This window comes from Rutidosis leptorrhynchoides, chromosome 4 (genome assembly GCF_046630445.1).
Source record: "Rutidosis leptorrhynchoides isolate AG116_Rl617_1_P2 chromosome 4, CSIRO_AGI_Rlap_v1, whole genome shotgun sequence".
NCBI classification, from domain to species: domain Eukaryota; kingdom Viridiplantae; phylum Streptophyta; class Magnoliopsida; order Asterales; family Asteraceae; genus Rutidosis; species Rutidosis leptorrhynchoides.
The window spans coordinates 614,749,006-614,821,094 of record NC_092336.1 but is presented as its reverse complement, the minus strand read 5'-3'; the positions used below and the strand labels follow the sequence as shown (position 1 = coordinate 614,821,094).

At 35.0% G+C, this 72,089-nt stretch overlaps 2 protein-coding genes across 2 annotated transcripts; both read left to right on the top strand.

The window, feature by feature from the left end:
* Positions 1-37,881: 37,881 nt before the first annotated feature.
* LOC139843040 (uncharacterized) lies at positions 37,882-38,421 on the top strand. The gene has a single exon (XM_071833124.1). It carries the CDS (start codon positions 37,882-37,884, stop codon positions 38,419-38,421), a length of 540 nt encoding a protein of 179 aa, XP_071689225.1.
* A 120-nt stretch (positions 38,422-38,541) lies between these two features.
* LOC139843039 (protein ALP1-like) lies at positions 38,542-39,165 on the top strand. The gene has a single exon (XM_071833123.1). It carries the CDS (start codon positions 38,542-38,544, stop codon positions 39,163-39,165), a length of 624 nt encoding a protein of 207 aa, XP_071689224.1.
* The last annotated feature ends 32,924 nt before the right edge of the window (positions 39,166-72,089 follow it).

Below are 72,089 nucleotides of genomic sequence, written 5' to 3'. Positions count from 1 at the left end.
ACACCAAATTGGAATCTACCATTTGAACTAATGTGCGATGCAAGTGATTTTGCAATGGGAGCCGTTTTAGGACAAAGGATTGAAAAATGATTTCAACCTATATATTATGCTAGTAAGACGTTACAAGGAGCACAAACGAACTATACAACTACTGAAAAAGAACTCATTGCTATTGTCTTTGCTTTTGACAAATTTCGATCATATCTCGTTCTAGCAAAAACGGTGGTCTATACCGACCATTCTGCTCTTAGATACCTATTTTCGAAACAAGATGCTAAACCAAGATTAATCCGTTGGATCTTACTCTTACAAGAGTTTGATATTGAAATCCGAGATAAAAGAGGAGCAGAAAATCTCGCCGCTGATCATCTTTCTCGTCTTGAAAATCCCGAATTAGAAGTTCTAAATGAATCGGCCATACAAGACAACTTTCCTGATGAATATCTATTGAAGATAGATTATAAAGAAATTCCATGGTTTTCAGACTATGCAAACTACTTAGTTTGTGGATTCCTTGAAAAAGGATTATCGTACCAAAAACGAAAGAAATTCTTCAGTGATATAAAACACTATTTTTGGGAAGATCCACATCTGTTTAAAAGTTGTCCCGATGGAATAATACGCCGATGTGTATTTGGAAATGAAGCTAGTAAAATTTTAAACCATTGTCACACAGGACCAACAGGAGGGCATTATGGGCCTCAACTAACAGCAAGAAAAGTTTATGATGCTGGATTCTATTGGCCTACAATTTACAAAGACGCACACCTTCTTTGCAAATCCTGTGATGCTTGTCAAAGGGCCGGAAAAATAAGTCAACGTGATGAAATGCCACAAAATGTCATCCAAGTATGTGAAGTATTTGACATTTGGGGTATTGACTTTATGGGTCCATTTCCAAAATCTCATAATAATCTATATATACTCGTAGCCATTGATTATGTATCTAAATGGGCGGGAGCACAAGCTCTCCCAACTAACGATGCACGAGTTGTAGTCAACTTTTTAAAACGTCTTTTTGCAAGGTTTGGAACACCGAAAGCTTTAATAAGTGATCGGGGTACTCATTTCTATAATAATCAACTTGAGAAAGTTCTTAAAAGATATGGAGTAACTCATAAAATCTCAACCGCATATCATCCACAAACAAGTGGACAAGTTGAAAATACCAACCGAGCTTTAAAACGTATTCTAGAGAAAACCGTAGGATCAAATCCGAAGGAATGGTCCATTAAATTGGAGGATGCACTCTGGGCTTTTAGAACAGCCTACAAAACTCCAATTGGAACCACACCTTTTAGACTTGTTTATGGAAAAGCATGTCATCTTCCAGTAGAAATTGAACACAAAGCATTTTGGGCTTTGAAGACATGTAATCTTGATTTACATGAAGCCGGACGTCTACGATTAAGTCAACTAAATGAATTAGAAGAATTAAGACATGAAGCATACGAAAATTCGTTAATCTATAAAGAAAGAACGGAGAAATGGCATGATAAAAGAATCAGAAGTTCAAAAGAATTTAAGGAAGGAGACAGAGTTCTTCTTTTCAATTCACGATTCAAGCTATTTCCCGGAAAATTGAAATCAAGATGGTCTGGACCATTCATAGTTAAAAGAGTTTTCCCATACGGAACGATAGAATTAATAAATTCAAATGGGATTGAATTTAAAGTTAATGGTCACAGAGTTAAACACTACATAGATAGTCCGATGGAAGTCGACAACGAAGTTAATCACAATTTCGACACCACAGCTAACTAAGTGTGGGGAGAATCAAGTCTTTAAAGGATAATATGTATTTCTGTTAGAGTTAGATTGTCTGTTTTCGTGTAGTTCTTGAAAATGGAACCCGAATGGTCTTTCCCTAGCAGACCCTAAAGAACTAGTCTTCTCCCCCCATTCTGAATTTTTATTTTTTTTAGGTTTTTACAAAATGAAGACTGCCTGTGAACTAAACCATGGTCTAATGCTACACGCTTTGATCACTAAACGTAATAATGACACACTTCCGAGTGAAATAGTATCAGTAATCAGAGAAAGAATGGACGGAGTTAGAAAAGAATCTAGATGCGAAGATAATAAATTACAATTTGGTAAAGGAAAATCAAAATCCGCAGCGAAAAGAAGAGCACGACACCTAGAAAGATGTCACAAATGCGGAAAATGGTCACATGGAGGTAAATGTTCAAATAATCAAACCTATTCAAATACCGAATTTGTTACTTTATGCAGAGACGAACCGTTCATATGTTTAGAAGAAAAGACACTGAATGCTCGAGGTTACGCCTATGTAGCTATGGAAAACCAATTAAACCGACTATCTTATGAATGGGATAGATCATATAACTAAGAATACTATCTCACAGGTAAGTCTGTACAGTTTTTATTTTTATTTTTAACCTTTTGATAATCTTTTGATAATAAACGCTAATTTGTTCGCTATAAAGTATTAAATTAGTATTGAATAAAATTAGGTTTGGCGATCGAAATTATTGATATCATTCAAAAATTTATTACATCACTGCGAAATTTAACGTTTATTCTTAAGGTATAAATATCTTCAATCAATCAACCCAAAATATTTCAAAAATTCGTCATGAGTTAAATTTGGTCTTGGAACCGAAATTACTTTACCGAAAAGAGGAGCGCATATTTTTGATAATATTTGATTGATTAAAGTGGGATAAAAAGCCAAAAAGATTTTTAATTTTATTTTTTACCATGTTTTTAAAATTAATATTTAAATCTTAAATTAATATTGTAAACTTTGTAAAAACAATATTTTTAAAATTATAAATATTTGAAAAATTAATATAAGTTTGGTGTGAATTTATAATATGAATTTTTAAATTAAGTTTGGTGTGAATTTTTATTTTTTTAAATATGAATTTTTAATTTTATGCATTTCAAATTTTAAGTTTGGTGTGAATTTTTAATATTAATTTTGAATTTTATATTTAAATTGTGTGAATTTAAAAACAAAAATTTACTTTATCTCATTAAGTTAAAAATATGATTTTTAAAATTCGTCGTAAGTTGAAGACTAGGTCTTTAAACCGAAATTGCTTTACCCAAGGGAGGGACGAGAACTTTTATTGTCATTATTTTTAATCTTATTGAATTAAAGTATGCCAAAAATATTATAAAAAAAAAAAAAAAAAAAAAAAACCCAAAAATCTTAGCTTTTAAAACAATCGCTACAAAAAGACAAATTTTAAAATTTTGTCGAAGGACGGACTAGGACATCGATCCGAAACGACCTCGTCCTAAATAACAAAGGAAACAAAATTTTAAAATTAATTACTTAATTGTTTTAATTAGTATAAGATGTAAAAAAAAAAAAATTCCGCGACTCGCGGAGTTTGAAGGGTCCAAACACCGCGACTCGCGGGAGGACCAAAAATCAGAAAAAAAATAAAACGCAGAACTGATCAGTTGCACACCACAAAACTCACAAAAACTGCGAAATAACTGCCGAAAAAACCCGAAAAAATACCCCCAAAATCACAATTTTTAACCGTTAATCATCAAATCTTTTACTAAAATCATGTTGAGAAGGATGCTATCAAGGAATTACTCAAGAAAAACGGTAAATTTCTACACCTAAACACCATTTAATTCGAAAATTAGTGTTCTTGAGCAATTTTTTCCCCAATTTGATTTTGATGCTTTTTAGTGTAATTATGCTTAAATTGATTATGTATTATGCTTGTATAACCTAGATTGATGCTATTTAACATGATTAGAAGCCTTAAACTTCAAATTTAGAGTAATCTAGGGTTTGTGTTCTTGAGCAAATTTGGGGCTTTTTGATATAAACAGGTTATGGCCGATTTTTGTCATGAATTATTGCTAAATTAAGTAGTGTAACATGTTTAGGTAGTTAAATGATCCAAACTTTGAGCCTAAACATGATTTTGAGAATTAAAGTGGACTTTTTCAAGTCTAAAAATTCATGAACTTGATTTTTGAGAGATAATGCCATTTGAAACTTGTTTAATTGCTAGTAATGATTATTTTGACATGTTATTTGAGTTGCATGCTTATGAACTTGGCGAACATTTTCGTATATGCTTATTTGAAAAAGTGTAGATTTGATGAAAATATGAGAATGAGCTTAAGTTTGATATAAATTGATCATGTCATTGTAATTATTTTGATTGATGATTTTGCTGACACTAATGCATATTTGGATGCACAAAAATTGTGTTTGATGTGTTTTGCAGACTGAAAGGGGTGAATCTTCATCCCAAGCTCGCAATGCTCCTGCTGAGAATGCGGAACAACAGGAGGTGGATAACTACTACAAGCAAGATATACCTCATCCAGTCATGACATTTTCTGATATGCACTTGGAAGATTTGCACCCGAACCTGAGATTTGACAGACTTTGGATAGATTATCCAAAATACCAAAGGGGTTTGCATACTCTTCATTCTAAAGTTGTTGAGGTACCGAGGGTCATAGAATGGGGACCATTAGAAGCGGTAGAATTGGCCGGGCCAATTAGGGAATTACTTGCACAGAGGTATGGTAATTCTACTTTTAATGACTGGGTACGTTTATTCACCATGCGTAGACCTGTATATAAAGTATGGTGTGAAGAATTGGTGTGTAGTATAGAATTAAATGATCGGGTAGCTAGTTTAACCGATAGATCTTTTATTAGATTTTTGTTAGGAGGTTCGATGCGCCACATGTCTTTACTAGACATAGCTCAGGCTTTACGTATATATACGCCTGAGGAGTTAGCATCTGCCGATTGTAGAGGGTTGATACTAAATGGTAGAAAGATAGATGAAAATTTTGATACACACGGTGTATGGAGTCAAATGACAAGCCATCACCGATTCAAAGGGGGAAATTACTCTTATTTGGATATAGATAGAGCTGAATTAAGAGTAATTCATAGGTTTTTAGCTAATTCGATTACACAAAGAGGTAAGAACAAGGAAAAGGTAAATGAACAGGATTTGTTTTACCATATGTGTATTCGAGACCCACAAAGAACTGTAAGTATACCTTATTGTGTGGGTTATTATTTATCAGCTATGGTTAGGGGGATGAGACCGCATAGCATAATAGGAGGTGGTATTTTTATTACTTTGATTGCTGAATATCTCGGTGTGGATATAAGTCGGGGGGGATTATTAGTCGAAGAACCAGAACCCCGCGATACTATAGGTTTAAATGTATACCATGGTGCGAAAGTTTTGAAGAGGCGAAATAACGCCGCAGTACAATACCATGGTAGACATCCACAGGTTGAGAGAAACCAACAGCAAGGTAATGTAGGAGGGGGAAATGAGATGCAAGAAATGTAAAGGTTTATAGCTTCACAGGAGTACGAAAATGCTAGACAGAGAGCATTTGAAGATTGGCAAGTTCATCAAAACCAAATCATAGCTCATTTCCAACATATAGGTAGAAACTATATTCCTACGCCAAAACCCATATTCCCTCCCTGGTCTATAGAGATGCAACCACCGTATCCTACGTATAACCCTGCCGAAGCATTCTATAGCACATATGGTTATGCTTGGAACCCCTATTGGTACCAGTATCATCCCTAGTCTACTTAGTTTTATTTATTTTGTAATTTGTAATGTTGATACGTTTAATACTTATGTTAATATTGTAATAGTTTTTATAATTTTCTAACTTTTATTCTTAGATTTTAATAATTTTTGAATGTGGGGTAATATACCAAACTTCAAAAATATGTATATATGTTTGCAGTTTATCTTATGTACACAACAGGGTAAAACAACGCATTTTCAAAGACTGGCATTAAGTTCAGCAAAAGCAACTAATTTTGACGACAAGATGCAAAATATATGTGAAATAACAAAAAGACAGAATGAACAAATGATGTGCACCATTTATCATTCAGCAAACAAACGCCAATATATTTGGAAACTTTGGTGAAAATTTAATCATTTTCACACAAATCACCCTCAATAATTTAAATTGTTACTGATTTCTTGCAAATGAGGGCATTGCAAGATCTTAAGTGTGGGAAGGGGTTAAATTCTTTCGGATTTTAAAATTTTTATCTTAAACACTGGGTTACCATTAAAAATACTAGTAAAGCAGTAGTTGTATTAGAATCTAGTGCTCTCTGATAATAAAGAACAGCCCTAGTCTTATATACTGACTACGCAATTCTAGTAAAATTTTTCAAAATTTTCAATTAAATGAACTCAAAATCATGTTTATACATATTTATGAACAATAAAACTAGGTTTTAACACCAAAATTATTGTAACCTCGGAAAGGACATAAATTGAGAAACAAACCAAAATGTTAAAATTCATTTAAAATGGAATAGAGGACAATAAAAAAGGAAAATAAAAGCCAAGTGTGGGAAAATTCTCCAAGTTATTCAAAACATATATCACATATTTTTGTACAAATAACTGAAAATACTTTTGCTTTGGACTAAACTAAACTGTTTTACCCGATGAAAGAAAAGAAGAGATGGATCTACACGATGAATCAATTCCATCATTAAAAGGAAGTAAAGTCTTACGAAAAAGACACGCGCTTCTTGATTTAAGTCAGGAAGTTGTCGTCCAGACCAGCTGTAGGTTGACGAAAAATCTAGAAAAGTCATCACTAAAATCAGCAGGAAATTCACGGACCTCAGCATTAAACAGGGTCGCCAAGTGGTCAGATTTATCCTAACCATGAGAAGGATTTATCTCGTAAAATGGGGGGGCACCACGCAAATTAGCTGGATAAGACTAATGAATCAGATCCCCAGAAAGGATAATCTCCTTAAAAGATCAAAAATCAGCTTTTAAGCCTGATATTACTCAATCTTTGAGATTGACCTTAAAGATTGAGAATTACAAACTCATGGAATTCGATGATATCTAAACTCGAGCTTGAACGAGAAAATATTTTGATCAAAATTACAAACCGATTTGTTTTCTGAAACCCTATTTTCAATGCGTTCATTACCATTGAACGTAAAATCCTAGGAATTCACCTGGAATTCATTAGGTCACCTGAACCAAATCGGGTGTCAACCGTAAGAACGGTGGTTGCATAGTGGTCAAAGACAGGACCTTGTGCCAGACCGAAAAATCATAAGGGTGAGCTTTATTATTGCTCCTACCAAGGATAGTAATTGCGTCCGACACGTTATAGACCATAATTAAAAGCATGTCAGGGGACATTGCCTTAACAGTTGCTTGTTCAACGCTTTCCTTTACAACCGGACGGTAGTTTACCGAAAGGTAATATACGGGACAAGTAAACTGGATGTGTTGCTTTCCAAATACAAGGTTAGCAAGTGGGTGACACAAAACCATAAGTTTTGAGCTAAAATTTTCAAATCTGAAACCCACCAAACCCACAAAAATATTTTGCCAACACCGGTGAAGGGTTATTCCGGAAAACTTATCTAGGGTAAAAACTAGATTTAATTTTCAAAAGATCAAATGTTTTCATAAAGATCCAATTTCCTTAGTGGATCTAAATTTTTATAGTCATGTGGGACTGTAAACCATATCGTTACTACCATTGTTTATACCGCCGTATAGAAATCACTGATGTACAAAGTGTGAAGAATAAAGAAGTGATTCTAGTATTTCAAGATGATATTGCTTGAGGACAAGCAACGCTCAAGTGTGGGAATATTTGATAATGCTAAAAACGAACATATATTTCATATCATTATTCCTCAAGAAAGATAAGCTTTTAGTTGCAATTGTTCTATTTACAAGTGATATTCGTTTAAATAATAAAAGGTGAAGACAAAAGACAGATTCGACGAATTGAAGACGCAAACGACCAAAAAGCTCAAAAGTACAAAAGACAATCAAAGAGGTTCCAATTATTGATAAGAAACGTCTCGAAATTACAAGAGTACAAGATTCAAAACGCAAAGTACAAGATATTAAATTGTACGCAAGGACGTTCGAAAATCCGGAACCGGGACATGAGTCAACTCTCAACGCTCGACGCAACGGACTAAAAATTACAAGTCAACTATGCACATAAATATAATATAATATTTAAATAATTCTTATAATTATTTATATATTATATAAATAAATAAAAACCGTCGGCAAGAAAGACTCCAAATTGTGTGAGCTGTATTTACAAACTCCGCGACTCGCGGAGTTTGAAGGCAAAAAGGGCCGCGAGTCGCGGAGCCCCAAATTCTGCAATTCCCTATAAAGCCAGCCGAATTCTGATCATTTTTCATCATCTAATATCCATCTCTCTATCTATATCGTATATATTTATATTTATATTTATATTTTAATTTTAATTTTAATTTTAATCCTAATAATAAGGGTATGTTAGCGAATATTGTAAGGGTGTAAGTCGAAATTCTGTCCGTGTAACGCTACGCTATTTTTAATCATTGTAAGTTATGTTCAACCTTTTTAATTTAATGTCTCGTAGCTAAGTTATTATTATGCTTATTTAATCTGAAGTAATCATGATGTTGGGCTAATTATTAAAATTGGGTAATTGGGCTTTGTACCATAATTGGGGTTTGGACAAAAGAACGACACTTGTGGAAATTAGACTATGGGCTATTAATGGGCTTTATATTTGTTTAACTAAATGATAGTTTGTTAATGTTAATATAAAGATTTACAATTGGGCGTCCCTATAAATTACCATATACACTCGATCGGACACGATGGGCGGGGTATTTATATGTACGAATAATCGTTCATTTAACCGGACACGGGAATGGATTAATAGCCACTAGAATAATTAAAACAGGGGTGAAATTATGTACAAGGACACTTGGTATAATTGATAACAAAATATTAAAACCTTGGGTTACACTCAGTCGACATCCTGGTGTAATTATTAAACAAAGTATTAAAATCTTGTTACAGTTTAAGTCCCCAATTAGTTGGAATATTTAACTTCGGGTATAAGGATAATTTGACGAGGACACTCACACTTTATATTTATGACTGATGGACTGTTATGGACAAAAACCAGACGGACATATTAAATAATCCAGGACAAAGGACAATTAACCCATGGGCATAAAACTAAAATCAACACGTCAAACATCATGATTACGGAAGTTTAAATAAGCATAATTCTTTTATTTCATATTTAATTTCCTTTATTTTATATTTAATTGCACTTCTAATTATCGCATTTTTATTGTTATTGTATTTAATTGCACTTTTAATTATCGTACTTTTTAATTATCGCGTTTATTTTATCGCACTTTTATTATTCGCAATTTCATTATCGTTATTTACGTTACGCTTTAATTTAAGTCTTGTATTTATTTTTAATATTTTACATTTGGTTTTAACTGCGACTAAAGTTTTAAAATCGACAAACCGGTCATTAAACGGTAAAAACCCCCCTTTATAATAATAATATTACTTATATATATATTTGTATTTTTATAAAAGTAAACTAATATAGCGTTAAGCTTTGTTTAAAGATTTCCCTGTGGAACGAACCGGACTTACTAAAAACTACACTACTGTACGATTAGGTACACTGCCTATAAGTGTTGTAGCTAGGTTTAAGTATATCCATTCTCTAAATAAATAAATATCTTGTGTAAAATTGTATCGTATTTAATAGTATTTCCTGCTAAAATTAATAGCTATTTTATATACACCTCGCACGACATCAACGAACCTGAGTTATATTTACCACTTACTCGTTAAAAGGAAGACAAGTAGGTGAGTTATAGCTAGAAATCCTAGCTAAATATAAATAATAAAACCATTACTCTCTTTTGATAGCTAAAATCTGACGTGTTGCGACCTAACGACACCGCACAAATAAAATCGTCCGTTTTGGCCATATCACTACTGTTACCAGGAACAATGAGAAGAATGATCAAATGTTTCAAAATCAACACGTAGCTATTCAGAATTTTGAGAAACAAATTGATCAACTAGCTAATCAGAGTACTGAGAGAAAACCGGGGGAGTTACCGAGTAAAACAGATACTAACCCGAAAATGGGCAGCTTAATGCTATCACCACCCGAAGTGGTTTAGCATATGATCTCCCGAGGAAGCCTGATGAGTATGATTTACAGGTGCCGTTAGAGAAGGATAGTGAGCCAGTTGTGGTTAGTGAACCAGAGGGGGAAAAGGAGCTGGAACAGGTGATTGAGAAAGTTGTAAGGGTACCGAAAACAATTGCTGCTAAACCGGTAGTTAAAGAGTATCAACCACCGCTCCCATTCCTGAGGAAGCAGAGATTGGAGAAGTTAGAGGCAGAAAAGTCCAAGTTCATGGGCTTGATTAAAAAAGTTAACATAAATATTCCTTTTATTGATGTGATTACAGGTATGCCAAAGTATGCAAGGTTTCTTAAGAATTTGCTAACTAACAGGAAGAAGCTGGAGAACGTGTCTTCAGTCAGGTTGAATGCAGCATGCTCAGTGGTAGTGGCAAACAAGCTTCCTGAGAAGCTTGAGGATCCTGGGAGTTTCACCATTTCTTGTTTACTTGGTAACTTAGATTGTGTAATGGCGTTGGCGGATTTGGGAGGCTAGCATAAATTTAATGCCTTATTATATTTATTTACAGCTAGACCCCGAGGAGTTAAAACCCACACGTATGGCTATTCAGCTTGCTGACCTCTCTATTAAATTCCCTCATGGAATTATAGAGAATATGCTAGTTAAGACCGGGTCGTTGGTTTTCCCGGCCGATCTCGTGGTTTTAGATATGGAAGTAGATGAAAGGATTCCACTTATTTTGGGTCGGCCATTTTTGAATACTGCTAGGTGTATCATCGATGTTTATGGCTAAAAGTTGACCCTTAGGATAGATGACTTGAGTGCAACATTCTCAATTGACCATGCTTTAAAATACCCTGCCTACACCGATGATACATGTTATTTTCTTAACATTGTGGATGTCCAGTCTGAGTATTTGCAGAAATTCCCAGAGTTACAGGGTTCAGGAGAATGCTCGTTGGTTGAAATTGATGAAGAGTTGCAGGTTGAGGAGGTGGATATTTTAACCTCCTTGATGGAAAACGGCTATGAGCCGACTGAGGAGGAGTTCAAAGAACTCGATCGTGATGATGATTATTGGAGCAAGTCTTCAATTGAAGAACCTCCCGAGTTAGAATTGAAGGCACTTCCAGATCAATTGGAATACGCTTATTTACAGGAGGAATCTAAGCTCCCGGTAATTATTTCTTCTTCTCTTACTGCAGGTCAGAAAACTGAGCTTGTAACCATGCTAAAGGCCCACAAACCGATCATTGCGTGGAAAATTCACGACATCAAGGGTATTAGACCCTCCTATTGCACCCACAAAATCCTAATGGAGGATAACTCCAAACCTGTGGTGCAACGTCAAAGGAGGTTGAACCCTCACATGCAAGATGTCGTGAAGAAAGAGATCGTGAAGCTCCTCGATGCTGGTTTGATTTACCCGATTACTGACAGTCCGTGGATTAGCCCGGTACACTGTATACCCAAGAAAGGTGGTATGACTGTTACCACCAATGATAAAAATGAATTAATTTCCACTCGGACTGTCACGGGGTGGCGTGTTTGTATTGATTACCGAAAGTTGAACGACGCCACACGCAAAGACCATTTCCCGTTACCTTTCATGGATCAAATGCTAGAGAGGTTAGCGGGAAATAGCTTTTATTTTTTCGGGCTATTTCCAAATTCATGTCTCGCCCGAGGACCAGGAGAAAACCACTTTCACGTGCCCGTATGGCACATTCTCATACCATCGCATGCCCTTTGGCCTTTGTAATACTTCGGCCACTTTTCAAAGGTGCATGATGGCCATATTCCATGATATGATAAAAGATTGCATGGAGGTGCTCATGGATGACTTTTCGGTTCTCGGTGACACTTTCGATTCATGCCTTCTTAATTTAGAATGGATGTTGGTAAGATGTGAGAAATCTAATCTTGTGCTCAACTGGGAAAAGTGCCATTTCATTGTAAAAGGGGGCATAGTTCTCGGGCACAAGATTTCTAAGAACGATATTGAGGTGGATCCCGCAAATGTAACTGCTATTAAGAACCTTCCACCTCCCACTGATGTTAAGGGTGTTCGGAGTTTTCTCGGGCACGCCGGGTTTTACCGGCGGTTCATTAAGGATTTTTCCAAAATCGCTAACCCGATGAACAAACTCCTCGAAAAGGACACACCTTGGAACTTCTTCGAAGAGTGCCAAAAAGCATTCGAACTTCTTAAGGAGAAACTCATCAATGCACCTATCATAATTGCTCCAAATTGGTCCCTTCCATTCAAGCTTATGTGTGATGCATCCGATTTTGCTTTTGGCTCTGTTTTGGGCCAAAGGGTCGAGAAACATTTCCGACCCATCTATTATGCAAGCAAGACCTTGCAGGGAGCACAATTGAATTACACTACCACTGAAAAAGAGCTCCTTGCAGTGGTCTTTTCATTCGATAAGTTCCGGTCCTACTTAGTCTTGTCGAAGACTATTGTTTTTACGGACCGTTATGCTCTAAAGTACCTCTTCTTAAAACCGGATGCCAAATCTCGACTGCTTAGATGGATCTTGCTTTTGCAAGAATTCGATATCGAGATCCGGGATAAGAAGGGTGCTGAAAATCTCGCGGCTGACCACTTGTCTAGACTCGAGAATCCAAATCTCGAAGTCCTTCATGAGTCAAGCATTCATGATGATTTTCCCGACGAGTATCTCATGAAGTTGGACAAGGTGGATGAGCCATGGTATGTGGACATGGCTAATTATCTTGTTGGGGGATTCTTGGAGAAGGGGTGGTCACATCAAAAGAGGAAGAAATTCTTCAATGACCTGAAATACTATTTCTGGGAAGATCCCTATATTTTTCATAGTTGTCCGGGTGGGGTCATTCGAAGGTGCATTTCCGGTGAGGAATGCACTCGTATTTTGTTGGAATGCCATCGTGACCCAACTGGTGGGCATTTTGGTCCCCAAATCAGGGGGAGGAAGGTTTATGAGGCCGGTTTTTATTGGCCTAGTATTTTTAAAGATGCCCACCTAATTTGCAAATCTTGTGATGCGTGCCAACGGGCCGGAAAAATCACCAAAAGAGATGAGATGCCTCAACATAGCATTCAAGTATGTGAGGTGTTTGACATTTGGGGGATTGATTTTATGGGCCCATATCCTAAATCTCATTCGAATCTTTACATTCTCATTGCAATCGATTATGTTTCTAAATGGGCAGAGGCCAAAGCTCTCCCAACTAACGATGCACGGGTTGTAATTACCTTCTTAAAGGGCATCTTTGCCTGATTTGGCACCCTGAAAGCCCTCATTAGTGATAGAGGGACCCAATTTTGTAACGCTCAAATGGAGAAAGTGTTGAAACGATATGGGGTAACCCACAAAGTTTCAACATCTTACCACCCGCAAACAAGTGGGCAAGTTGAGAATACCAACCGGTCAACGAAGCGAATCTTAGAAAAGACCGTTGGTACGAATCCTAAGGGGTGGTCTACAAAGATTGAAGATGCATTGTGGGCATTTCGTACGGCCTACAAGACACCGATAGGCACGACCCCTTATCGTTTGGTGTATGGTAAAGCATGCCATCTTCCTTTGGATATTGAACATAAAGCTCATTGGGCTTTAAAGGTGTGCAATATGGATTACCATAAGGCGGGTCGCTTTCGTTTGGCTCAATTAGACGAGTTGGATGAGTTACGCCTTGACGCATATGAGAACTCGGTTATTTATAAGGAGAAAACCAAACGTTGGCATGATAATCGAATCAAAAACCTGAAAGAGTTCAAGGAGGGCGATCGAGTCATTCTCTATAATTCTCGGTATAAGTTGTCGCCCGGAAAGTTAAAGTCCCAATGGAACGGGCCATTCGTTGTGAAGAAGGTATACCCATATGGTACAATTGAGTTAGTAAATTCGAAAGGTGAAGAGTTTAAGGTAAATGGCCACCAGGTCAGACCTTACATTGAAGTTTTCTTGAAACCAAAATCGAAGATGAGGTTAACCTCAACTTCGAGCCGAAAAATGAATGAATGCGAAGTTGAGTCCCGTGAATGACTCGATAATAAAATTCACTTTGTTGTATAGTTTGTATAAATAGGTTTGATCGCGGGTTTGCTGAGTCTTAAATGCTATATGATTGATTGTGGTAGATTACTTGTTGTTTTTATTGGTTGTTGGTTCTTAAAGGTGATTATCAGTTGCTGAATTAGTAAAAGTGTCGAAGTACCAGGTTGTGCCTATTGCTGCGGCGCGATGACTATGGCCGCGGTGCGAGATATCACTATTTTCATGATCAGTCAACCTTTTAAATTGATTCCTGACCACGCCTATTACTGCGTCACGAGGGATATTCGCCGCGAAGCGGGATTTCAAGAGTTTTGAGGTCAATAAACAAGAAAAGAATGAGCATCAGACATAGTGTATCTCCACGGCGACCGTTCTGCCGTCCAGATTCGTAAACCATCTGTCAATGTTTTAAAATAAATGGGTCAAACCGACCCAAATTGTAACCCGACGGGATTCCAACCTTTTTAGGGATTTTTGGATCTATATTCACCCACTTTTATTCTATCTATCTCTCATACCTACATTGAGTCACCCAAACCCTAATTTCAATTATCAATCATTCTTCACTAATTTCTTCAAATATTTGTTCAATCATGCCGGTTAAGGTTCGATTTTACTCTCCTCTATCTTTTTCTCTCATAATTCTTTGATTAATTTCATTAATTTTAGGGTTCATGTTTGAATTTTTATGGGGTTTGCTTAATTGAGACTTTTATGCTTTTATATGTGAGGAATTGTTATGAATATGATATGTATGTGTTTTCTTCATGAATTCTTGTGTAGTTTATGCATAATTTTGATTTTTGAGATTAGGGTAGTGATAAATCCAAATTTGGTGTTGGATGTTTGGAGTTTTTGTTTGTAAGGAAGATGTTTGCTACTAGATACATGTTTTAAGATAGTGTGGGGTGATTTGGGCGGGTTGTATGTGACTTTGGAAATTTGTGAAGCGTGATGGTAATTTGGTGAGATGTTTATTTGGTTAGTTGGTATTGTTTATGCTTTTTGAAGGTTTAGAAGTTAACTAGTAATTGTTGGGATGGTTTATCATGGGTTGGTAAAATCATTAGAAGAATTTGTGAATTTGAGTTAAGTGGTAATTGTTAAATGGGGCAATTGTGTTGCATGATTATTTTAAGAATTTGTTTGAATTTAGTAAAATGGAACAAAAACACATGTTATAACAACTTGCTTTTGTTTAAATGTCGAATTGAAGTTGAAACGAGTAATAAACGGAAGTTGGTGCATGTATGTGGAACATGTTGGTTTAATGATTATTATTGTTCAAACACTAACTTTTCAAGGTTTGGTGTTTGGTTTGGTTTTTGTTTCATCATGTGTGCAGAGAAGCAGAGTTGATGTTCCTTCATTTTGAATTCATTTTGGCCCGGAGTATACAAGCAACATGGTATTTTTGTTGGACTGAGTTGGATAAGGCGACCAGTGAGATAAGGGATGAAATTACTGAGATGTTAGCGATGGTGCGAAATCAGGGAAAAGTCTATCTTGGTACTTGAGAACGTGCGTTGTCCTTGAGAGACGACATATATCGTGAGTTAGTTGTGGAGTTCTTTACCTCTTTAAGTGTGCGTTCTCGAAGGGATTCGACAGATCAAGGCTTTATGACATTTCAATTGGGGGTGAAAACCGAGCTATGAGTCGTATGGATTTGGCTCAAGCGTTTAACTTGTATGAGGAACTGGATGATGCGGCTTTGAAAAGGTATTTGAAAAAAGAAACTGAGTTTATCGGGCATCCGGGAGAAGATTACAATGAGCGAGACTTTTGGTTTGAAATCTCAGGTTTGACTCCATTCATTTCTAATGAGTCAAAGGGGTCAGATATTCGGAGTTGACAGCTTCGGTTACTTCATAAACTGTTGGCGTGTACTTTTTGCGGTAGACAGAATGGAAATGATAAAGTTAATTCGACCGAGTTGTGGGTTATGCATCGAGTCCGAGCTGATGCACACGTTGACTTATGTATGTTGATTGGTACTTATTTGTCTAATCATGCGAGGGACACACGAGCATCGAGGCCACTTCTTGATGGTCATTTTGTTACGAAAATTGCAAAATTTTTCAACATTGATTTTAGTATGTGTACAAAATTAACTGAACCATTGCAAGTGATGAAACCTTTTAATTTAAGGTTTTATTTAAGCTCAAATTTTGTGATGTGGGATGCGAATAGAGTTGGTTTGGTGGATTATGTGAGGCAACAAGCACCAGATGTTGGTGGTAATAATCAAGGAGGTAATGATGCGGAGCCGGTTGCTCCGAATGTTCCTGCAGGTGGTCAGTCGTGGGGTAAGACTGAGGCGGTGTGGAATAGCTTGGTGTCTAGTGTTGATAATATTCAGATTGGTGTGTCAGACAAATTTAATGCATTCCAAGGAGACCAGCGATCACATAATGATCATATGTGGGGGAGTCAACAAAGGGTTGAGGCAAGCACGCTACGACAAGAGGAGATGATGACGGAATCCCTGCATCATCAGCAGTGGATGCAGTATGGTAATGACTAGCAGCGTCATAATGCACGTATTTATTATAATTATCTGAATGATTATATGAGTACGCCACAGGTAGAGCCAATTTACTACCGCAATCCGATCAGGCCCCGAGTATCCGCACCAACATACGACCCGCGTGAATCTATGGACGAGATGATGAGGCAGTTCCACGAGAGATATCCGCAAGGCCATTGGCCTTTTGGTGATTTTTATTGAGGAGGCCTGCGAGCCCGATGATCATATTGTACTGTTTGTTTGAACTATTTCCTTTATTTGGTTCTGTACTAGATACTTATTTGCTTGAATTATGTACTGTATGACTTATTTGGGGATAAGGCGTTTCGGTTACCGGGTGGTGCCACCTTATCCCGTTTATGTAGTTTTTCTGTTTTTCTTTTATTAGGTTGGTTGGTGAAACAAACTTTCAAGTCTGGCATTAAGTTCAGCAAAATTACATGATTGATGATATTGGTATGATGATCGGGAATGGACGATGTTCTTATGCTGGCAGTCAGTTTAGCGCCATTTGTCACTGGCATTCCGCGATCAGTGGTTAAACTCGATAAGTTTTTACATTTTCTTTCTCACATTACCCTTTCGATTTTAATCTATTTTTGATCTCAAGTGATGGGGACATTACTTGATCTCAAATGTGGGGTGGGGGATGTAAAATCTCTCGGGTTGGTTGTTAATTGAGTCATCGTCATATTAGTTTTGATATAAAAAGACTTGATGTTTCACGAGTTTTGGTCGTAAAAAAATTGAAAAATTAGGGGTAAAATAAAAAAAAATAGAAAAGTTAGTTTAAAAAGAAAAAAAAGTAGAAAAACAATTGAAAATTCGGCCAAAACCTTAGTTATGAAAATTGGTTTTGATATGGCTTGGTATTTTTATGGCATTGCGTGATTTCAAAGAAGCCAATATTGTTCAACATGTTCATTTTCTTGGACATGAAATCCTACGAGTTCGGGGAACTCAATAGTAGGTCACCTGTACCAAAACGGGAGTAAACCGTGAGAGAGCGGTGATTGCATAGCATGATTGTGACCGAATCACGTACCAGATCAAAAACCTTTGGTTACTTGGTATAGCAGACTTCCGAAACTATACCATTTTATTACTGCATCATCTAATGGTGTGATATTGTGGGAAGAGGAGCCTTGAGCTTCACCAGTGTTGTCCTTTTTAGGAACAATAGCTACGTGCTTGTGTTTGCTTAGACAACACAACCCATAGCCAAAAGCTATGGCACCCAAAGGTTTTTGGAATTTCTCGGAAGGGTAGTATCTACTTCCTACCTTTCTTAAAACAAGCAGAAAAGCTTGTCATGTGGGAAGTAGGCAACTTGGAAATAATTTCAACCACGTTCATTACCATTGAATGTGAAATCCTACGAATTCTTTAAGAATTCAATCGTAGGTCACCTGCACCAAGGCGGGTGTCAACCATATGAACGGTGATTGGATCGTATGGTCAAAACCGGGCCATGCGCTAGATCAAAAACTTTAATAGGGCGATCCTCATTGTTTCTCCTAACAAGGACAATGTTGCGTCCGACCACTTTGTATAACCCTAGGAGTAAAGTCTCCAAATCGATACAATTGCTGATTTATTTTAGAAGTTGTAGTCCAGACCAGTTGTAGAGTGACGAAAACTCTTGAAAAGTCATTGCTAAAATCGACTGGAAATCTACCAGGCCTCAACATCAAACAGGGAAACTGATAGTCAGACTTATCTCGATTAGGGAGATCTGTCTCGTCAAATGGGGAGCGCACCATAATACACAAATTTGTGGTTGATCAGATCCCCAGTGGATAACCTCCGAAAAGGTAAAATATCAACTTTTAAGCCTGATAAACTTCAATCTTTATGATTGACTTAACGGGTTAGATGATCACCTCATGATTATCGATGATATCCAGGCGTAATGTGTACCCTCCTAAGCACATTATTTTCTCACTGACGTCTCGCGATGTTAGGTACTGTGGGAGGCATTGGCTTGACCAATTGCGGGGTAGCTCGTGCGTTCTTTTTGGCACACATGTTCGATTGTTATATCTTTGGTGCTCGGTTCCCACTTGATTCCCGGTTTCTTTGAAGACTTATATTGTGGTTCGAGATTCTCTACTTCATCATTATGGTACGTTATCGAGACTGTATTTGGTTACTATATTCATTACGTATTGTTTGAGGTTTGGGAAGTTAATTTCGGGGGAATGCAAGTGGGAACCATGGTTGATATCTACTCCAAAATCATGCCCACGCTAGTTGTTGGTTGTTGGGTGTTCATTTGGTTCTACATACACATTTGAAGAGGTTATAGTTCGATATTTTGTTCGAGTTCGATTGCTTGAGGACAAGCAAAACTCTTGTGTGGGATGGTTTGATATCGCATATTTTAGACACGTTCTCCTTAGCGATATCGGTCACATTTTAGTCCTTTCGGATACGATTTGGTGATTATTTTGATAAGATTGAAAACGTTCGAGTTTGAGGAGCTAAATATAGAAGAGTCATGTTTTATGGAGTTTTTGAGGTATTTTGTTAATCGGTTATTATTATTGGTGCACTGAGGTTGGAAATGTGAAATACATATTGGTTATTGGGGTGTTGAGTTAGTTTAAGTGAGGAAAAAGAGAAAAATGAACGAGGTTTCAGACGCAGTTTTATGTTGCGGCGCGATGCCATTTGCCGCGGCGTGGGGATCAACAGGATTCGACATCAGAATAGGGGTTAAAGAAGGTTTCAGATGCCGCTTTAGGCAGCGGCGCGATGATCTAAGTCGTGGCGCGACATTTTCCTTGTTTCAAGATCAGGAGAGGTTTAAGAAGAGTACCAGTTCTAGTGTATTGTCGCGGCGCGATATATATGGGCCACGGCGCGGCAATTGCTTGGCCCAGACGAATTTGCAAGGTATTTAAAGCCCAAAAAATACCCTAATTAATATATCTTATTCCCAGACGATTTGCAGCAGCTTTTAGATGAAAAAGGTTGATTTTTGGGGAAACCCAAGATCATTCTAACGCTCCAATCATTGCGGGAATGTGCTTCGATTCATTCATCTTTCAAGATTCATTCATTAATTAGGTTTATCTCTTGTTTCAAACAATGAATTTATCTTTTATTTTGATTGTGATTTTGGTTTTAGCCATGATTGTTGGCTAATCATTTAATGTTTGTCTAGACTAATAACCGAGGTTTTGATGTTTATTTGAATTATCAAGGATTTTATGCATGTTAATTTGGTTTTGATTAAAAGACCCATTCTTGTTCATGTTTAAATGTTTGATCTCAATTGATTATTGTGTTTGTTTGATCAAGGGAACCCTGGGTTAATTTAACACTTTAATGTACAACTATTTTGTCTTAAGTGGTTGTTTGCTAAACTGGACCAAGGGGGTAAATTGGGTAAAGACTAGTAAATTGGATAGGAATGAATTGTGTAAGCAAACGTAAGCACAATTGTTAATCGAATACTAAGTTAGTTAATTCGTTGAACATAAACAATAAGGTCTTAAGTGCAAGGGAACCCTACACTGTGTAATTAGAGTTTGGGTGGTCGTTAAGAGAACTCTTGATGACCCGTTTGGTTAATTTGCATGCATAAATTAGATAAACGATCTTAATAATATGAACATCCATTACTGAGGGTAAAAAGTCTAGATGAACATTCTTGTTTGAATTGAATACAAATCTTTCTTTATTATTTGTTAAGTGATAGCTCATAAACTAAAAAGAACAAAAATACTGTTTTTACTTTTATAAACCATTACTTGATTCGGCTAATCGTTAAATAGCCAAAACTACAAAATTTAGTAATTTCATTAGATTTCTAGATAAAGTAGTTTAATTACTTGTAGTTACAATTTTAAGTTGATACGAAAACTTTCCTTGGAACGAACTTTGGACTTTACCGAATCATACTAGTACACGATCGGGTACACTGCCCGTTAGTGTGTTTAATCAATTAAACCGGTATTTTCCACTGATAAATTATATACGCGATTTAACACATCAAACATCCGGTGGCGGTAGGTTTCGAAGGTTGTTTGGATGTTCATACCCACCATTATCCGTGAAATACTTTTACTGTTCACTCTGTGCGTTCTTCCAACGATCCCCGCACAAAGAATTTACCCCAGCTTCCACGGTTCTTTGCTTGCTCCCGCCATCTAGCCATTTGGTCATGTCAAAGAACCCTTAGAACAAAAAGATACATAGTTACAATATTATATTAGTATAATATGTAATATATTTTATAAAGTTTAAGTATAAATAAGTAAGTAATCTATCATTTAAATTGTTTTTACACCTCTCAATAAACGCTTCAAGACCCGTAAGAAAGGCATTACTAACTCGATCTCGTAAATGAATCCAAATCTTATCAATCGTCATAGATACTACCAGAATCAAGTCAATTTCATCATTTTCGCACACTATAAGCACAACTATATAATCATATTCATGTTAAGCAAAGCAGGGTAGTCCAACTATGGAAGGCAACCTAACCCACTCTTTGAATGTTTTGTCTCAGTAATGGATGCATACAACGAATTTACTAGTTAAGAAAAATTCGGCAGCATTTCCCCTAAACTCCTCAAATATGTCGTATTAAACGCATATTTGTAGGAGTAAAGGAAAAATGTTTACCAGCTTTTTCTTAACTAGTAAATTCGTTATACGCATCCACAACCTAAAAGAGACAAAACATTCAAAAAGCAGTCCCAAAGAGGGGACCTTCCAAAGTTAATTTCTAATAAATTAACTTTGGACGGGTATTCTATAGGATTTGTTAATTTCTAATATTTTATATATATATATATATATATATATATATATATATATATATATATATATATATATATATATATATATTAAAAGGTGGCAATTTATACCCCAAAGCATTTTAATAGTCTATTACCCTAAAAGTCAACATCATTGTAACAGTTTACCATTTCAAACCCTAAAAGTCAACAACAGTCAACCTTTATATAAAAAGGTGGTAATTTATACCCAAAAGCATTTTAATAGTCTATTACCCTAAAAGTCAACAGCAGTCAACAGCATTGTAACAGTTTACCATTTCAAACCCTACAAGTCAACAGCAGTCCAGCATATTTCATGTTATGTATTTAATATTAGTTGACTAAATAGTGTGTAATTACTACAAAACTATCACTGGTCAAATTAGAGTAAAAACCAGGTATGGTATCACCTCTCAAAAAGATGTAAAGTGATATGTACACCACAAATTGGAACCTTACAGACTAGGTGAATGAAGAGGTCATTATAGGTTATCAATTACACAGTATTATCACTTATGTTAATGCCATAGTTATGTTATATGTGTACTGATAAGAATTGAAACTATAAAGTTATCATTTTCTATCCCTAATGTTTTCTTATAGTTAAATTTATATGTGTACTGATAAAGTTGAAACTATAAATTTATTATAGAGGGGTAAATTTCGATGATAAACAATAACTTATCTGTGCAATTTGCATACCAATTACGATTCCATGTGAACCAATTACAGAAATCTAATTACTTGTAAGGGGTCATATAAATGTATAATTCTGGTTCTTCATTTTTGAGTTTATTTAGGGGGAAAAAAACATAATATAAACGACAAGCTTTATTAGAACAACTAATAGCCTGATAAGAATTTAAAGGAGCGAATGAAATTGTAAAAACAAATTACCTCAAAACTAACTCACCATAATCATTGTACCATCACAGAATCGTGCAATTAAGATCGTTTAAACTGAACTAAATCACCATAATTACTGAACTACTAAATCAAAATCGTTTAAACTAACCCAATTTTCGGATTTAAACTAACCCAAGACACCAAACTTTAATTTTGAAAAATAAATGAAGAACATACCTTGTTAGTAATTCAAGATGGAAGAAATGGTTGGATTTGGGATTTCTTAAACATGAAATTGCATCAGTTCGCCGATATGTTCGAAGGAAAAAGAGGAGGCGTAAAAGTGAGGCAGTGTAAAAGTGAGGAAAGAGATCGAGCTTTTTGCAGGTTTTTTATTTGGGGGGACGACAATTGGGGACGACTTGTCGTCCCTAATACCCTTGGAGGGAAAAAATTGCTGAAACCCGCCTGTTTTTTGGGTGAAAATTTTAAATATTTTATATATTTATTATTTAAAAATTTATTTATTTATATTACTTATAAGAATTAATATTAACTTATGTAATTATTAACTTTACTTTTAAAATTTTTTATAAAATTAATATTTTGTGAAATATTTGCTTATATAATATTTATTTATATTTATATTTACTTATATAAATATTTACTTACATACAATAATATTTATTTAAAATTGATATTTATTTATATTTACTTAAAAATATATATTCCTTAACATAAATATTTTATTTAATTATATAAATATAAATAAATATATTAACGTATATAGAAAAGCCGTCTAGACATATCGTGGTCATAAACATCATCATCGTTATCATCATCGTCACATATCACCGTCATCGATCATCATCGTCGTCATCATCATCATTGTCATCATCCTCCTCATCATATACACACTGATATATTAGGCCGTTAGATTACGCTGTTATATTACGCACTTAGATTACGCCATTATATTAAACCGCTATCATCATCGTCACATATCATTGTCATCATCATCGTCACATGTGACGCCAAATCTTCGGCGGGAAACTTTGGGTGAGAAATCATTGGCGGGAAAACATAATGAGGCTTTTTGGGCGGGAAAATTCTTCTACATAACAACCTCTTATTAATTATACCCTAAACTCTAATTAAACGTCGTTAATTATCATCATCATCACCGTCATCGTAATCGTAATCATTATCATCATCATCGTCGTCGTCATCATCATCATCACCGTCATCGTAATCATCATCATCATCGTCGTCGTCATCATCATCGTAATCATCATCATCGTCATCGTGGTCGTCATCGTTCGTCATCACCATCGTCATCATGTTACACCGTGACATTACACTATTAAACTGCACCGTTACATTACACCATCATCATCATCATCATTACAACATTACTGAATTAAATCACATTACAACGACGAACATTAATCATACAAAGTTACTGAAATTAAAATCAGACTAATAATGACAAGCATACAAAGATGAGGTCTTGTTTCCCCGCCCAAATGTTTCCCGCCCTAATGTAACGGTGTTTATGTGTCGGTGTAATGTAACGGTGTTTATGTGTCGGTGTAATGTAACAGTGTTATGTAACGTTGTTATGTAACAGTGTTAATGTGTCCGCGTAATGTAACGTTGTTATGTAACAGTGTTTATGTGTCGGTGTAATGTAACGGTGTTTAGAACACACAATTGTAAAGTAGAAATTATTCTCAAAAGAAAATACATCAGTTACTTCCAAAAGACAATACATTAGTTACAAGAAACCGAAATTACATCAGAAACTACAAACTACAACACACTACTTCCAAAAGAAATTACATTAGTTACTTGAAAATGAAACACAACACAAATGCTACCAAACTACAAATTAACATCAGTTTCAAACTTTTTGCTTGATGTTTTGCGGTTTCAAGTGAACACATGAGAGCTTTATTGGACCTTAACAATGACGGTATCACTTCAAACGCCCGGTCAGACCAGAGCGGATCAATCCAAATTTATCGCCTTCTACAACGTTCAGACATCAAGCTTCCGAACCAACCATCACAACCATAATATCGTCGACCGTACTGGTATTCATCAGTCAAACAAGTTTTGATAACCATCTTTGAACCACAAGTTCGACAAGGCTTAACAGCCAAAGTTTCCCATGGACCATACTGGTAATTTTCATCCATATTGTTGCAGTCATCTAGTGTTGTGACTAGTGGGGTTGTTATATAGAAGAATTTTCCCACACAAAAACCACCATTCGTTTTACCGCCAATGTTTTCCCACCCAAAGTTTCCCGCCGAAAGAAAAATACATCAGTTAACAATGTTAGAGTTTGTTTATAGTTTAATTAGGGTTTGATTAAGGTTTGTTTAGGAAAAGGCTTCTTATAGTTGCCTGTCTCCTTGATAATTGCCCGGCATATGGTATTATTGTGTTGGTGGGGTATCTCAACTCCAACTTCAATTCTGTTCGAACACACGAACGTCTTATTATATTCTCTTTTAGCTCCTTTTTATAATATTAGTTGCTCTTTTTAAAAAAATGATGATGACAATGATTTTTGACGATGATAAAAAAATACAAGTAACTAAAAGATTTCAAATTAATTATATACAAAAATTTAAAAATTTCACCAAAATATATATAAAATATTTATTAAAATTATATATTCATATAAAACACATATTACTGAATTGTCATCGTAATCATCATCATCATCATCATCAGTGTGATTTAATTTCAGTAACTTGGTATGATTTTCGTTTAATATTTGTCGTTATAATGTAATTTAATTCAGTAACTTTGTATGATGTTGCTTGTAGTTGAAATGTTATAATTTCAGTAACTTTGTTAGAATTCGAAAATAACTGCGATTTTTTCATTCATTTAATAGAAAGTACAATAAAATATTAAAACAACGAAATAATTAAACTAAAACACAATAAAATATAACAAAACTACATAATTAAACTAAAACACAATAAAATATTAAAAAACGACATAATTAAACTAAAACATAATAAAGGGAAATGCGATTCAAACGTCAACTCAGCGTGATTTATTCATCTTCGAAAAGTAAATAAAGAGAAATGCGATTAGAACGCCAACTGAGGGTTTCTTTTATACCGTTCTACTGATCCTCTGTTCGGAGATATGTAGCGGACAATTCCGGAACACAGTCATCTTCGTAATACAAGACGTCCGTGTGTTCGAACGGAACCATTTCTTTCAAAAAGTATAAAAGGTCCTCCAAACCTACGTCGTGAACATCAATTTCTTTGAACGTAGATTTCGAACTACTCGTATAATCGTATAGTTTCATTTCATTACGGAATTTACTTCCGTAATACACTTCCAATGAGACAATCAACGGCAGAATGGTCAACATTTTCGGTGTGTTTGATGTGTGCTTGATGTGTGCAATGTTGTTGATAATGGACTCTATAAATGTGAAAAAACTGTCAAAAATGTCGTCCCCAATAGGCTTTAGGGACGACATGTCGTCCCTAAACATGACGCCAATTTTTTTGTTTTTGGAGCCAATATTTTTCCCACTGACAAAAATATAAAAAATGTTTTTTTTTTGGGAATACGACATGTCGTCCCTAAAAAATTGGCGCGATTTTTTTTACTTTTTGGAACCAGTTTCGGACACGAGAAATAATTAAAAAATTTAAATTTTATTTCGGGACGACATGTCATCCCTAAATGTCGTCCCTAACAAAATGGTCAAACTTTTGGTAAAAAGCAGCCCAGTTTTTTGTCCTTTAGCGTATTTTTGGGGACAACTTGATGTCGTCCCTAATACCGTCGTCCCCAATGTTAGATTTTCTTGTAGTGAATGTTGGGAGATCCATAGATGTGCCTCAGAATAGTACGTGCGTTAGCGGACCGGGGCTTACGCAGTTGATCGGATCAGATATCCCTTCGGGCAACCAATCAAACCCGGCACATCAAATTCCATTCCGATGAAAAACTTAGATTGTGGCTGGGTAGTGATGGTGGTGATGGCAGATCTATAACAGTGGTAGTAGGTTTTGAACATTATCGACGATGATGGCAAATCTGAATCAATGGTAGTAGATCTCATTGTTGAGGGTTTAAGTGGTTTCGTATAATCAACTGTTAGTGTGGATGCTAGTCCAAGATGCTAGTCCTCAGTTCTTTTATATATATACATATTAATATTTTTGCCAAAAAAAAAAAAAAGATGTAGGTAATGATTAATTTTGAATTGAAAATAATCAATGAACTTGAAAAGAAAATAAAAGTGTTTGCTGATTGACGCTTAACATTAAAGAAAATGATTATGATATAAGCTGACTAAACAGAGTAGTACGATTTTGTTTAACTTACTTTAAGTTATGTAGGTGCTGACTAAACATTGTTAAAACTAGGGTTTTATTTGAAATATGTTATTATATTAAAAAGGAACATGTGATGAAGATGAGGTAAAAGGACAAAAACACCCTCATCATGGTATCAATTAATGGACTGAGAGGGACCAACCATGAACCTACATACATAGTTGGGTGATCAACCGCGTCTAAAATAGACGTTAGTGGCCATTGTGTAATTATGGGTAAATATGAGGGACCATTCGCATTTTTTTTCCTAAAAAAATGGTATTAAGGTGTGCGAATTTTCTTACATAAAAAGTATAATCTAGATACTTTATCAAACTTTAAAAATTGTTTTGCTTACGAAAAGTAGAAGAGTTGAAATAGTTAAGGGATGAAAAGTGACAATAATGAATGAGTGAGTAGGTGAGGTAGAGGAGAAAGAGTCGCCTGCATGCGAGTGAATAATTTGACGTGATCGATTTCTAAACCTTCCTTTTTGTCTTAATCTATCAATACATCCTACTCCATATTATAATATTTTTTATTTTATCTTTTTCCTTTTTTTTTTCTTTTAAATAAACTATATTCATTTTTGTCTTCTTTTGTGTATTTCAGTCTTAATTAATTTTTTTAATTTTTTTTTTTTTTTGAAAAGCCAAATGAATTAAACACTCAAGAAAAGAGTACTGGGGGACACACACTAGGTATCCATATACATACATATACTGTGATGCCCCGTACAAAACCATCGTGTACGAATCATCAACAACAGGATCATTACAAGGTCAAATACTATATGCTGTTTCAAAAGTAAGTTTGCATTCATGATAAAAGGTAACGTTTTAACCAACGTCAAATGTTTAACATCCGAAAGTATGCTTCTACGAATAGCAAGCAAAATAATAGTACGTGACCCATAGGTCGTTACAAATACATTGTTCAAAAGTAATAAAGTCTGAATGCAAGATAAAATGTTTCATGCGATGACATCTCTAATAAGCGCAGCGGGAGTCTACAAGGCATGACTAGTACAACAGCGGAAGCAAGCAAACCTTAAGCACCTGAGAAAAACATGCTTAAAAACGTCAACACAAAGGTTGGTGAGCTATAGCTTAAGTATAACAGTAATGTAAGGTAGGCCACGAGATTTCAGTGCTTCAACAGCGTTTCAAAACAGTATGAAAAGTATATGTATAACCGTGGGCACTTGGTAACTAACTTAACGTTTATCACCCTCTAAAAGTACACTTGGCGAGTACGTATGTTTACGAAGTATTAAACACCCGTTAAATGCTAGCGCTACTAGCCCGAGTGGGGATGTCAAACCCTATGGATCCATATCTAAGATTCGCGTTCACCGGTTCAAAGACCAATGACTAAACGTTACCGAGCTAAGGGGAAAGTTTATGCCGTTGTATAACCCACACATATATAAAGTTTAAGTACTCGTGTCTAGTATGTAAAACGTAAAATGCGCATGTATTCTCAGTTCCCAAAATAGTTAAAGTAAAAAGGGATGCTATAACTCACAGTGGAAAGTAGTAAAAGTCGATACACGGGAATAGTAAGCAAAGTGGTTGGTCCGAAAAGTCCTCAACCTAAGTCAGAAGTTACTAAGTCAGTAAATCGTTCCCAAAGGTTTAAATGTATGTAAATTAGGTCTTAAGTACCATCATCATTCATCATTAAACAAAAAATGTAAAGTAAGTTTTAAGTCAAGACTAGGGTTTGAAATAAAGGCTGATTTCATTCAGTCGCCACGACCTCTATACAAACTGAAATGAGGTGAGACCAGTGGCCATGGCTCCGTATATGAGTTCCCTAGGTACTGACCAATTTTCAGAACCAAACTCGTCTTCGTTTGACTGTGGTGACGGTTTAAGTGTGAGTAGGTCAGAAATTTCAGCACAACGTTAATAGGGTGTAGTGACTTTCGGGAGGCCATAGATCCTAAACCGTAACTCGGATTAAGACAAGGTCTAAACGAAAAATCATCTACTCGAACCGAACTAACTGAAAATCAGTTTTACAGTAGCCTAGGTCGTCTGATCAGTTCCAGAAAACAATAAGAAAGGTGTTCAGGTGGGTTCTTGGTGCTTGATGCTCATCACGGTTCTCATCCTTGATGCGTATAGCTTCAAGTGTACAACTCGTTGATGTGTTTACATCATCTTTACCAAGTTTTGACCATCATAACACTAGTGCAAGTCTAAGATAAGAAGCACAACTCATTTAAGTGTTGCAAGTAGTTTGACGAACCAAAGTTACATCAAGATCTTAGATCCGACACATACAAGAGTTATAAAAGTAATATTAAGCTACAAACTTGATAGTAAACTAAATAATCAAGATCTTAAGTTGTAGAACTTAGATCTTAGCTAGATCTTAAAGATCCTAGACTAGAAAGTATAGATCTAGTGTTCTTAAGTTAGGTCCTAAGTTACAAAACTTGGATCTACACTTTAATGAAACCATAAGTTATGAAACTTAGATTTTCAACTTGAATAATGCATGTAAGCTCATAAGCTCTTGTTTACAATAAAATTAGAAGACCATAAGTTATAGAAACTTAGATCCAACACAAGTATATGAAGTTATAACTGGAAAGTTATACATCCATGTTCTTGAACTTACAAAGTTAACTTTGGTTCAAGAAAAATGAGATCAAGATTAACTAGTAATACTTGACCAAAATAACAACATCACAAACTTTAAAGTACTTACAAAAGAAGGAAAATAAACTAAAGTACAATTATTATGTTCGTGTTTTGTTCCATACTTAGGAAGATTCAAATCAAAGTTTGAATCTTAGGATTTAAGTCTACAAACATGAACACAAGTATGAATATGAAACTTATGAACTTTAAATCTTGAAAACATTTAAGTGTAGAACCATAAACTAGAAAGTTTAGATTCCTTGTTCTTTACTTCATCAAATAAAGATGGAAGTAACAAGATTTCATGAAGATACAAGTTAGAAAACTTGATCTTTAACAACAACAAATAACAAGTAATCACAAACAAAGAACAAGTAATTTATGAATGATGGTGGCGGTTTTTAGAGGAAGAAAAAGAGAGAAAGTGAAGCTTTGTTACTTACAAGTCTTGAGAGAAAAAAAAAAGAGTAAAAGAATGCAAGTAAGAGTGTGTGTGAAATGTGAAGTAATACACTAGTAATAAGTAAAAAAAAATTTGATTCCTCCCTCCTCCCCATTGAAAATCACGGCCAAGGGTGCCAAATGGGGTAAGGTCAAACTCCAACTTTCTAACATGGGGAGATGGTGAATGCTTGGAATGGTAATAAATCTAAAGGGTATAGGAAAATGGTGTAAATGTGTAAGTAACTAGATTCCTCATGATTAATTAATCCTTGATCTTACTCTTAATAATTCATTACCTTAATGTTGGGCTAACTAGTCCATTAAGAAAGTAGGGTGGGCTTCCAAGTCCATATCAAATAATAAAAGCCCAAGTTCAAGTATGTAACAAATAATCCAATAAAGCCCAAGTAATTAACTAGTAACCTTAGTTAATTAAAAATGATTAATAAAAATTAATCATGAATGTAAATAATATCCGAAATATTATTCGTGAAAAGTACGTGTGTCACAAAGACAAGTCGGGACATGCAAAGTCATGTACGGTAACAAGTAAATGTAATAAAATACATTCATTAAACACAAGCACTAATAATAAATATTATTAATTAAACCTTGGAAAATCCAGGGTCATTACATATACAGCGAACTATAAAGAATCAATATAGACAAACACAACTAGATACAAAGGGAGAATTATACTCCTAGCAGAGAACTACAACAAGCAGCAGAGCGCGAGGAGAAGCACCGAGAAACTGAGCAAACGAAACCTTAACCAACGCCATCCCGATCTATAATCGCATAACCGCAGGAGCTTGGACGTGTAAACCATTGATGCCAATCGAATTTCAACTTAACTGATCTCTTAGTTATCCACTCATAGCTCTTAGATTGAATCTCAATGAGCAGGTTTGGGCTGGAGGAAACTGTATTACGGAAGGCCGTTTGGTTGCGGTTCTTCCATATTAGATATCCGCTAGTCCATTTAACGACGTGCCAAAGGTTTTTACTTTTGTCTGAACTATGGAGAGGAGAACAATTTCTAAAAACCTCATCAATAGAAAGCGTGGTCACATTGCCAAGTCCCCACCATTCAAACACACGAACCCATATATCCATTCGGTCTTAATTAATTTGTAGAAATCATTATTTATCGTATTTAATTGAGCAATTGGAGTGGATAGGTTCATCATCCAAAGTTTCATTCCACGAGCATCAAGATCAGAGTTTTTTTCGAGTATACCGAAGGTCTCGACGTTTTCAGCGTTTTTCTACTATCCACATAGATTTTAGCCGAGAATCCACTCCGAAAGTCCAGAAATGAATGGCGATTTGCCGATTTTTTATTATTATAGTTCTTTTTTCTTATTAGTCCATATATATATATATATATATATATATATATATATATATATATATATATATATATATATATATATATATATATATATATATATATATATATATATATATGCTAAAATGTGGATAACATTAAACTCGGTCTTTTCATCAATAGATAAAAAAGACAAACAAAGATATAACGAGCAATCTCTAATGCTAAACAAAGAGCAAAAGCTCACTAAACCTGAGCTTTTAGCTACAAGGATACTAAACCAACCCAAACAACAAGCTCATATCATAACCGACATAGAGAACCAAATATAAAAAATTAAAGACAATCAACACAAAAATACCTAACCGCTCGTAAGTTAGCATCCAACACCTTTATCTTTCCAAGGTTTTACAAACAGTTTAATAATCACTCCCTCAACTTTCAAATGATTAAAAATCTTTTCCTTCTGGTTTTTAATCTCATAGGAAGAGATATTTGTCGACCCACATCCTATCCTAATGTCTGATACATGCGAAGGGAGCGAACCTTCATCTCAAGCTCCTCAAAAATACCAACCTTCCTATCCACTTCACGACCACGCAAGTCAACCTCTTCGTTTATGCCTAACTCGTTGAACCAAACTTGAAGAGTTAGTTTCATTTTCTTCCATGAACAATTTTTAAATTACCTCACCACACACCAAGTCCTCTTTGTAGTCTTTAAGATTAAGAGAACCCGACCCGTAGCCCCTTTCGCCTTAAATCTTGTCTCCTTTTTGTGGGACCCTTCACCTCGACCCTCATTAATAACATCCTTCCTTTTTTAACTTTGCCTTTTATAAAGCATCCAATCTTTCTACAACACTAGACTTAAAAATAGAAGATACCACATGTAACTCACTAGTTAACACATCCGTGTTGTGTAGTTGGGCCGCAACATGCCCATCATCTTGAAGCTGTCTCAATATAGCCACAGTCTTTGATGTCGATCCTAAATCACTCTGGGATAAACCAGACCCACTTTAGATGGCCCATCCATAACGGGTTCAACAAGCTTGTTTTTAACCTGGATCGAAATGGATCCAAAAACTTATGGAGAAACCGAACTAGGATCACTTGATAAAAACTTTGTACAACCAGTAGAAGCACTAAGGTCTAGTGAACTAAATCTCAAATCCACACCATTAAACGCCAAACCCGACCAATTAACAGTAGTCAACAAAAGCGGAACAGGTGGAATACCGGTAGAAGGTGTAAAAGTTTACGAATTGCTAAAAATACCGTTAACTTTGCCTACCCTAAATTGATCATGAGACATCACAAGTAGATTTGTAGAAACAGATAAATCACGAACAAAGGAATCAAAAAGAATCTGATCAAAAGATTTAACATCCAAAACCTCGGATACACAAACGTTATTCAAAGTGCTCGTTGAACTCGACTCGTATCCTAAGTCTACCTCAACAAAATCATGAATATGTTTCGGGTTTATGGACTTCACAAAAGAAAATAGTGAATGTTAGGTACCCGGGAAAGGAGTAATACGAGTTTCCCTAGCCTTATGGAGGATCCTTTATACGAGGCTATATAAAGGATCCAAGGCTCCCTAGATTAGCTAAGCTTAGCCACTGTTATGTAGAGATTTTCAAGAGAGTCGTGGAAAGTCAATCTTGACTGATTGACTTTCTCTCTCAATCTTAATGGCTATTCTTCACATTCATTGATATTCATGTGTCAAGGGTCCTATCAATTGGTTTCAGAGCCTAACCTTCAACGAAACGAAGGAGATCCTATGAATATTGATGAATGTTTTCCCTCCACCTTCAAAACTTCAAACGCAAACACCTATATCTTCAACCAACCTTCAACCAAATCTTCAAACCTTCATCATCTTCATCATGAAGATATGAAGATCTTCGAAATTTTTTCGAAAAATTTTCGAAAAATTTTTCGATACCGAACCTAAACACAAACACATTCAAATGAGATTCATATGTTACCGAATCTCAATTTACCGAATCTACACCGACACTTATTCAAATCACAAATTTCAAAACACAACATCAAATAATTATTTCACTGAATTCAACTTTAACTGATCTGATCTATATCTATCACACATACACGTGTTCATCTCACATCAGATTACATCTTCACCTGATGCTACAGTACGTGTTCTATATTCATCATGAACTAGAAATCACAAATTCACAATTGATGTTCTCTTTATCAAATTGATTTCAGTTTCATGATCCTATAGTGAAACCTAAACTTAGAAATCATTCAGATCTCATTATCTGATTCCAATTCATGATAATTGAGGTCATGTTCTTCATCTTTCTAAAATGTGAAGTGAACAGTCTGGAACTATTTAGATTATCTCAGATTCAATTGAGACCAGATTCTGGTTACTAATCACTTCATTGAGCTTCGTAAATCACAATATCCATTAGAGAATCATCTAAAAATCAGGAATCTCATAGTAAAACTTTGTTCATCTTCGGTCAACGAATTAATTGAATCGATTCAGGACGTTTCAGATGAAAGAGATGAGTGTCGAGTATTTGTATGATGATTATACACAAGTTTTATTTGAAGATCGAAGCCTAAAACGCCTCCCATCGATATTTCAGATATTTGGTTCAGTTATGGCGATTTCACTGTTCGTGCTTGATTCTGCAAATCACGAATTGTTTTGGATCGATTTTGTTCACAACCTTGATATTCGCTGCTATAGGATTCATTTCTAATCGATTTTGTGCATTGATTTGATGTTTGGCAATCTTCGATGTTCATGTGATGAACATATTCGGTACTGCAGGTATTTGTTTTACATCAGATTCAGTTGCAGTTACACATTCGGTATTGAAGGTAACAGTGCATTCGGTATTGTTGATTATTGCACATTCTGTTACAGCAGTTATTATTTGATCAGATTCAGACTTGGTATATGGATGTTATGATCATGATATTCGGTATGAATCAGACTCGATTCTTCGTTAGGTATTGATGGTGATTCGGTATACCATTCGGTATATGAATTACATTCATCTTATGCTACTGTTTGCCTTCTGATTCAGTTTGTTTGTTACAGACTCGGTATGTGGAGTTTGTTACCGAGTATGAACTTGGGCTTCAAACCTTTGTTGGCCCAACAACCGAATCTCATACATGTTTAGTATTATTTCATGGCCTGATATTTCCTTGGGCCTACCGAATCACTATTGGGCTTAAATTCAGTCCACTTACCGAATCTGGTGAAACTTATGTGACTTTTACAGAATCAGTCCCTACCAAGTTTCAGCTTTTTGCAAGATCAGTCCACATACTGAATCTGGCTACTGATTTGACAGTTTAGACCCCTGACTTTTATCAGATTTTTCAAGAGTGGTCCTTTACCGAATCTAGCCCTCCAAAGCGTATTTTTTTCGCTGTTTTCGAGACTCAAATTCACAAGGCTTTTCTCATACACGTTATCTACGATATTTTGGGGATTTTCCGAGCACGTCAACCATTTTAAACAATGCAGCTCTTATTTCATGCGAGCATCATTGTGGGGGAGATATAGATATGGTTGATGTGCGTATGACTTCAATACACGTACGGTATTGGACTCGGACTTTAAAGAAGACAAAATCGTTGCGTTACTTGTTTGACGTGTGAGCAAAGGAAAACGAAAAGGACTTCCACATCCTTGGGGGAGTATTGTAGACGTAAGGAACTTCGAAGGAGCCACGTCAAATCCAACTATATTGATACCGGCAATATATGAATAAATGTGGCTATCAAAGATGCGATGAGTATACATTTGATTGGTCGTATGCCCCATACATTCTGGGGGGAGTTTCTCAAGTTTTTCGAGCTTACTAATCAAGTCAAGTGCTGGGAGGGAGCTAAGTGATTTCAAAGAAGATCTTTCTCCATTGGGGTTTAGTCAAAAGCCGGGACTTTAGCAATTTTCCGATAATCGTGCTAAGTTAGAAGATGTTTGTCTCAAGATTGTTCTTAGTTCACGTAGGAAAGCCCAATTACTTTGAAGGGGGAGATTCTAAGTCTTTGAGGTATTCTTCATCAACATGAAGTGATGCAATGATGAATGTCTTCCTTGTGCATTCCGCTGTGCAAACTCAAAGACCGTTGAAAGAACAATGATATCAAGATTTGAAGATTCAAGATCTTCATCAATGGCCGTACATCATTCGGGGGGAGTTAGTTAGCAATAGTTGATTCTTTCCTTGTAATGTTGTATGTTTTACTAGGGAGTTAGTTTTTGGAAACCCGTCTCACTCCTGGGGGGAGATTGTTAGGTACCCGGGAAAGGAGTAATACGAGTTTCCCTAGCCTTATGGAGGATCCTTTATACGAGGCTATATAAAGGATCCAAGGCTCCCTAGATTAGCTAAGCTTAGCCACTGTTATGTAGAGATTTTCAAGAGAGTCGTGGAAAGTCAATCTTGACTGATTGACTTTCTCTCTCAATCTTAATGGCTATTCTTCACATTCATTGATATTCATGTGTCAAGGGTCCTATCAGTGAACACACATTGCCTAAGTCAGAAGTAGACTTAGCAAGCGAAACAACTTCACCAAATATTTTGCCTGTAGTATAAGCATTAACTTTGAAAGCAAACGACACCAGAATTCCTTAAATTTCTTACCAAACGAACCGAAACTATTTGATCGAAATAGTTGTCTTCCTTGTCAATTACTCCATATGAGAGCATCCCCAACGCTATTGTCTTCCAACTACTAATCATAATGCCAATAATTGGCTCCAATGGGAGTCAAGTGCCAATCCTTAGCCAATATCTAATCGTGATCGTTTTCGTGAATATTTGCCATTTTGCATCACATAAGATACGAAGAATTTGTAGTCAAAAAGTAACATTGAGTGGCTAAAATTAATAGTAATATAATAAAATAATAATAATATTAATTTTAATAATAAAATAATAAAGTGAGTCCATGTGATGGTATGTCATGATTGGGAGTGAATTGTGATGAGTTAGTGATGAGAAAGAAATTAGGAGAAAATTATGATGTGGCGCTCATCAGTGTTTTAATATGAAGAAATGTGTCATGAATGAGAATGCTCTAAGGCTGTGTTCTCGAAATTTTTTAAGCAGAAAGGAATGGAGTGGATAGGGAACGAGAGAATTATAACATAAAGGAAAGTGATGTAAAATAGTACACGTACATTCTCGAGTTGAAAGGGATGAAGTGGAAAGAGAAGGAGAGAATTATAACAATCGAATTGTTTACACTATATACTATTATAATGTATTAATAAAGAATATATAACTATTTTATTTTAGTTGATTATATTGTATATACATCTAATATAGTTTTTTTTTTTTTTTTTTTTTTTGTCTTGGCTAATACAAGCAATCACTTTTATACTACCTTTAAATATATGCATAAGATGTTAATTTGTTACTCCGTAAAGCATACTCCACAAAGAACAAACAAAATGTAAACATCTTGACATGGATATCACTTGTCTAATATAACCATTTTTTAAAAAGAAAAGCTAATATCATTAATAAAAGAACTAAATACAGGGTTAGGGCCTCTGGCCATACAGCGGAATATAAACAGAAGCATAGCAGCGGTGACTATACAAAGTAAACTTTTGTTGTACGGTTTACGTTAGTTCTAACGTGTTTGAGAAATAATACGGAGTGGTAATAGTAGGATTAAAGAATATAATAGTCTTATTAACATACAAGATTTGTCTTCTGTTATAATCATATCAAAAGTGAGCGTATTGTAACCTATGTAAAAAACCATTGTAGTCCCCTTCCAACCCCTTTCCTCTCAATTCCTTTCTTTGCTTAACAAAAACTCAAGAATGGTTGATCAGTGCTCTATCCATTTGTTTCCTTTCCTATCCTCTTAAAAAAAAAAAACTCGAGAATGCAGCCTAAGAGAATGTTATCGATATTATATGAATTTTATCAATTCATATATAAGATCAACGCACTCGTCTCTCTTATTACTCCATTTACATGGATTTTTTTAATATCGAAAATTCTGGATTTGAGGATTTTCAGTTTTTTCATCTGTTTGCTTTGAAATTATATAAAATAATCTCCCATTTTTTTCTCTATTTTTTTGCGTACGTACTGGCCATTCATGTTTGTCTATTTCGATCAAATAGTTTTTTGTAATCTCGTATATGAGCCGTATAAACAATATTTATTTATGTAACTAAATAAATGTATGAAAAGTAAAAAAAATGATAAACACAAAAAGGTGAAGATAATTGGTTTCAACTTTCAATAGTAACTGTCATGTGTTAAAGGCTGGGGGAAAAAGAAAAGATAAAATAGTGAGACTCAAAGAAGGGTGTAGGCGTGTAGTTTTTGAGTTCAATGGTCAAAGTCGTAGAAATCGTTTACCTTAAATTACAATTACTCTGTATAACCTTAGAGCCGAAAAAGGAAAAATTAGGCCTGGCTATACATCAAATCATTTGTTCTACGGACAAAAAAATAGATTATGATAATAAAACCGATCATAACATCATTTCCTTATAAAATAAAGTGTTATATCACTAACACCATAGATAACGCGCGTTAGGTGTCACCACAACCGCCACCACAAACGCCAGGAATGGGCGTTTGTGGGCTTTTGTCCGCCGGCGGTTGTCAAGAAGAAACGCAAAAGAAAGAGGGGCGGCAAGTGAGGTGTCGAATGGGGGATTGGTTGCTGAAAACTAGCCGTTGGGGATGAGCCGTTGGAATTTTTTTTTTCTTTTTTTCTTTTTCTCCTATAAATACATACAAAATTTACCTTCGTTTTCATTATTCATTTCACACTTTTCTCATACTTTATACATATCAATCCAATTTATATAAACATAAACATTCTAGTTTTCATCAACAAAAAATGGAGTTTTTATCCGCGAGTCTTGATTTGTTATTCGATAGCACCTCGTCCGACGAAGAGGAAGAAAACGAACCTAGAAGAACTCGGGTGCAACGGAACCCACGACGTGTTATTAATAGAGATCGTGAAGCTGCGAGTCTCCTTTTGTGGAACGACTACTTTTCGCAAAATCCGACGTTTCCAGACGACGTTTTCAAGAGACGATTTCGGATGCGAATTAATTTATTTCTCCGTATCAAAGACGGTATTCTCAATCACTCTTATACTAATAATGCACCTCAACACTTTGTATTTTTCCAACAACGTCCGGATCCACTCGGCCGACTAGGTTTTACAACGTATCAAAAAATAACTTGCGCGTTACACCAATTGGCGTATGGAACAAGCGCTGATATTTTTGATGAATATATAAAAATGGCGGAGAAAACGGGATGTGTTTACTTAAATAATTTTTGCAAGGGTATAATTGATTTATATGGCCGAGAATATTTGCGGAAGCCGACGGCAACTGACGTTGCTCGGTTGTATTCGGCGCACTAGGAGAAACATGGTTTTAAAGGAATGTTGGGTAGTATTGACTGTATGCATTGGGCATGAAAAAATTGGCCCGTTGCATGGAAAGGTCAATATACTAGAGGTGATCACGGTCACCCTACGATCATGCTTGAAGCGGTTGTTTCATACGATATGTGGATATGGTATTCGTTTTTTGGGATGGCTGGTTCAAACAACGACATGAATGTGTTGAATCATTCTCCTTTGTTTGATTCACTCAAAAAGGATAGAGCTGCACCGTCTCCGTTTGAAGTAAACGGACACGTCTATCCGTTTGGTTACTACTTGGCGGATGGGATATATCCTGATTGGACAACCTTAATAAAGGGATATTCGACGCCTATTGATGAGCCACGAGTCAAATTTACTAGATTTCAAGCGAGTGCTCGAAAGGACGTAGAGCGTACATTTGGTGTTTTACAAGGTAGGTTTGCAATTTTAAAAACTCCGGCACGAGTTATGAGCGTTAACAAGATGAGAAGGATAATGTATAGTTGTATTGTTATGCACAACATGATACAAGAAGATAACGGTTTTGCCTTAAGTACTTGGGAACAAGAATGGTTAGATAAACCCGAAAACAAGCCCCGTCGTAATATTAGGAGAAGAGTCAAAGATCGTAGATCACGAGAAAAGGAAATTTGGGATCGAAACGTACACGATCAACTACGTGAAGATTTAACAGCTTATATTTGGAACCTCCCACAAAACTTTCGTTCTACAAGCTAGTCTTTTAATTTTTAAATGTAACTTTTTTTTAATGTAACGTCTTTTTTTAATGTAACATTTTTTTTAATGTAATGTATTTTTTTTATGTAATGTATTTTTTATGTATTGTTTTATTTTATCTTCTTTAATAAATAAAATCTAATTATAACAACAACAAAAATCAAAAATTAAATGTCACGTCACTGTCATCCTTTGACAAAAGCCACCCATTACAACTCCCCCCTTTCCCTGCCATGGTTCAGTCACTGACTTACCCAAAAAAGTGCACCTCATCCACTCCACGTCACAGCCACCATTATTTATGGTCTAATAGATATTTGAGCATAGGCAAGATAGGCAACCGTCTATGACCTAAAAATTTAGAAGAGCCCAAAATTTTGAATATGTAATTATTTTTCTCAATATATTTAATTATATCAAATAAAAAATTGTAAATTAAAGTTAAAATGCATTGTTTTTAATAGTTAAATCCAATGTAAGTAAATAAATAGATAAATTGAAGTATTAATTTTTTATGCATAGTAAAAATTTAATGTATATGTGGACCCATTTTTATTTTCGTCTATGACCTTTAAATTGTCGAGACGGCCCTGACATCACTATCACATCATATCGATCCTCCCAAACATATTGAAGGACTAGTGATATATTCACCATCAAACTTACTTTATCCATCAAACTTATCCATTATTTAGTTGTACAGTACAACTTATTTATGCATAGTTTATGATGGAAGAAGTAATTTGGACGATGAATATATCAACTTCTATATTGAAGACATATACACCGTTACGCATGATATTTTTCATTAATAAAATCTGAACTCATTGTTTTATTTAATTCGCGCTAACTTCTTTTTACAGTACATTCATTTAAAATATATAAATATGAAATCAAAATTAAAAACAATACACTAAAATTAAGTAATTTAAAAAAAATAAAAATGCTAAAACTTTCAGAATTGTTGTAATTGTGGAATATTTCGAACACGATTAGATGAAAGATTCTTAATGTGCCTGAACGTATTTCGAAGAAAGTGATGAATTCCAGAATCATGTAGTTCTCCGTCCATGCACATTTGAACTTCAACCTCTCCTCAGATTAATCTTCTAGGACGTCGAACCAAAGGATAGTCTTCCTCAAGAACACAATATGTCTGACCAGATTGATCTACTTGCACGACCATTGTCGTCGGAGATCATATTGTGATAACTAATCACACAAGTGTACAAAATTCTTTGAAATTTGTTGACATAATATGGTTTTGCCTGGTTTTTAATGATTGCACATCGACCTTGTAGCACTCTAAATGCTCGTTCTACATCATCATTTGTAGATTCTTTGTATTACTTGAATTTCGTAGTTTTTGGTCAATCGGACATTTAAAGGATTTCACTAGTATCACCCAGTCCGGGTAGATTCAATCTTCTAGATAATACTTTACCGTTTTTTTAATATTGCGCCATTAACCGTAAAAGTACACAGTGTTGTTCTATCTTGAAGTAAGTTATTGAATAAATCAGATTTATTTAGTACGTTGATGAGGTTGTTTGAACTTGCTGCTTCACATAAAGCGTGCTAAATCCACCAATCATATACTCATATGAGGCCTCCGCTTCTGGAATGACTGTTCAGCAACCTTGATCACTTCACATATAATTGTCATTTCTGTAACAGCCCCAACCCGTATTAAAAACCGGCTCAGTAAAATTTTTCCTTTTAATACGCTTTAAATAATACTTTAGGTCCCAATTGTGTTTCCATAAACATCTTTAATACAATAGATGGTTTATTAAACCTTAAAACATTTAATGCATTAGTTAGTTGTCCAAACGGACATACACGACCCGACTAGTTTAGTTTCCAACCAAAACCGAGCATGGTGATTTGGGACTACGCTACCCAAGTCCTAATCGAATACAAAAGCAAGATCTTCTAAGCAACCTAGCCAAGATCTCTAATCCCCAAGCTTACCCGATCCGCCAAGCATGCGAACCTATAAAAATATCAACAACGAGAGGGTAAGCTAACGCTTAGTGAATGATAATATACTACATACATATATATGTATAAAATGGACACGCCACACAAATATCAAACACCGCATACCGAAGCATCCATGTATAAGGCAACTACACTAAGCATGCCGTAAGATCACTAAGCAACGAGCTAAAGATACATCAACAAAATATAAGTTCACCAACGACGATGTGAACAATGCCAATAAGCTACACCTAGAGGGTTAGCTACATCACGACAATACAACGTTATACGTATACAATATATATATATATATATATATATATATATATATATATATATATATATATATATATATATATATATATCGAATAACATAATTTGCTTACGCTTACAACACAATAACCATGGTTAACCAAATCTTCGCAAGGGAATGACTTAGCGAAACAAGTCATCGATGTTCATAACAACCGTTAGCTTTCAAACACGGCTATGGCATGCTAACCCCCGAGGTGTTCCAAAAACGTCTATGGCATCACCCCCAAGTGTTCCAAAAACGGCTATGACATCACTTGATCAATGTGTGAGTAAAACATAGCTATTACTCACAATCATGTGCACAAACACGGCTATGTGCAACAATTAATACGGGCAACAACGTGGGAGTAAAACACGGCTATTACTCACCACCATATGCACAAACACGGCTATGTGCATAATTATCAATTGGACAAAACGGCTATGTCCCACATCTATGGTCACAAAAACGGCTATGTGACACCATTACTACGGGCACATAAATCATATACATACATACATAGATATTCCACTCACAATATTAACCCTTCGCCATTGGGGTTATATAATTCACATCACACGCCCATGTGATAACGTACACACAAAGTGTGCACCTCGTCAAGGTAGTCAACCAAAATGCACAATCGTGCCAATTGGACCTATACACAAGTCCAACAATTCCACCTATATGAGAAGTGAGCTCTATAACCGAGAACCCCTTCACCCGACCCGCACTCATCCTACACATACATATGCATATAGGATATTAACACTCACCTTGTCGCCTTGATGAATGCAACCGAATAATCCGCAACACGCCAATGGAAAGTACCTATTCCATTATCACAAATACAACAACACAATTAGGGTGGATTTACAAATCAACCCAAATTAGCAACTAGTGCAATTTCGACCCAATTGCACTTTCAAGCACAAACCGTGCTCAAACTAACCAATAATAACTAACACAAGTGAGAATGGTCCTAATATGCCAATTAGACCCAATCATAGGTGTTAAACACCTATCTTGCCCAAAATGACACTTAAACCCTAATTTTGACCCCTAAGGTCAAAATCTCACCATTTACAAGTTTTGACACCAAAACATGTTTAACTCGGTTTTATACTTCAACTTAATCCATTTTAAGTTTATAAACCTTAACGAATCGACATTCGGGTCATAACCATCAACAAACCCTAATTTTGACTCTAGTCAAAATTAGTCAACCACAAGAACCCTAGAAGTCTTCAAAACATCAATAATCACTAATACTAGTGATTATACACCAATCTCAAGTCTTAAACATGGTTAAATCATTAACCAACCCAAAACCCGCAAATAACAACAATAAACCCGAATATTGGTGTTAATCTCCAATTAACAACTAAATGGGTTTCATCTATGAATCATACAATCAAAAGCCCCAAATTTGAATGATGAACACAAAAACGAAATTCATAGGTAGAGCTTACCACTAGTATCACCGTGTAGCTAAGAACGAGGAGAACAAACTTGTCAACTACGCCAAAGATCAAATCTCGCTTCTTCCTTCCCAAAAATCCCTTTGAAATCAAATGGGTGTTTGAGTTTTGAGAGGAAAATGAAAAGAAAAGGAAAAATAAAATGAGGAAATGAAATGAATGGACCAGATTTAAGATCCCCATCTGGCTCAAACGTGAAATGACTAAAATGCCCTTGCTCATCATTTAAAATTACACAAAACCGGTGCCAGCTCGAACAGTATGCCGCGCCGCGGCCTAATTCGTCGCGCTGCGACCTATAACTAGGTCTGGGATCATTCTTTGTCCTACTTCTGATCTCAATTTTAGTCCATTGTCGCGCCGCGGTCTCCTTTGTCGCGCCGCGACACAAAGCACGATCTGAGTTATTTTCTCCTCACACAAGACTTAACACTAGGAAATGTCCCGAACCCTTCATACGCCTATCGTACATACCCAATTCACATATAAATCATATACGGGAAAAAACGGGGTGTTACAACTCTCCCCCACTTAATTTCGATCACGTCCTCGTGATCCTAGTCACGAGCCCAAACGGACCCACACTCAATGGTCCTCGAACATGTATTCCGAACCGACTTCCACCACAATTTCACTAACCCGAAGGTTAACCCAATGACAAATTACACACTTGCTCGCATTCTGAGACGTACAATACACGCAACAACCGAAATCTACAACGATCCCTTCGACAATTCTTCTCAAAGAGTTACCCTTAACAACTAAATCGTCACCCGCGATTTATCAAATTCCACAATTTCGAGCATTAGCACTAACTCAATCCCTCATATCGGGAAAACTCAACCAATCTCGTACCGATATATCAATTCCTTAGCGTACCCTTACCGAGTACGACGCTAAAAACAATCAAGTCTCAACCTAAGGTCAACAACCCGTAACGATGAAGACCGAACCAAACGAATCCTTACGGATAACACCAATCACTAAACATCCCTTGTAGTGCGCAATACGACCAATACGCAACTACCGTAACATCATAAGCAACGACTAAAACCGATAGCACCCAAAACGACTATGAAAACGCTAATCCCCAAGCTGTACAAAATCGACCATTGTCACACCCGTAACAACACGTGAGCGAAACGCGGCTATCGCATCACTAATCCCACAACATGGTCCTCACGACCCCACCATCGGTGTATAAAACAATCGATAGATTACACCACACGGTCCTTATGACCCCACCATCGGTGTATAAAACAACTGATAGATCACTCAACACCGGATGAAATCAGCGGACCCCGTCAACGGTCATGCTTCACCGATATATCACTACTCTAATGATGAAGTCAGCGGACCCCGAACGGTCATGCTTCACCGATCAACAATACCATGATGAAGTCAGCGGACCCCGAAGGTCATGCTCCACCAATCAACGCCCTTTTTGGCCTCGAACAACGAGTAGCGTAACATCACGCTCTGCTACACCATAGTGAATCCTAATGGATACCACTAACCATTCACCATATGTACGCGTACACAACGCCAACACAATCGGGCAAGAACCACCTATATCGCACATAGGCACAACAACAATTCTCTAGAAGAGAATCCGACACGCACATCCCTTAGCCGAGGGATTTCACCTTGCTCGTCAAATACGTCCATTATCTCTCAACGAGATTTACCACATTACCACCTCGGTGGTAATTCAAATCCAAAATCATAAGTACAATTTAGCCGAAATAGTACTTCTACCATAAATCGACCTAATCTAGATCCCGACACAAATTCCGGATCTACTAAGAGCATCATCCGAAATCTAACACTAAAACCTTCTCGTGCGGGAGTGTAACTCCCCCACTTGGAACTACGTTCCATAACCGCCTCACTGCGGTAACATCATCCGCGATAATTAACACTATCCGCCATACGTGACCAATCTCTCCATCGGTCATAACACTCGAATTCTCACGAATTCATTTCGCACACAAGAAATTGACGTTCACCGTCACCCGTTGGCTTTATTTAAACAACGACACAGATCCAACACCACACACATCTTGTACAACCGTTCAACGTTACCGGAAGGTAGACTTTACTAACAATTGGGTTTACACGACCCATCACCACATCTTGCTCCAACCATGAGCATACTAAGGATCTTAACCTATCCTTAAACACTCGAACAAAAAGTGTACCACAAATTACACAAACTCTACTCTTGCAATCATCCAATTGCTATAGTTTGTCAACTTCTACCCAGTCACTCATGTACCTTAGGGTTTTACTTCGGTATCCTAAGTACAATGTAACCGCAGCATAATCGGAGTCGAACACCACGCTAGTAGGTATGAAAGAGGCACCTAATGTCGCGTCACGTAGACTCCTTTACCGACATACATCGAGATCCAAACACTTGATTACTCGGGTTTCATCTCACCCGTCGAACCTCCTGGTTCATCAACTTCATCACAAAAGCGAACACGCGCTTAACAACCGACACCGAAACCCATTTCCATGGTTTGGTAGAAACATTTCTCAATACTAAGGAATGCTTGGTTGCACCAAGTCTTACGCCCTTCGTCCAAAAATCAAACATCACCATAAGGTACTTCCATTAGGAACGTCACCCTTAACAACAACATGCACAACACAATGCATTTAACAAATCCGAACTTAACGCCACATAAATAAATATTCAAATGACATATTTATTAAAACGAAACGTACCTCAACGTCTCCTTGCGGCATTCGCCGCCGCCAACTCGGGACAATCCGGCTTGCGATGTCCCTCTTTATGACAATAGTAGCACATTCTGTCATCACTTCTCGGCATTGTGCATTCCCACAACTTGTGGCCCCTAACATCACAATTGAAACATCTAGGTGCACGAGAATCCACCGTGCCTTTTCCCACATTACCCGTACTCGCACTTGCACCCTTATTTTTCTTACTCGGGGCGCCGTACGAATCAACCCTTCTCTTACTTGAAGGTTCACACATCTTAGATCGTGTATACGACTCGAAACCCCTAGCCACCGCGAATAACTCCGCAAACGACTTCGCATAACCCCGGTTAATCTTGTTCTTCAAGTCATCATTCAAAGTTCGATAGAAATCCTCCATCAACAACCGATCATTCCCCAAATACTCCGGGCAAAAACGAACCTTCGCCATAAAGGTCGTCTTGAGAGTATTCAAATCCATTGATCCTTGTTGCAAATTTCGCAACTCATTACGCAATTCCCACAAGTCGGCCGAAGTCCGGAACTCCTCGAAGAATTCCTCCTTAAAATCGTCCCACGATAAAGCCATAAACGTTTCGCCACCGACAAGATCAATCTTACCATCCAACCAATCCCTCGCCCTACCCCGCAACAAACTAGTAGCGAGTCTCGTCTTTTTATCGGGAGGGCATTCAATAGTGCGAAAACCCCCTTCGACATCCGAGACCCAAGTTGTACTTATCAAAGGATCCGGTTTCCCGTCATACATCGGAGGTTTAGTCCTCATGAAGCTCTTAAGACAACGCTCCATTTCACTACTACTCCGAAATTCGGAATACTTCCTATCCATTTCTTCTCGAAACGCACTCATTCGCTCCGCAACGGCGGCCGCAACTCTAACGTTAAACTCCGCGTCGTTCGTCTCGATCCCATTTTCCGTCGCCATTCTAAGGAATGCAAAGCGATTAGATCACGAACGTATAAATCACACACACCACACCGGTCCATCTTGCTAAACACTCGTCGTACATCACTTGTTAGACACGATTTCCACCCGTAATAAGGTTTGCAAGTCCTTATTACGCATACACGCCGTATCGGCTCGTTAGTACAACGACCGCCTCGCTCGATGATATATGCAAACGCAAACATAAACAAAACACAATGCAATCACATATTAATAATATCCACATATTAATATAAACGTTAGTCCTCCTACAAACAAGGCACTAACTATAACCCATTCCGACCTGTAATCCTACAAGTCCCGCAACAAATTAAGCACACACAAAAGTCTAAGTCTAGGCACCTATCTCAAGTCACCTAAATCTCTTAGACCATGCTCTGATACCACTTGTAACAGCCCCAACCAGTATTAAAAACTGGCCCAATAAAATTTTTCCTTTTAATACGCTTTAAATAATACTTTAGGTCCCAATTGTGTTTCCATAAACATCTTTAATACAATAGATGGTTTATTAAACCTTAAAACATTTAATGCATTAGTTAGTTGTCCAAACGGACATACACGACCCGACTAGTTTAGTTTCCAACCAAAACCGAGCATGGTGATTTGGGACTACGCTACCCAAGTCCTAATCGAATACAAAAGCAAGATCTTCTAAGCAACCTAGCCAAGATCTCTAATCCCCAAGCTTACCCGAGCCGCCAAGCATGCGAACCTATAAAAATATCAACAACGAGAGGGTAAGCTAACGCTTAGTGAATGATAATATACTACATACAAATATATGTATAAAATGGACATGCCACACAAATATCAAATACCGCATACCGAAGCATCCATCTATAAGGCAACTACACTAAGCATGCCGTAAGATCACTAAGCAACGAGCTAAAGATACATCAACAAAATATAAGTTCACCAACGACGATGTGAACAATGCCAATAAGCTACACCCAGAGGGTTAGCTACATCATGACAATACAATGTTATACGTATACAATATATATATATATATATATATATATATATATATATATATATATATATATATATATATATATATATATATATATATATATATATATATATAAACCTTCAACTTAATCCATTTTAAGTTTATAAACCTTAACGAATCGACATTCGGGTCATAACCATCAACAAACCCTAATTTTGACTCTAGTCAAAATTAGTCAACCACAAGAACCCTAGAAGTCTCCAAAATATCAATAATCACTAATACTAGTGATTATACACCATTCTCAAGTCTTAAACATGGTTAAATCATTAAACAACCCAAAACCCGCCAATAACAACAATAAACCCGAATATTGGTGTTAATCTCCAATTAACAACTAAATGGGTTTCATCTATGAATCATACAATCAAAAGCCCCAAATTTGAATGATGAACACAAAAACGAAATTCGGAGGTAGAGCTTACCACTAGTATCACCGTGTAGCTAAGAACGAGGAGAACAAACTTGTCAACTACGCCAAAGATCAAATCCCGTTTCTTCCTTCCCAAAAATCCCTTTGAAATCAAATGGGTGTTTGAGTTTTGAGAGGAAAATGAAAAGAAAAGGAAAAATAAAATGAGGAAATGAAATGAATGGACCAGATTTAAGATCCCCATCTGGCTCAAACGTGAAATGACTAAAATGCCCTTGCTCCTCATTTAAAATTACACAAAACCGGTGCCAGCTGGCACAGTATGCCGCGCCGCGGCCTAATTCGTCGCGCCGCGACCTATAACTAGGTCTGGGATCATTCTTTGTCCTACTTCTGATCTCAATTTCAGTCCATTGCCGCGCCGCGGTCTCCTTTGTCGCGCCGCGACACAAAGCACGATCTGAGTCATTTTCTCCTCACACAAGACTTAACACTAGGAAATGTCCCGAACCCTTCATACGCCTATCGTACATACCCAATTCACCTATAAATCATATACGGGGAAAAACGGGGTGTTACAATTTCCAAGCTACTTGACGATTTGTCGAAGCCCAATGCATACAGTCGATACTCTCGAGCATTTCAGAAAAACCATGTAATTCTTGACGTTAGTCAACTAAACGTTGAACATCATGTGCGTTTAGTTTTCTCAAATACTCAGTGGCATATAAGTGAAAAACACTTTTACAAAAGTTATATAAAATATCATATTGAGTTTGTTAACCCATATGTAAATACCCATTAAATTTAGGATAGTGGTTACCGCTATTTCCTGGGTTTCTGGAAAGTCTCGAGTTCGTGCCTCAAATGGGGATTTTATAATCAATTTGGTTTACAATTGGTTATGAAGTCCCCCGGGGGTTTCTTGCAACGGGTGAGTTCTACCCGTATCTTGCAAGGTTCTCGCAGAGGTTTTCTTTGGGTGCAATATCTTGAGGCTTCCTCCTAACGGGTGTGGAAAGTGAGTATGACCCATGACTTCCTGAATATGATCGGGTGGGTGGTTTATGTCCCCCGTCAATGACCTTAATACCGTCGTTAAAAGCACATTATCCATTCACATCATGCTTTTGATGATATGACCTTAATATCGTCATTAAAAACACATATGATCGCATGAGTGGCTTATGGCCCCCATTAAAACCTTAATACCATGTAGGCTAATTGTTGTATAGTCGAAAGTCATTTTTGGAAAACATTAAACCACGTAATCCAATCGCATCATGCTTTTTGATGAAATTAACTAAAATAATCAGGTAATAGTAACTGAGAGTAAGTCATTATACATCGATATATACAGATAACAATGACTTGCTCATTCGATATCTTCTTAGCAAGTAATCTTCGGGGAATATTAGCGTGTAAGAAAAACAATAATCTCATTGCCCACAATCTCTCGATCTCTTACTATGTACCTTTTATGTACTCTTGATATGGATTTTTTGGCGTCATCATCTTCTAAACTTTCAAGCATATTAAGTGCATCAGGAGGATATGTAGGCAATCACGTTTGCTTGATTTTCCTATCGGAGTCGTCGTTCAAATCGTTACGATTTATAATGTGATTCTAATGATGATTCATATATTTATTTATTGTTTATGTTAATGCATATTATATTCTTAGATAGTTAATACACTAAAAGTCTAAAATTCTAACTCACTCGTAATCTATTGATGTCATATATTTTATATTTTTTGAACGACGATATCTACATCGAATGCTCTCATATGTCACTCACACACGCGTTAGGAGGAAACCCAATTCGCGATGATGTTAACAGTACCATCGAAGGTTGAGAAAACCCCCTAGAGACCTTTTTAGATCACATTGATGTTAGCAGTACCATTAAAGGTTGAAAACTTCCTGCTTAAAGTGAGAATTAAACATGGGTTGACAATATCCTAAGTTGAATCTCACCCCATGCCACTCAAACCAAGTTTCGGTGGTTGATGCCATTTATTCTTATCATCATCTAGCAAGAAACTTTGATCATGACTAAGTATTGTAAAGTGCATTAGTGTCATTTACATCTCATGATTGTTAAAACCTTCAAAGTTACATAAATAAAGATATAAAGTTATAAAAGCAAAAAAGGAAAATAAAAAAAAAAAAAAAAAAAAAAAAAAGAAGATGAAGAATAAAGCCGTAAACCTTAATTATGTTCTTGTTTGAACATGAGCAAGTGATAAATTAAATGAATATTATTTAATGATTACATTTACGTTGATTGTTAAATTTTGATTTGTTTAAATACGGAGTAGTAAACTAAACAAAGATTGGGATCAGTAAAAGTCTAAAGTCTAAAACATCATGTGTAACGATCAAATATTTTTTCGTTGATCTCGTTTGAAAATCAACCATTTTATATATTCAAAATTCAAACTGAGGATGATATTTCTAGACTTTTTGACAAACTCATAGAGGTTGTAATCTCTTGAAACCAACAATTTACTTGAAAATTAACGAACTAATGAGAGCGCGACATGTGACGCGACAATCACATGTGATTGGAAAAAAATAAAATTTAAAAATATTTTTATTTGAAAAAAAAAATTCAAATTTTTTTATTTGAAAAAAAAAATTCCAAAACAGTTTTTTTTTCAAATTTTTTTTTTAATTTTTTTTTTAAAATTTAGCATGTCAAATTCAATCACATGTGATTGTAAAACCAAATCACATGTGATTCTGAATGTCAAATTCAATTACATGTTATTGAAAAAAAAATTCAAATTTTGTTTCAAAAAATTTTTTTTCCGAATTTTTTTTTTCAATCACATGTGATGAATTTGACATGTAGAATCACATGTGATTGAGTTGTACAATCACATATGATTGGCATGCAGAATCACATGTGATTTACTGCATTTTAAATCTAATCACATGTGATTGGAAAAAAAAATTGTTTCGAAAAAAAATTATTTCAAAAAAAAAAAATCTTCAAAATTTTTTTTCTAGAAAAAACAAATTTTTTTTGGAAATTTTTATTTTTTATTTTTTTTCAATCACATGTGATTGTCGTACCACATGTCGCACTCTGATTGATCCCTTGGATCTCAACTTAAAAGTTGGTTTCATTTGAATATTCTTCGACTCATGTAATGTAAAAATATAATCCAAATCAATGTATCGTCAAAATTTTATCCAAAACTAGTATTTTATTTTATATTTTCTAATTAAACAATTTATTTGATCGTTATATATGAGTTCTAATCACTTGAATTCAATAATTTGATTAAAATTCAACGAACCAATCAGAGCGTGATATGTGACGCGACAATTAAATTTGATTGAAAAAAATTATTTATTTTTCAAAAAGAAATTTTTTTCGAAAATTTTTTTATTTTAAAATTTAGCATGTCAAATTCAATCACATATGATTGTAACACCCAATCACATGTAATTTTGCATGTCAAATTCAATCACATGTGATTGAAAAAAGAAATTCAATCTTTTTTTTCTTCAAATTTTTTTTTCCAATCACATGTCGTTGTGTTTTACAATCACGTATGATTGGCATGCAGAATCATATGTGATTTTTACTGCATGTCAAATACACGCACATGTGATTGAAAAAAAATTTCGAAAAAAATTATTTTTGAAAAAAAAAGTTTTTTTTCCGATCACATGTGATTGTCGCGCCACATGTCGCACTCTGATTGGTCCCTTGGATCTCAACTTAAAAGTTGGATTTATTTGAATGTTCGTTATAATCTCTTGAATTTAATAATTTGCTTAAAATCCAACGAACCAATCAGAGCAAGACACGTGGGCAACAATCACATGTGATTGAAAAAAAATATTATTTTAAAAAAAAAAATTCAAAATTTTTTTTAGAAAATTTTTTTGAAATTTTTAAACCACAAATTTAAAAAAAAAAATGAGTAAATTACACTAATGGTCCATGTGATTTACTGTAAATTACGTCGCTCGTCCCTATCTCTTAAAAATTACATGGTTCGTCCATGTGGTTTTGAATATCAACGATGCTGGTCCTTGTGGTTTATTGTAAACTAGTTTAAGACCCGTGAAATCACGGATTTATTTAAAGAAAACGTAAAAAACTATTAAAATAATAATTACTAAAAACATTCATATCTGCAGCACTTGAAACAAACTTGAACACTATGAATATACCACAACATGTTGGACTTCAAAAAAAGTAGAATTTCTATTTGAAAGCGAAATGAAGTAGAATTTAGCCACAGCTAGTATCCAAATACATAATACATATTTCCATACAAAAGCCTTCTAATTGTGGGCATTCAGATCTCACACTTTTGCTTCCTAATGGCATTGTCGTCACTACTAGAGGTGGATGAACTAAGTTGAGATTAAAGAACATTTCCAATTGCAAGTTAATAGACAGCAAATGCTTAAGAAATGATAATGACAACTAATAATAAATGAAACCATAGTATTAACAAAGATGAACACTTCTTATGTAAACCATTGGTATATATAGAACCTTATCATGAACTTCAAAATTCAAATGGAGTACCTAAAATACAACCACCATTAAATTGCATCAAAACAAAAAATATCATAGAAACCAAATAAACCCAAGTACAATATCGACCTATCACCTCGATATTAACACAACTTGCATTAGATACCAGATCAAATCACATATTGAGTCATACATATTTGCAACTTAAAAGATATATCACCTTACCCAACTCATCCTACAATAGGTGCCTATTAAGAAATACAATATAGAAAATGCATAAAGTAAGGCTTCACCCGTGACATGCAAAAAGACCTCCGTAATCGTTTTTAACCGACATTCTTCTTCGTTGCATTGGTAAAGTACAACACAAAAAATGAAATTAAAACATGTCACGGGTAACTGTGATGCCCATATTATAATGATCAAAGTGATTAGCAAGGTCAAGTAGACTATATCTATAGAGACCATTTAATAAATTTACAAGTTGTATGCAAATTGTAGCTCAAATTTGTAGAGCATACCTCATAATTGTTCAATTGCTAGTGAAGAACATGTTTTGCAAAAAAACTGAAATAATTCATTTTACTGATGCCTGATTCTAGTATGTGTGATATATGCTAAGAAAAATTAACAAATTCAAAATGAAATATCTTTACAAAAAAAATGGGCCAATATTGCCACCCTTTACAAACACTTCTAAAGGAAATAAGATGTCTTCATGATGTATTGTGAAATTGGTCCTTAAAACATGGATGACATAATATTTACATTAGTCTCAAGCTATTACATAACATATCAGACACTAACTAAACACCTACATACATATTTCAAAGAGTCACTTACTGTACAACATTGGGCAACTCGAAGGACATTTCATCGAACACCTTTCACACCCTACATTAAATTCAATTATAAGTTAATTAAATTTGACCTTAAAAATAGCTCAAGCATACAAAAAATACTTTAAATCGATGACCAAACACAATATTATTACACTCGCTAGTTTAGAGAGAAACATTGAGAATCATTCAAGATAACAATGTTTAGCAACAAAAATGTAGGCACCTGATCATTTTTGAGTAAAAGTGGAGTATGAGATTATGGTATTTATCAGCAATGAAAATCAAACGTATAAATTAATTCATCTATGAAAAAAACTCACAATTACATCAAAACTCCACCTTTTAGAAGCAAAACTAATGAGGATACATTATAATTTATGCAGCACCAAACCTTCTCAAGTAAACAGAAAGAAGAAGAGAGTTAGTAACTAAACAATTAACCTTAATCTAAGAGTTGAGACATACTTCAAATTAATCAACCTAAGTTAAAATTGTGAGGTCAAAAAAGTAGATGAGTTAGAACACATACACCAAACTAAAGCATACAAAAATAGATGAGGTAAAATAACCACCTAAATAATTCAGTGATAAACTACAAAACCCATTATAAATGTGAACGTAAAAATTGCATAAATTAAGCATTACCAACAAAATTAACTTATTTGATGACCCAAGTTTCATAAACTTTTAGATACTGAGTAATATAATAATAATAATACCATTTTTATCTCATAACAACCAACTTTTCTGCTGATCCAATGAACTTTTGTGATTTGGCAGTTACTATGCATATCAAAATCAAACGATAGTTCATTGACAAAACTAAGAAACTAAGAAATACTAAGCCTGAACATTAGTTCATTGATCTACATTAATAAACAAACAGATGAAAGTATCATGTCTTTGTATTTATTTACCCGTTAAAGAAAATCCAAGTTCGTAGTAGATATAAATCGATTAAACATAACACCTTCCATGCTGATTCCATATGACTCGATTTCTGTTAGACATTTCATCAAACACCTTTCATCCAATTTGATGATGACTATTTATCTTCATCCTTTGAGCACCTGCAATTTGTACAACACAAAAGAATATGAAATTTGATTTTGAAAAACGCAACTATTAAACATAGTTTCACCGTGAACACAACGCTATTTTATAAATCGAACAGCTGACTTTTTCAACCATAAATGGTTTCCAGATTAGGTAGATTTCATGAATTTAGTTATAGGAGTAAGGAGCAAGTACATGTTGTAAATCGTCTTTTAATTTATTAAAAGATTAATGTAAAAGATGAAGGAATGGTGAGAGGAAGATGAACGAATGTGAGAATTTGAAAGAGACTCTTCTCTGTGTGTTTTCAAATTCTTGATTGTAGCCAAATCAATTTAAAAGTTTGCAGGCAGGCGTGCATCTATTCGTGATGCTAATTGGTAGAGAATTGTTGTGTTACGTTGCAGAGATTTAGGTGGGAGAGCGTGCTATTTACTAAGCGTATTTTATTAATAGATATTTTAATTTAATCATATTCAATTAAGATAAATTAATAATTAATGACATCATTATTTTTTTTATCAGAAATTACCAGGAAATGCCATGTGTCCTTTTTGTTTTTTTAAAGCTTTGATAAGCCATCCTAATGACATCAGCTTAATTGTATTTTATAAGAGTATATATAGATTACGTCGCTCGTCCATATCTTTATAAAATTACATGGTTCGTCCATGTGGTTTTAAATATCAATGACGCTCGTCCATGTGGATTAATATTATTATTAGTATTATTGTTATTATTATTATTATTATTATTATTATTATTATTATTATTATTATTATTGTTGTTGTTGTTTTGCATTATTAGTATTATTATTATTTATTATTTATTATTATTATTATTATTATTACTATTATTGTTATTATTATGCATTATTATTATTATTATTATTATTATTATTATTATTATTATTATTATTATTATTATTATTATTATTATTATTATTATTATTATTATTATTACATAATTCTAATTGCATCTCTTATTTTCAATTAATTTGAAATTTTCTATTTTCTTAATTCACAATCTTGCAACATAGATACATAATTCTCGTTACTGATCAACAGATGTATTTTAATATATTAATCCATTATTTACGGTTCTGTCATTTATCTGTTTATTATATACTAAGTATTTTAGTATATATCTTTACACGTTAATGTAATCTTAAGTATGGTTAGTTTTGGTAAATCAATTGTAATTTTTTGGTTGTTGCACTATTGGTCTAAATATTTTAAAATGGATATTTAAATTATGAGGGTAGTGATTGTAATTAGAATTATGTAATAGTAACAATAATAATCATAAGTAATAATAATAATAATAATAATAATAATAATAATAATAATAATAATAATAATAATAATGCACAACAACAATAATAATACTAATTATAATAATAAAAATAATAATAATAATAATAATAATAATAATAATAATAATAATAATAATAATAATAATAATAATAATATTAATCCATATGGACCAGCGCCATTGATATTTAAAATCATAGGGACAACCCATATAATTTTAAAGAGATAGAGATGAGCGACATAATTTACAATAAATCACAGGGACCAGCACCGTTGATATTTAAAACCACAGGGACGAACCATGTAATTTTTAAGAGATAGAGACGAGCGACGTAATTTACAACAAACTACAGGGACCATTGGTGTAATTTACTCAAAAAAAATTTAGCATGTCAAATTTAATTACATGTGATTGTAAAACTCAATCACATGTGATTCTGCATGTTAAATCCAATCACATATGATTAAAAAAATTCAAAATTTTATTTTTCAATCATATGTGATTGAATTTTACATGCATAATCACATGTGAGTGGGTTTTACAATCACATGTGATTGACATGCAGAATTACATGTAATTTACTGCATGTCAAATCCAATCACATGTGATTGAAAAAAAAATTAAAAAAAATTCGAAATTTTTTTTCTTTTTTGAAAAAAATAAAATTTTGAACCTTTTTTGCCAATCACATGTAATTGTCGAGTCACATGTCACTCTCTGATTAGTCCCTTAAATCTCAACTTAAAAATTAAATTCATTTGAATATTCCTCATTTCCTAATACAACGTGTATACATTATGGACATGTACAATAAAAAAAAGTCACATGTAGATATGAAACTAAAATATTTATGTAGTTCACAAACTTAACTTTTTAAAATATATAAACACTAATGAATTCGTAGACGAAAATCAAATCTTAGATCAAACGTATACTTTATCTAGAGGCGGAAAATATTAGACAAAGCTTTAATTGAATAAACACAGACTTTCAGCTATAAGAGTTTAGATAGACACCTAGAGTTGTCATTCGTGTTGAGAATGATTTGGAAGGAAAACACAGTGAGTAAACAACAGCTAGGGTATGTGTGGGGTGTACAGCAATAACAATTAAACCCATAACCCCAATTTATAGTATATGTGTAACCTTTGATCGATGGCCAAAGACTGTCTATCGACAATCTCTCACCTTCGATTGACTGTCTCCACAGTCAATCGATGCTCACATTTAAATATTAATGAAATATGATTATCATCACATTTAAATATTAATGAAATATGATTATCATCACATTTAAATATTAATGAAATATGATTATCATCACATTTAAATATTGTAGATCTACCGCTACTCTGCTTTTCCGGCCTCCGACATCTCGCCAGAGGTCGATAGACCTTTTATCGCTTTATTTTTACTCGTTTCTCTTAAATCCGGCGGTCTCCAAGGTGTCGCTGTAGTGACCCAAACTTTTCCATATTTATATATATTAAATGAAATTGATATTTACATGATTAAGTGTTTCCAACATGTTAAGCAATCAAACTTATTAAGACTTGATTAATTGGAATAGGTTTCATATAGACAAATGACCACCCAAGTTGACCGGTGATTCACGAACGTTAAAACTTGTAAAAATTATACGATGACATATATATGGTTATATATATAGTTAACATGATTTTATTATAAGTATGTATCTCATTAGGTATTTTAACAATGAGTTATATACATAAAAATGAGACTATTAAATTAAGAAACTCGAAAACGATATATATAACGATTATCGTTATAACGTCTTACTAGGTACATATGAATCATATTAAGATATTGATATACTTGGTTAATTATGTTAAATGATAATTAAATATATCATTAAGTGTATTAACAATGAACTACATATGTAAAAATAAGACTACTAACTTAATGATTTTGAAACGAGACATATATGTAACGATTATCGTTGTAACGACATTTAATGTATATAGATCATATTAAGAGATATTCGTACATCATAATATCATGATAATATAATAATTTAAAATCTCATTTGATATTATAAACATTGGGTTAACAACATTTAACAAGATCGTTAACCTAAAGGTTTCAAAACAACATTTACATGTAACGACTAATGATGACTTAACGACTCAGTTAAAATGTATATACATGTAGTGTTTTAATATGTATTCATACACTTTTGAAAGACTTCAAGACACTTATCAAAATACTTCTACTTAACAAAAATGCTTACAATTACATCCTCATTCAGTTTCATCAACAAATTTACTCGTATGCACCCGTATTCGTACTCGTACAATACACAGCTTTTAGATGTATGTACTATTGGTATATACACTCCAATGATCAGCTCTTAGCAGCCCATGTGAGTCACCTAACACATGTGAGAACCATCATTTGGCAACTAGCATGAAATATCTCATAAAATTACAAAAATATGAGTAATCATTCATGACTTATTTACATGAAAACAAAATTACATATCGTTTATATCTAATCCATACACCAACAACAAAAAACACCTACAAACACTTTTATTCTTCAATTTTATTTATCTAATTGATCTCTCTCAAGTTCTATCTTCAAGTTCTAAGTGTTCTTCATAAATTCCAAAAGTTCTAGTTTCATAAAATCAAGAATACTTCCAAGATTGCAAGTTTACTTCCAAGTTTTCTAAATCCATTCCAAGTAATCATCCAAGATCAAGAAACCTTTGTTACTTACAGTAGGTTATCTTTCTAATACAAGGTAATAATCATATTCAAACTTTAATTCAATTTCTATAACTATAACAATGTTATTTCGAGTGGAAATCTTACTTGAAATTGTTTTCGTGTCATGATTCTGCTTCAAGAACTTTCAAGCCATCTAAGGATCCTTTGAAGCTAGATCCATTTTTCTCATTTCCAGTAGGTTTATCCAAGGAACTTGAGGTAGTAATGATGTTCATAACATCATTCGATTCATACATAAAAAGCTGTCTTATTCAACGTTATAAACATGTAATCACTAGAACATAGTTTAGTTAATTCTAAACTTGTTCGCAAATAAAGTTAATCCTTCTAACTAGACTTTTAAAAATCAACTAAACACATGTTCTATATCTATATGATATGCTAACTTAATGATTTAAAACCCTAAAACACGATAAATACCATAAAACTGGATATACGCCGTCGTAGTAAAACCGGGGGCTGTTTTGGTTGGGATAATTAAAAGCTAAGAAGAACTTTGATTTAAAAGCTATACTTCTGGAAAAATTATTTTTCTTATGAACATGAAACTATATCCAAAAATCATGGTTAAACTCAAAGTGAAAGTATGTTTTTCAAAATGGTCATCAAGATGTCGTTCTTTCGACGGAAATGACTACCTCTTTCAAAAACGACTTGTAACTTGTATTTCCGACTATAAACTTATACTTTTTCTATTTAGATTCATAAACTTAAGTTCAATACGAAACCGTGGCCACTGGAATCACTCAAAACGGATTAGAAATGAAGAAATGGCGAGTAAAACAAGATTGATAAAAACTACTCATTTTACCTACGTGAAAGTTAGTAATAAATCTATTCCAACCATAACCTAATCAACTTATATTGTATATTATGTAATCTTGAGATACCATAGACACGTATACAATGTTTCGACCTATCATGTTGACCCATCTATATATATATATATATATATATATATATATATATATATATATATATATATATATATATATATATATATATATATATATATATATATATATATTGCGGAACAACCATAGACACTCTATATGTGAATTTTAGAGTTAGCTATACAGGGTTGAGGTTGATTCTAAAATATATATATAGTTTGAGTTGTGATCAATACTGAGATACGTATACACTGGGTCGTGGATTGATTCAAGATAATATTTATCGATATATTTCTGTACATCTAACTGTGGACAACTAGTTGTAGGTTACTAACGAGGACAGCTGACTTAATAAACTTAAAACATCAAAATGTATTAAAAGTATTGTAAATATATTTTGAACATACTTTGATATATATGTATATATTGTTATAGGTTCGTGAATCAACCAGTGGCCAAGTCTTACTTCCCGACGAAGTAAAAATCTGTGAAAGTGAGTTATAGTCCCACTTTTAAAATCTAATATTTTTGGGATGAGAATACATGCAGGTTTTATAAATGATTTACAAAATAGACACAAGTACGTGAAACTACATTCTATGGTTGAATTATCGAAATCGAATATGCCCCTTTTTATTAAGTCTGGTAATCTAAGAATTAGGGAACAGACACCCTAATTGACGCGAATCCTAAAGATAGATCTATTGGGCCTAACAAACCCCATCCAAAGTACCGAATGCTTTAGTACTTCGAAATTTATATCATATCCGAAGGGTGTCCCGGAATGATGGGGATATTCTTATATATGCATCTTGTTAATGTTGGTTACCAGGTGTTCACCATATGAATGATTTTTATCTCTATGTATGGGATGTGTATTGAAATATGAAATCTTGTGGTCTATTGTTACGATTTGATATATATAGGTTAAACCTATAACTCACTAACATTTTTGTTGACGTTTAAAGCATGTTTATTCTCAGGTGAATACTAAGAGCTTCCGCTGTTGCATACTAAAATAAGGACAAGATTTGGAGTCCATGTTTGTATGATATTGTGTAAAAACTGCATTCAAGAAACTAATTTCGATGTAACATATTTGTATTGTAAACCATTATGTAATGGTCGTGTGTAAACAGGATATTTTAGATTATCATTATTTGATAATCTACGTAAAGCTTTTTAAACCTTTATTTATGAAATAAAGGTTATGGTTTGTTTTAAAAATGAATGCAGTCTTTGAAAAAACGTCTCATATAGAGGTCAAAACCTCGCAACGAAATCAATTAATATGGAACGTTTTTAATCATTAAGAACGGGACATTTCAGTTGGTATCCGAGCGTTGGTCTTTGAGAACCAGAATTTTGCATTAGTGTGTCTTATCAAGTTTGTTAGGATGCATTAGTGAGTCTGGACTTCGACCGTGTTTACTTGAAAAATGATTGCTTAACAAATTTTGTTGGAAACTATATATTTTTAACATGTGAATATTATGTGATATATTAATCTCTTAACGTGTTTGATATTATGTGATAGATGTCTACCTCTAGAACAAGTCCCATTGACTCACCTAATAATAATGAAGAGTCAAATGTAAATTGGAATGATTCGTGGACTGATTCACAAGTTCCCGAAGAGGAACCGGAAGAAGAGTCAGAACCGGAAGAAGAATCGGAACCGGAAGAAGAATCGGAACCAGAAGAAGAAATAGAACCAGTGGGGGAAATAATAAAACGGTTAAGTAGAAGAAAATTCTCAACCAACCGACCAAAGTTAATTATGGTCAATGGTGTTTCCGCCAAGGAAGCAAAGTATTGGGAGGATTACCAATTCTCCGATGAATCGGATCCCGACAAGGATTCCGATGATGTTATAGAAATTACCCCAACACAATTTAATAAGGCAAAAGAGAACAATAAGAGAAAGGGCATAAAAATAGAGAAATTTGATTCCAAACCCGATGAACTTTATATGTATCGTCAACACCCGTATTTCTTAAGTTGTGACAATAACCCGGGAACCTCTAAACCACCAGGTTTTTCTAAACCAATGTGGAAAACGACGGCTCGTATTAGGGGAACATCATATATCCCTAAAAACTTAGCAAAAAGAACCAAGTTCAAAAAAGAAGAAACGAGTGAGTCGGAATAAGATAGTTGTATTTGTGCGGTGTAATATATGTAATATAGTGTGCTTTTGCTTTACGATATATGTAAAAATTGCTTGTATTAATAAGTATCTTTTATGAATCTAACTCTTGTCTATTTTACAGTATAAAAACACAAAATGGATAGACAACCCAATATTTTAGAAGACTTACCCGGAGACATGATTGATGAAATCTTGTCTAGAGTCGGTCAGAATTCCTCGGCACAACTATTTATGGCAAAATCAGTTTGTAAGACATTCGAAGAAAGTTTCAAGAATGCCTTGGTTTATAAAAGGCTTTCGTTTGAAAGATGGGGGATATCACATTGGGAAACCCATAAGTTACGATGTGTTTACTTTGACGCATATATTGCGGGGAACCCAAATGCTATTTTACGCAACGGGTTAAGAAATTATTTTGACTCAATGTATCCGAATATAGGACTTCATGATTTAGAAAAAGCGGCTAACATGCAACATAAAGAAGCATGTTATGCTTACGGGTTAGTAATGTTCGCTTCTCACCAAAGTGAGAAAAAGAACATCGGGCTACAACTATTAAACAAAACGTTCTCACAAGTGACGGAGTCGGTAATTGGGGTAAGAAATGAGGTTTTTAGGTTATTACGAGACTGTTGGTCATTACATAACCTTCGTCCTTTTGACGACGTTACAATACGTTGTCATACTATCGGTCACAATGGTTACATTCCACAAGACCAAGGATGGGAAGTGGTATTAGTAAAACCAGAATGCATGACTTGTTTCTGGACGTATGAATTACGTGTCTTTGTTGCCTTTGCTGAACGCCTTATTTATTAACTAGAATTATCTTCGCAACTACTTTGTATCAAAGTTTTATGTGCTATATTTCATGCTATATGTAAAATAGCGGTATTGTAAGTTTGCAAGTTATTGTATAAAGGTTTGAATATGATATATATTTTTTTGTGATTAGTTTTTCATATAGAATTGTAGTAGTTGAAATGGTATGTTAGCTACTAAGTATGAACTTAACGGGTAGGTACTACCCGAATTAAAGAGTATAAAACGCTAATATGAAGAAAGAGATTTTATAAATAAGTTCATATTACGCTACGAAATACTATTGACTACTCTTGATATTCTATATGATTAACTCGTTTCATTTGACTATTTTGAAGAAAATGACACCGACTACTCGACACACCTTGAATATGAGTGAAGAGGAATTTCGTGCCTTTCTTGCTTCAAACATAGCCGTAGTACAGGCCGCGCTACATACCAACAATAACCTTGGATCTAGCAGTACAGGAAATCGTGTAGGATGCACCTACAAAGAATTCACTGCCTGCAAACCTTTGGAATTTGATGGAACCGAAGGACCGAACGGATTGAAACGATGGACCGAGAAGGTCGAATCGGTGTTTGCCATAAGTAAGTGTACTGAAGAGGACAAAGTGAAGTACGCTACGCATACCTTCACAGGTTCTGCGTTAACATGGTGGAATACCTATCTAGAGCAAGTGGGACAAGATGATGCTTACGCACTACCGTGGTCAGCATTCAAGCACTTGATGAACGAGAAGTACCGTCCCAGAACCGAGGTCAATAAGCTCAAGACAGAACTTAGAGGGTTACGAACCCAAGGATTTGATATTACCACGTACGAAAGCAGATTCACAGAATTATGCCTATTGTGTCCGGGAGCGTTCGAAGATAAGGAAGAGAAGATCGACGCGTTTGTGAAAGGATTACCGGAAAGAATCCAAGAAGATATAAGTTAACACGAGCCCGCCTCCATACAACAGGCATGTAGAATGGCTCACAAACTAGTGAACCAGATTGAAGAAAGAATTAAAGAACAAACTGCTGAAGAGGCCAATGTGAAGCAAGTTAAAAGAAAGTGGGAGGAAAACGGTGATAAGAATCACCAATACAACAACAACAGCAATTACAACAATAATCGCAACAACTATCCTAACAATCGCAACATCAATCGCAACTACAACAAACGGCCCAACAACAACAACAACAACAACAACAGCAACTATAACAATCATCTTAACAACAATAATAACCGCAACAACAACAACAACAATTAGAAGCAGCTATGCCAAAGGTGTGAAAAGTATCACTCGGGGTTCTGCACCAAATTTTGCAACAAGTGTAAAAGAAATGGTCATAGCGCGGCGAAGTGTGAGGTCTACAGACCAGGGGTTAACAGAACGAAAGGAACAAATGGTGTCGGAACAAGTAATGGCGGAGCAAGTAGTGTCGGAGCAAGTTATGCCAATGTAGTTTGTTATAAATGTGGAAAACCAGGCCACATTATTTGAAATTGCCCGAACCAGGAGAACACGAATGGACAAGGCCACGGAAGAGTTTTCAATATTAATGCGGTAGAGGCACAGGAAGACCCGGAGCTTGTTACGGGTACGTTTCTTATTGACAATAAATCTGCTTATGTTTTATTTGATTCGGGTGCGGATAGAAGCTATATGAGTAGAGATTTTTGTGCTAAATTAAGTTGTCCATTGACGCCTTTGGATAGTAAATTTTTACTTAAATTAGCAAATGGTAAATTAATTTCAGCAGATAATATATGTCGGAATCGAGAAATTAAACTGGTTAGCGAAACATTTAAGATTGACTTGATACCAGTAGAGTTAGGGAGTTTTGATGTGATAATCAGTATGGACTGGTTGAAAGAAGTGAAAGCAGAGATTGTTTGTTACAAAAATGCAATTCGCATTATACGAGAAAAAGGAAAACCCTTAATGGTGTACGGAGAAAAGGGCAACACGAAGCTACATCTTATTAGTAATTTGAAGGCACAAAAACTAATAAGAAAAGGTTGCTATGCTGTTCTAGCACACGTCGAGAAAGTACAAACTAAAGAAAAGAGCATCAATGATGTTCCCGTCGCAAAAGAATTTCCCGATGTATTTCCAAAAGAATTACCGGGATTACCCCCACATCGATCCGTTGAATTTCAAATAGATCTTATACCAGGAGTTGCACCAATAGCTCGTGCTCCTTACAGACTCGCACCCAGCGAGATGAAAGAACTGCAAAGCCAATTACAAGAACTTTTAGAGCGTGGTTTCATTCGACCAAGCACATCACCGTGGGGAGCTCCTGTTTTGTTTGTCAAGAAGAAAGATGGTACATTCAGGTTGTGTATCGACTACCGAGAGTTGAACAAACTTACCATCAAGAACCGCTACCCACTACCGAGAATCGACGACTTATTTGATCAACTACAAGGCTCGTCTGTTTATTCAAAGATTGACTTACGTTCCGGGTATCATCAAATGCGGGTGAAAGAAGATGATATTCCAAAGGCTGCTTTCAGAACATGTTACGGTCATTACGAGTTTATGGTCATGCTGTTTGGTTTAACTAATGCACCAGCTGTGTTCTTGGACCTTATGAACCGAGTGTGTGGACCATACCTTGACAAGTTTGTCCTTGTTTTCATTGATGACATACTTATTTACTCAAAGAATGACCAAGAACACGGTGAACATTTGAGAAAGGTGTTAGAAGTATTGAGGAAGGAAGAATTGTACGCTAAATTTTCAAAGTGTGCATTTTGGTTGGAAGAAGTTCAATTCCTCGGTCACATAGTGAACAAAAAAGGTATTAAGGTGGATCCGGCAAAGATAGAAACTGTTGAAAAGTGAGAAACCCCGAAAACTCCGAAACACATACGCCAGTGTTTAGGACTAGCTGGTTACTACAGAAGGTTCATCCAAGACTTTTCCAGAATAGCAAAACCCTTGACTGCATTAACGCATAAAGGGAAGAAATTTGAATGGAAGGATGAACAAGAGAAAGCGTTTCAGTTATTGAAGAAAAAGCTAACTACGGCACCTATATTGTCATTGCCTGAAGGGAATGATGATTTTGTGATTTATTGTAACGCATCAAAGCAAGGTCTCGGTTGTGTATTAATGCAACGAACGAAGGTGATTGCTTATGCGTCTAGACAATTGAAGATTCACGAACAAAATTATACGATGCATGATTTGGAATTAGGCGCGGTTGTTTTTGCATTAAAGACTTGGAGGCACTACTTATATGGGGTCAAAAGTATTATATATACCGATCACAAAAGTCTTCAACACATATTTAATCAGAAACAACTGAATATGAGGCAGCGTAGGTGGATTGAATTGTTGAATGATTACGACTTTGAGATTCGTTACCACCCGGGGAAGGCAAATGTGGTAGCCGACGCCTTGAGCAGGAAGGACAGAGAACCCATTCGAGTAAAATCTATGAATATAATGATCCACAATAACCTTACTACTCAAATAAAGGAGGCGCAACAAGGAGTTTTAAAAGAGGGAAATTTAAAGGATGAAATACCCAAAGGATCGGAGAAGCATCTTAATATTCGGGAAGACGGAACCCGGTATAGGGCTGAAAGAATTTGGGTACCAAAATTTGGAGATATGAGAGAAACGGTACTTAGAGAAGCTCATAAAACCAGATACTCAATACATCCTGGAACGGGGAAGATGTACAAGGATCTCAAGAAACATTTTTGGTGGCCGGGTATGAAAGCCGATGTTGCTAAGTACGTAGGAGAATGTTTGACGTGTTCTAAGGTCAAATCTGAGCATCAGAAACCATCAGGTCTACTTCAACAACCCGAAATCCCGGAATGGAAATGGGAAAACATTACCATGGATTTCATCACTAAATTGCCAAGGACTGCAAGTGGTTTTGATACTATTTGGGTAATAGTTGATCGTCTCACCAAATCAGCACACTTCATGCCAATAAGAGAAGATGACAAGATGGATAAATTAGCATGACTGTATTTGAAGGAAGTCGTCTCCAGACATGGAATACCAATCTCTATTATCTCTGATAGGGATGGCAGATTTATTTCAAGATTCTGGCAGACATTACAGCAAGCATTGGGAACTCGTCTAGACATGAGTACTGCCTATCATTCACAAACTGATGGGTAGAGCGAAAGGACGATACAAACGCTTGAAGATATGCTACGAGCATGTGTTATTGATTTTGGAAACAGTTGGGATCGACACCTACCGTTAGCAGAATTTTCCTACAACAACAGTTATCATTCTAGTATTGAGATGGCACCGTTTGAGGCACTTTATGGTAGAAAGTGCAGGTCTCTGATTTGTTGGAATGAAGTGGGGGATAGATAGATTACGGGTCCGAAGATAATACAAGAAACTACCGAGAAAATCATCCAAATTCAACAAAGATTGAAAACCGCCCAGAGTCGACAAAAGAGCTACGCGGACAGTAAAAAAAAGATATAGAGTTTGAAATTGGAGAAATGGTCATGCTTAAGGTTTCACCTTGGAAAGGCGTTGTTCGATTTGGTAAACGGGGGAAACTAAATCCAAGGTACATTGGACCATTCAATATTATAGATCGTGTCGGACCAGGAGCTTACCAACTGGAACTACCTCAACAACTCGCGGCTGTACATAACACTTTCCACGTCTCAAATTTGAAGAAATGTTTTGCTAAAGAAGATCGCACTATTCCGTTGGACGAAATCCAAATCAATGAAAAACTTCAATTCATTGAAGAACCCGTCGAAATAATGGATCGTGAGGTTAAGAGACTTAAACAAAACAAGATACCGATTGTTAAGGTTTGATGGAATGCTCGTAGAGGACCCGAGTTCACCTGGGAGCGTGAAGATCAGATGAAGAAGAAATACCCGCATCTATTTCTAGAAGATTCGTCAACACTTTCAACAGCTTAAAATTTTGGGACGAAATTTATTTAACGGGTAGGTACTGTAGTGACCCGAACTTTTCCATGTTTATATATATTAAATGAAATTGATATTTACATGATTAAGTGTTTCCAACATGTTAAGCAATCAAACTTATTAAGACTTGATTAATTGGAATAGGTTTCATATAGACAAATGACCACCCAAGTTGACCGGTGATTCACGAACGTTAAAACTTGTAAAAACTATACGATGACATATATATGGTTATATATATAGTTAACATGATTTTATTATAAGTATGTATCTCATTAGGTATTTTAACAATGAGTTATATACATAAAAATGAGACTATTAAATTAAGAAACTCGAAAACGATATATATATAACGATTATCGTTATAACGTCTTACTAGGTACATATGAATCATATTAAGATATTGATACACTTGGTTAATTATGTTAAATGATAAGTAAATATATCATTAAGTGTATTAACAATGAACTACATATGTAAAAATAAGACTACTAACTTAATAATTTTGAAACGAGACATATATGTAACGATTATCGTTGTAACGACATTTAATGTATATAGATCATATTAAGAGATATTCGTACATCATAATATCATGATAATATAATAATTTAAAATCTCATTTGATATTATAAACATTGGGTTAACAACATTTAACAAGATCGTTAACCTAAAGGTTTCAAAACAACATTTACATGTAACGACTAACGATGACTTAACGACTCAGTTAAAATGTATATACATGTAGTGTTTTAATATGTATTCATACACTTTTGAAAGACTTCAAGACACTTATCAAAATACTTCTACTTAACAAAAATGCTTACAATTACATCCTCGTTCAGTTTCATCAACAAATCTACTCGTATGCACCCGTATTCGTACTCGTACAATACACAGCTTTTAGATGTATGTACTATTGGTATATACACTCAAATGATCAGCTCTTAGCAGCCCATGTGAGTCACCTAACACATGTGGGAACCATCATTTGGCAACTAGCATGAAATATCTCATAAAATTACAAAAATATGAGTAATCATTCATGACTTATTTACATGAAAACAAAATTACATATCCTTTATATCTAATCCATACACCAACGACAAAAAACACCTACAAACACTTTCATTCTTCAATTTTCTTCATCTAATTGATCTCTCTCAAGTTCTATCTTCAAGTTCTAAGTGTTCTTCATAAATTCCAAAAGTTCTAATTTCATAAAATCAAGAATACTTTCAAGATTGCAAGTTTACTTCCAAGTTTTCTAAATCCATTCCAAGTAATCATCCAAGATCAAGAAACCTTTGTTAATTACAGTAGGTTATCTTTCTAATACAAGGTAATAATCATATTCAAACTTTAATTCAATTTCTATAACTATAACAATGTTATTTTGAGTGGAAATCTTACTTGAAATTGTTTTCGTGTCATGATTCTGCTTCAAGAACTTTCAAGCCATCCAAGGATCCTTTGAAGCTAGATCCATTTTTCTCATTTCCAGTAGGTTTATCCAAGGAACTTGAGGTAGTAATGATGTTCATAACATCATTCGATTCATACATAAAAAGTTGTCTTATTCAACGTTATAAATTTGTAATCACTAGAACATAGTTTAGTTAATTCTAAACTTGTTCGCAAATAAAGTTAATCCTTCTAACTAGATTTTTAAAAATCAACTAAACACATGTTCTATATCTATATGATATGCTAACTTAATGATTTAAAACCCGAAAATACGATAAACACCATAAAACTGGATATACGCCGTCGTAGTAAAACCGGGGGCTGTTTTGGTTGGGATAATTAAAAGCTAAGAAGAACTTTGATTTAAAAGCTATACTTCTGGAAAAATGATTTTTATTATTAACATGAAACTATATCCAAAAATCATGGTTAAACTCAAAGTGAAAGTATGTTTTTCAAAATGGTCATCAAGATGTCGTTCTTTCGACGGAAATGACTACCTCTTTCAATAATGACTTGTAACTTATATTTCCGACTATAAACTTATACTTTTTCTATTTATATTCATAAAGTTAAGTTCAATACGAAACCGTGGCCACTGGAATCACTCAAAACGGATTAGAAACGAAGAAATGGCGAGTAAAACAAGATTGATAAAAACTACTCATTTTACCTACGTGAAAGTTAGTAATAAATCTATTCCAACCATAACCTAATCAACTTATATTGTATATTATGTAATCTTGAGATACCATAGACATGTATACAATGTTTCAACCTATCATGTCGACCCATCTATATATATATTGCGGAACAACCATAGACACTCTATATGTGAATGTTGGAGTTAGCTATACAGGGTTGAGGTTGATTCCAAAATATATATATAGTTTGAGTTGTGGTCAATACTGAGATACGTATATACTGGGTCGTGGATTGATTCAAGATAATATTTATCGATATATTTCTGTACATCTAACTGTGGACAACTAGTTGTAGGTTACTAACGAGGACAGCTGACTTAATAAACTTAAAACATCAAAATGTATTAAAAGTATTGTAAATATATTTTGAACATACTTTGATATATATGTATATATTGTTATAGGTTCGTGAATCAACCAGTGGCCAAGTCTTACTTCCCGACGAAGTAAAAATCTGTGAAAGTGAGTTATAGTCCCACTTTTAAAATCTAATATTTTTGGGATGAGAATACATGCAGGTTTTATAAATGATTTACAAAATAGACACAAGTATGTGAAACTACATTCTATGGTTAAATTATCGAAATCGAATATGCCCCTTTTTATTAAGTCTGGTAATCTAAGAATTAGGGAACAGACACCCTAATTGACGCGAATCCTAAAGATAGATCTATTGGGCCTAACAAACCCCATCCAAAGTACCGAATGCTTTAGTACTTCGAAATTTATATCATATCCGAAGGGTGTCCCGGAATGATGGGGATATTCTTATATATGCATCTTGTTAATGTCGGTTACCAGATGTTCACCATATGAATGATTTTTATCTCTATGTATGGGATGTGTATTGAAATATGAAATCTTGTGGTCTATTGTTACAATTTGATATATATAGGTTAAACTTATAACTCACCAACATTTTTGGTGACGTTTAAAGCATGTTTATTCTCAGGTGAATACTAAGAGCTTCCGCTGTTGCATACTAAAATAAGGACAAGATTTGGAGTCCATGTTTGTATGATATTGTGTAAAAACTGCATTCAAGAAACTGATTTCGATGTAGCATATTTGTATTGTAAACCATTATGTAATGGTCGTGTGTAAACAGGATATTTTAGATTATCATTATTTGATAATCTACGTAAAGCTTTTTAAACCTTTATTTATGAAATAAAGGTTATGGTTTGTTTTAAAAATGAATGCAGTCTTTGAAAAAACGTCTCATATAGAGGTCAAAACCTCGCAACGAAATCAATTAATATGGAACGTTTTTAATCAATAAGAACGGGACATTTCAGTCGCCTCCTTACTTTTGACGTCTCTGGCGGCACATGCGACGAATGCTTCAAGCATTCTGTGCTTAAGTGTCCTTGTTGGCAAGTCGCATCTCCGTTTTGGTGTGTTCTTTAACTTTTCGGCGACCTCGGACGTTTCTCTCCTGTTTGAGAATTTCGACTTGAAATTCTTCGTTTTTGTTCTTGGTTGTTGCTTTTTCCCATTCGTCTGTCGAATCTATGGCGTCGGAGCTTTTCTCGGGCGGTTTTTTCGTCGGAATCTTTTTTCCAGGCTTTCTACTGTTAGCTTTTTCTTTTTTTATATAGAAAATGGCGTTATAATGTCTCTGATTTGCTGGGTCACTGCTGCCACCGTCGGCCGGCTGTGGTAGCCGGTTTCGGGCTATCGAATGCAGCTGGTTGGTTAGAGTAGGGTTTTGACCTTTGGTTTGCTATGGTGGTTCCGTTCACTCCATCTTCCTCGTCGTCGTTCCGGTTCGAGTTGGGACGACGTCATTGCCGACATAGTCGACTTTGCCAATATCGAAAAATGAGGTTTACGGTTAGGGTCTCTTGAGGGCTTTTCGATCGCCAGTACGGTGGTTTAGCCTTTTAACTTGGAGACTGTTTTGAATTGCTGGTCTCAAGGGGGTGTTCTTGGGTTTCCCAGTGGGTGGAGTTGCGGGTTTGCTAAAGATCGGGTGCTGCTCTTTGGGTCGGGATGGTGCCGTGGTGGGTCGGGACCCTTCGTGGGCTTTGTCGGGATTCGGGGTGTATATCGATAGGTAAAGAGTCTTTCAGCGGTGCAGGGGCACACAGCTAGTTTGTGTTCATAGCTGCATTTGGTTTTTCAAGATGTTGGAATTGTTTAGTTTTCAACTCAAAGTTTATTTGCACTTGTCAATGATAGTAGGTGTAAGGGTTCGATCACGAAATCAGATCATCAGATCTGACAATTATGTAGTAACCAATTGGAGGGAAGCGGGGGGAAGCAATTTTTTTTTCGTTTTTTGAAAAAACTTTGTTCACGAACATTATAGATTGGATAAAAATATGAACATTTAATAAAGACACTTTGTGATAAATGTTTTTATTTTGGCGAGAAAACACTCAAAGAATTAATATATAACAATTATCGTATTTTTCGAGCGTATTTTGAGGGTTTAGAAATTATGGTTTAGAAATTTAGGGTTTAGAGTTTAGATTTAGGATTTAGATTGAGTTTTTAACACGAACGGTTTAGAGTTTAGGGTTTAGGGACTAAACCCAAAACACTAAACCCAAAACACTAAACCCTAAACCCTAAACTCTAAAACGAGCTAAATTTTGACAAAAAGTACTTCGCAAAACATGAAGAAAAAAAGCGTT

Excerpts from the sequence above, each read along its gene's own strand:
- LOC139843040 (XM_071833124.1), top strand. The coding sequence starts at position 37,882 with ATGGAGTTTTTATCCGCGAGTCTTGATTTGTTATTCGATAGCACCTCG.
- LOC139843039 (XM_071833123.1), top strand. The coding sequence starts at position 38,542 with ATGCTTGAAGCGGTTGTTTCATACGATATGTGGATATGGTATTCGTTT.